Below are 72089 nucleotides of genomic sequence, written 5' to 3' on the forward strand. Positions count from 1 at the left end.
ACCTGGCCCCAGGGACAACACCAGTTTCAAAGGCACCATACTGTTGAGTGGCATTTATGACACTTTATTATGCTCTAATAAGCTTTGAATTGGTGTATTTATACTCAAGTTATTATATGTTTTCTAGTGTTTTTGTATTTCAGGCACTATTCAGGTAATCAGGTGAATTAGTATTATTTTGGTGCTAATTTGGTGTCCAGGTGGTGTTGGAATAAATGCTCGTGGAAAGCCGGCTCGAAGCAGCAAGTTTTAAGAAGAAATCAGAGTTTTTCCCAGAAGGACGGCGCGCCCGCGCTGTGATAGCGCGCGGCCGTGCCGGGGTTCCAGAGGCCGAATTTCAGAATCCTGTTTCTATTACAATTCTAAAAGGGAAGCTTCCAGATTATTGAGGGCTGCTATATATATTCATATTAGGTCGTTTTTAATAAAAAAACAAGTCAGAGATGGACCAGAGCGCAAGGAGAAGATGGCAAGAGACCTTTAGCATAATTCAATAAAGGCGAAGACGATCTAGTTTATTCTTGTGAATCTTTGTTTTGAGTTGTAATTTGGATGCTTGTTTCTTGTTTTGTTGAACCTATACTCTTATTTGTACTTGGTTTTATTTATTCGTATAAAGACTACGTTTGTTATATCATGTTTTCATCGGAACCCACGTTGATGATGAGTTTGATTATGGGCTAATCGTTATCGTGGGGTTCTAGCGGATTTATTTATGGATTTCTTTAGTTAAATTATTTGATGCCTTAGTATGTGGTGATTGTATGATATCCTAGTATTGGTTGTGCATATTCGTCTTATGAGCGTCGCGAACTTATAAGATAGTGTGTTAATTCTTAATGAAGTGAAAGTGAATTTAGGGATTTATAACTTGCAATGCTAGCATAGGTTCATGTATTTGTTATGCATGATTCGTAGGTAATTTTAACCATCTTACTTGCCCTATGTAATCAAGATAGATAAATTGTGCTTAAACCGTTATGTTGTCAAATTCTATAGACATATAGGGTCTCAATATAATCGGTGCCTATTCAGCTTCTATCTCTTTTGTGGATGTCTGGTAGAATGGTACTCGTGCAACGAAAGTTGGCGTTTATTAGTTTCGTGTTATCTGATTAGTGTCATCACCATTGCATACTAAGGTTAAGAATAATAAGGCTATGGAATGAAGTATTTAATGAAGTTAGAATCCCATGTTTGTCATATATATCAATTCAGTCAATCTTATTCTCGTAGTTATAATTGTTAGCGTAATTCTTAGTTATAAATAATCTCAATTTGTTATCGTCTTAGCACTGGATAATAACCATACATCTTTGCTTAGGTGCATAAATTAGATAGTTAACCAATACAGTCTCTGTGGGAACGAACTAGAAAAGATTCTATACTACTTGCGAACTCGTATACTTGTGTATATTATTAGCGCGTGTTTAGCGACTAAAAAGTTTTTGGCGTCGCTGCCGGGGACTGTAGTGTTAATTTATAGTTTATGTGCTTTCCAATAGTGGCCGTTAAAGTTCATTGACTCAGATATTGTTACTTATTTGTTCCTTGTCTGGTTTCAGGTACTCTAGTGAGGGTGTATGCATACGCGTTCGCGTACTCGTAAGAGAACACTGGATAAAGCCGAGGAAGAACTTGTGGTAGTTCGTAGGGAAGTTTTTGAGGAAGAAAAAAAGGTTGAAGAAGAAGAGAAAGTTGAAGAGCCAATTGTAGTAGCTATGGGTGATCAAGCAAAAAATCCGAAGGCTTTGATGGACTACTTTATGCCTAAGATTAATGACATTCAGTCTAGCATCATCAGACCAGCCATCAGGGCTAACACTTTTGAGATCAAGTCAAGCACGATCCAAATGATACAGAACTCAGTTCAGTTTGAGGGTTCTCCTACTGAAGACCCCAACATGCACATCAGGGATTTCATCGAGATCTGAGACACTTTCAAATTCAATGATGTGACTGAAGATGCTATCAAGCTACAACTCTTCCCATTCTCTCTGAGGGACAAAGCTAAGTGATGGTTACACTCTCTACCAGCAGGGTCTATCGCAACTTGGGAAGATCTTCTCAAAAGTTTCTCACTAAATTCTTCCCCATGGTGAAGACTACAGCAATCAGGAATGCTCTTACCCAGTTCGTGCAGCAAACTGGAGAATCTCTGTGTGAGGCTTGGGATTGATATAAAGAGATACTAAGGAAGTGCCCACACCATGGCATGCCTGATTAGATGATTATTAACTACTTCTATAATGGATTGGGTCATACTTCTAGGCCCATGCTTGATGCAGCATCAGGAGGAGCCTTGTGGGCTAAGAGCTACGATGAAGCCTATGAACTTATTAAACTGATGGCTGATAATGAATACCAGAATCCTTCCTAGAGACTGACTCATGGAAAAGTAGCAGGAATTCTGGAGTTGGACACAGCAACTGCTATCGCTGCCCAACTTAAGGCTTTAACAATGAAGGTGGACACTTTGGCTAATTATGGAGTTAATCAAATCACTAGTGTCTGTGAGCTTTGTGCTGGTGCCCATGAGACTGATCAGTGCACAATTTCTAGTGAATCAGCTCAGTTCGTGAGCAACTTCCAGCGATCGCAGCAACCTGTGCCAGCCACCTATCATCCTAACAACCGCAATCATCCTAATTTCAGTTGGAGCAATGCTCAAATTGCGGTTCAACAGCCTTATCAGCAGTATCCAGCTAAGCAGTACAACCCCCTGGTTTTCAGTAACCGCAGTATGCACCAAGACAACAACTTCAACTGTAACCAGCTAATGAAAAATCTGAATTAGAGGAGTTGAAGCTTATGTGCAAGAGTCAAGTTGTTTCTATTAAGACCTTGGAAAATCAAATTGGGCAAATTGCCAATACCTTGCTAAATCGTCAACCTGGTATATTTCCTAGTGACACTGAAGTGACAGGTAAGAAGGAAGCTAAGGAGCAGGTAAATATAATCACTTTGAGGTCTGGGAAGGTTGCGAATCCCGAACAAACTAAAGAGTTGACTGAAAAAGTTGGGGCTGAGAAAGAAGTAAAGCAGCAGGAAGTAGAAATGGAACCAAGGAAGACTACTGTTGAGCACACTCCTCCTGAGGGTAATACAGGGGAGAAACAGATCTATACTCCAGTGCCTTTTCCTAAGCGGCTGCAGAAGAAAAAGCTGGACAAGCAATTTGAGAAGTTTCTGGAGGTGTTCAAGAAACTTCATATCAACATACCTTTTGCTGAGGCTCTCGAGCAGATGCCTAGTTATGCAAAATTTATGAAAGGTATTCTATCTCGGAAGGTGAAGCTATATGATTTAGAGATTGTCGCTCTCACGAAGGAATGCAGTGTTGTGTTGCACCAAAAGTTGCCTCCAAAGCTTAAAGATCCTGGAAGCTTCACTATTCCATGTACTATTAGATAAGTGTCTTTTGATAGATGCTTATGTGACTTGGGAGCTAGCATCAATCTGATCCCTTTGTCAATCTTCAAGCAGTTGGACTTACCTGATCCCAAACCAACTTATATGACTTTGCAGTTGGCCGATCGTTCTATTACATATTCGCGAGGTATTCTGGAGGATGTCTTGGTCAAGGTTGATAAAATCATATTTCCTGCTGATTTTGTAATTCTTGATTTCGAGGAGGATAAGAAGATTCCATAATCTTGGGAAGACCTTTCTTGGCAACTGGCCGAACCTTGATCGATGTGCAGAAGGGTGAGCTTACAATGCGAGTGCTGGATCAGGATGTTACTTTTAATGTGTTCAATGCTATGAAATTTCCTACTAATAATGAGGAGTGCTTAAAAGTGGAGTTGGTCGATTCGGTGGTCACATCGGAACTTGATCAATTGCTAAGGTCTGATGCCTTAGAAAAAGCCTTATTGGGGAATTCAGACAGTGAAGATGATGAAGGTGAAGAGCAATTGCAGTATTTGAATGCTTCTCCCTGGAAAAGGAAAATTGATATGCCTTTTGAATCTCTTGGAATGGAGGAATTGAACAAAGCTCCTAAACGCCTCAAGCCTTCTATTGAGGAACCTCCATCTCTTGAGCTTAAGCCTTTATCTGAGCATTTGAGGTATGCATTTTTAGGTGATGCATCTACTCTACCTGTTATTATTGCATCTGACCTTTCAGGTAGTGATGAGGAAAAGCTTTTGAGGATTCTGAGAGAGTTCAAGTCGGCAATTGGATGGACTATAGCAGACACCAAGGGGATCAACCCTTCTTACTGTATGCATAAAATTCTGCTAGAGGAAGGTAGCAAGCCTATAGTCGAGCAGCAAAGAAGACTTAATCCTATCATGAAGGAGGTAGTGAAGAAGGAAATTCTGAAGTGGCTAGATGCAGGGATCATCTATCCTATCTCTGACAGTTCATGGGTAAGCCCGGTTCAATGTATGCCAAAGAAAGGTGGAATTACTGTTGTAGCAAATGAGAAGAATGAGCTTATTCCTACACGGACAGTGACGGGGTGGAGAGTCTGCATGGACTATCGGAAGCTGAACAAAGCCACTAGGAAGGACCATTTTCCATTGCCCTTCATTGATCAGATGCTTGACAGGTTGGCTAGTCATGAGTATTACTGTCTTCTGGATGGCTATTCGGGTTACAATTAGATTTGTATCGCTCTAGAAGATCAGGAGAAGACTACCTTCACTTGTCCATTTGGTACTTTCACCTTCAGACGAGTTTCTTTTGGTCTGTGTGGTGCACCAGCCACATTTCATAGATGTATGATGGCCATCTTTTCTTACATGATTGGCCAGAATGTGGAGGTGTTCATGGACGACTTATCGGTCTTTGGCGATTCTTTTGATGAATGCTTGCAGAATCTGGGACACGTTCTCAAGAGGTGTGTTGAGACCAATCTGGTTCTCAATTGGGAGAAATGTCATTTTATGGTGCGTGAAGGCATTATTATCGGGCACAAGGTTTCTAATAAGAGTCTAGAGGTGGACAAGGCCAAGGTGGGGGTCATTGAGAATCTTCCTCCACCTATTTATGTCAAGGGGATTCGCAGTTTTCTTGGTCATGTGGGTTTCTACAGACGTTTCATCAAGGACTTCTCGAAAATTTCAAAGCCTTTGTGCAGTCTGTAAGAGAAAGATATAGAGGAATAAAAACAGAACAAGTAGAAAAAAATCAGATTCAATCAATAATACCTTTTAAATTCGATGACGAGTGCCTTGTAGCTTTTAAGACATTGAAGAAGAGTTTAATCATGGCACCTGTCATAACTGCACCTGATTGAAATGAGCCTTTTGAGATGATGTGTGATGCAAGTGACTATGCAGTTGGAGCAGTTCTTGGGCAAAGAAAGAACAATATATTTCATGTAGTCTACTACGCTAGTAAGACTCTAAATGGTGCTCAACTGAATTACACTACTACTGAGAAAGAACTTTTGGCTATTGTCTACGGTTTTGAGAAATTTCGATCTTATCTACTTGGGACTAAGGTGACAGTTTTCACTGATCACGCCGCCATTCGATATCTTGTCTCAAAGAAGGACTCGAAGCCGAGATTGATTCGATGGGTTCTTTTGCTCCAAGAATTTGAACTAGAGATCAAGGACAGAAAAGGAACTAAAAATCAAGTTGCTGATCATCTCTCGCGTTTAAAGAATCCTAATGCTACTTCATTGGATAAGACTTTGATAAATGAGTCTTTTCCCGATGAGCAGCTGTTTGGAGTGCAGGAAGAAGAACCTTGGTTTGCAGACATTGTGAACTATCTTGTGAGTAATATCATGCCTCCCAACTTATCTCATGCTCAAATAAAAAAGTTTCTTCATGAGGTGAAGTGGTATATGTGGGATGAGCCATTTCTTTTTCGCCAAGGAGCTGACCAAATCATCAGGAGATGTATTCCTTATAGCGAAACGGGGGGCGGGGGGGATCTTGCGAGATTGCCACTCAACGGCTTATGGAGGACATTATGGTGGAGAAAAGACAGCAGCTCGTGTTCTTCAAGCAGGTTTCTTTTCACCGACATTGTTTAAAGATGCCTATCAGTTTGTTTTGAAATGTGATCGATGTCAACGAGTGGGTAATATGTCTAAAAAGGATGAGATGCCTCTTAATGTGCTTCTCAAGGTTGAGGTCTTCGATATCTAGGGAATTGACTTCATGGGGCCATTTGTCTCGTCTTGTAACAATTAGTATATCTTGTTGGCAGTTGATTATGTGTCGAAATGGGTTGAAGTTAAGGCGTTGCCAACAAACGATGCGAAAGTGGTGCTTAATTTTCTTCACAAGCAAATATTCACAAGGTTTGGAACTCCAAGAGTCATAATCAGTGATGAGGGGTCGCATTTTTGCAATCACAAGTTCACTGCTATGATGAAAAGGTATAATGTGAATCATCGCATTGCTACGGCTTATCATCCTCAGATAAATGGTCAAGTTGAGGTATCGAATAGAGTGATCAAGCGCATTTTGGAGAAAGTGGTATGTCCATCAAGGTAGGATTGGTCTTTAAAGCTTGATGAAGTTGTTTGGGCGTATAGAACAACATATAAGACTCCATTGGGAATGTCGTCGTTTCAGTTGGTGTATGGTAAGGGGTGTCATTTCCCTGTGGAGCTCGAGCATAAAGCATATTGGGCTTTGAAGAAATTGAATCTAGACTTGGATGCAGCTGGAAAGAAGAGAATGCTTCAGTTAAATGAACTTGACGAGTTTCGACTTCAAGCTTATGAAAACAACAAGATGTATAAGGAGAAAGTGAAGAGGTGGCACGATCGGGGTCTAGTGCTCAAGAAATTTGTGCCAGGGCAACAAGTTCTTTTATTCAACTCTCGTCTCCATCTTTTTCCTGGAAAGTTGAAGTCAAGATGGTTAGGGCCCTTCATAATCAAAACTGTGTTTCCACATGGAGCGGTGGAAATTTTTGAGAATGATCCGAGCCAAGCATTCAAGGTAAATGGTCAAAGGTTGAAGCATTATTATGGTGACACGGCAACCCGCGAGGTGGTTAATGCCGTTTTATTGTCCACTTGATCTCAAGATTCTACGTCGAGCTAGCGACGTAAAAGAAGCGCTTCTTGGGAGGCAACCCAAGCTTGTTGTACATTAGTAAGTAGAGGAAGCTAGAAGAAAAGAGAAAATCACAAAAAATTGGAAAAATATAAGTCTGACTACAGAAACCTGGCGCGCTTGCGCTGTCCTAGCGCGCGGCCGCACCGTTTACACAGAAACACCGCGCGCCCGCGTTGTTACAGCGCGCGCCCGCGCCGTTTTGGCAGAAGTAGCGCACGGCCGTGCCGTGTCCCGACTTTGGAAAAAAAATAAAAAACAGTTTAAGGGGGAAAATGGGAATTTTGCCCCAAAATCAATTCCTAACCGAATTTTACTCCCCCACATCCCATAATTCCCTTTCCAAATCAAACCCACTACTCCCATTATTCCCATAATCAAATCCCACTTGTATTTCATATCTAATTCTCTTTTCACCACCTATATATACTTACACCCCATACACAAACTTCTTCACCAATTCACAAACTTTCAAACACAAATTCTCTCTCAAACACAACTCTTATTCTCTCCAATCAATTTCCATGGCACCCAAGAGACAAAGAACTCAAGTCGATAGCAGCGCCACCGATTCTTCAACTTCGAGTAGTGTGAGGCCCAGGTTTTCTACTCCCGAGGCTGAGGAGGAGTACACGAGGCTTCTCACAAAGCCTATTGCTAAGGAGAGAGGGTTTTTACCATCTGGGAATGATGGTAAGCTTTTGGAGATGATCTTGGAGATGGGCTGGGTTCCTTTTTACGAGGCACCAGCCGTTGTGCCTATGAATGTGGTTCGCGAGTTCTATGTGAATGCCAAGGCCGAGAAGAATGGCTTCACTGTGGTGTGAGGGAGGATGGTGGAGTATAGTGCGGAGGCTATCAGGACCGTGATTGAGCAGCCCGCGAGGAAGGTGGGGTAGGATACCTGGAATGATAAGACTCCGGAGGACTTTGATCTGAATCTTATTGTTGCTACTCTGTGCCAGCCCGACACACATTGGAAGATCAAGAGGGGCACAGCCACCGAGTATTCTACGTTTCCGGTGTCTGGCATGAACAGGTTTGACCGTGCATGGAACGCTTTTATATGTGCTAATATCATGCCATCTTCGCATGAGCATGAGGTTATAGTGAAGCCTACATGTCTGCTGTGGGTCATTCTGCAAGGTGATTATATAGATTTGGGAATGGTGATATACTAGGGGATTCTGAGGTTTTTGAGGGGGAGCACTATGGGGTCTATTCTGTATGCCTCAGTGGTGACAAAGTTGTATGTGGAAGTTGGTGTGCATTGGCCTGCACATGAGCAGTTGCAGATTCCGAGTGCCCCGGTCGATAACACTACTTTGGCTACGATGCAGGAATGGGATGGAGGCAAGCCCGATCTGAAGGGGTTTGGGTATTATTTTGACCACCTACATGGTGGGAGGCCAGCTGCTGGTCAGGTGAGCAGGACTACATGGAGATCTCAATTAGGAGATGAAAAAGGACCATCGCAGCAGCAGCGGGAGGCAACAGGAGCAGACATGGAAGCTGGTTTGAGCTCGACGCATTATAGGTGTCATGCGAGGAGGATGGATGTGATGCACGACATCCATAGTCATTTTGCACAGGATCTCACCCAGGCACTTGGGACTACATTTAGAGCCACCGGAATTGACATTCAGTGGCCAGTATTTGGTGAGGACTCTGTGTATCCACCTCCTGACACACCTGACACTCCACCCCTTGAGGGTGAGGATTTTGATTCAGAGTAGGTATGCCTGATTCCTTGCTATTACCTTCAATGAGGACAGTGAATATTTTAAGTTTGGGGTAGTAGTTGAAGGAATATGTTTGTGTGAGTCTCATATAATTTACATATGTTTATGATAGTTTAGTTCATATAGTTTGCATATTTTGCCATGTAGTTTTTTTTTTGTTTTGGTAGCTTTTATGATATTTTGTTCATGTAATTCCATGTATTTGCATTATAACATGATCCCTTAGATAATTTTTCTGATTGACTTGCGATATTGATGATAGTGAAGTGACGTCGTATTTAGTGATGTTGAGTCTTATTGAATTGATTTGCATGCTAGAGATACTTGTATTTCACTAAGTCTTATAGGTTGCTAGAGTGCTAGATCATGATCATGGTTTATTTGATTTATCGAGGTTTAATCGCTTGTTTATATTTAGAATTTAGGGTATTTTCTTAATAATAAAAGATATATATTTAAAAATTGGAGAAATTGGATTTCATTGCTAGTTGTGTGGCTAGGTGTCAATTGGCTAGTAGTCGGCTCATATTTTTATGAGTAGTCTAGGGTTGAATGATATGGTGCGAAACACACTCATTCAGAAATTGTTGAAAAAAAGAATGAAAAAAATGAAAAAAAAAGAAAAAAAAGAAGAAGAATAAGTGTTATGTATAATTGATCACGAGTGAGCTCTTTAGTACTCGAGTTATTAAGTTCTTAGGGGACTTTGTGCCTAGTGACCTAAGGCTTTTATGGTCTGGGATCCGCTAACCTAACGCTCGCTACATGGGTACTATTGTATAAGTCTTTTGTGGACCTCACTCATTACACGATCAAATAAGCATACTTGTGTTGTTTTATACCCCCTGCGTCCCACCGGGATCTTTACATCTATGGTGGGCACGGAGACCAATATATATATATATAAGTAGGTAAAGTAATGAAAAGTGATGAAAAGTGGTTAAAGTAGTGGGACCTATCAATATTTAATAATAGATTTGAGAGAGTGGAGGAAGTTAGTGGGTGTAATAGTGTTTTATATTATTAAAAGTTTACTATTTTTGGAATGTAAAGAAATGGATGGGACAACCCAAAATAGTAACTGTAAAGAAATGGATGGGACAGAGGGAGTAGTGAATAAAAGCATGAATCCATATAAAACTCCAATATAAGAATTGAAGTGTTATAAGTTATTTTGAGTCTAGCTTTTTATTTTATTTATAACCTTGCGATTGCCTTGATGAGTAGTGAGTCATGATTATCGATCTAGTTGCGATAGTATATCTGTAAGCATCTTCACACACGCACGTCTCTAGTTTGTAAGTTGATTTGTATGATTTGACTGATATTCATATGAATAACTGCATTTATTGATATGTTGCTTGTTGGTTGGTTGAGTTATTCTATTGGGGATCGTTGCATTCATATAGTCGCATTCATGCATTTTTGTTTCTTGTTCTTTGAGTCTGTTTATGCTTGAGGACAAGCATCGATTCAAGTTTGGAGGTATGTTGAGTGGCATTTATGACACTTTATTATGCTCTAATAAGCTTTGAATTGGTGTATTTGTACTCAAGTTGTTATGTGTTTTAATGTATTTTCTAGTATTTTTGCATTTCAGGCACTATTCAGGTAATCAGGTGAATTAGCATTGTTTTGGTGCTAATTTGGTGTCCAGGTGGTGTTGGAATAAAAGTTTGTGGAAAGCCGGCTCAAAGCAGCAAGATTTAAGAAGAAATCTGAGTTTTTCCCAGAAGGATGGCGCGTTCCGGAAATGCAGCGCGCCCGCGCTGTGATAGCGCGCGGTCGCGCCGAGGCCGAATTTCAGAATCCTATTTCTATTACAATTCTAAAAGGGAAGCTTCCAGATTGTTGAGGGCTGCTATATATACTCATATTAGGTCGTTTTTAATAAAAAAAACAAGTTAGAGATGGACCAGAGCGCAAGAAGAAGATGGCAAGAGACCTTTAACACAATTCAACAAAGGCGAAGACGATCTAGTTTATTCTTGTGAATCTTTGTTTTGAGTTGTAATTTGGATGCTTTTTTCTTGTTTTGTTGAACTTATTCTCTTGTTTGTACTTGGTTTTATTTATTCGTATAAAGACTACGTTTGTTATATCATATTTTCATCGGAACCCACGTTGATGATGAGTCCAATTATGGGCTAATCGTTATCATGGGGTTCTAGCGGATTTATTTATGGATTTCTTTAGTTAAATTGTTTGATGCCTTAGTATGTGGTGATTGTATGATATCCTAATATTGGTTGTGCGTATTCGTCTTATGAGCGTCGCAAACTTATAAGATAGTGTGTTAATTCTTAATGAAGCGAAAGTGAATTTAAGGATTTATAACTTGCCATGCTAGCATAGGTTCATATATTTGTTATGCATGATTCGTAGGTAATTTTAACCATCTTACTTGCCCTATGTAATCAAGATAGATAACTTGTGCTTAAACCGTTATGTTTTCAAATTCTATAGACATATAGGGTCTCAATATAATTGGTGCTTATTCAGCTTCTATCTCTTTTGTGGATGTCTGGTAGAATGGTACTCGTGCAAGGAAAGTTGGCGTTTATTAGTTTCGTGTTATCTGATTAGTGTCATCATCATTGCATGCTAAGGTTAAGAATAATAAGGCTATTGAATGAAGTATTTAATTTAGATACCCATATTTGTCATATATATCAACTCAGTCAATCTTATTCTCGTAGTTATAATTGTTAGCGTAATTCTTAGTTATAAACAATCTCAATTCTCGTCTTAGCACTGGATAATAACCATACATTGTTGCTTAGGTGCATAAATTAGATAGTTAACCAATACAGTCTCTGTGGGAACGAACTAGAAAAGATTCTATACTACTTGTGAACTCGTATACTTGCGTGTATTATTAGCACGTATTTAGCGACTAACATATACCGGTTAGCCCCGTTAGAAATAAAGGAATTAGCTACCCAGTTACAAGAACTATTGGATAAGGGTATGATACGACCCAGTGTATCTCCTTGAGGAGCACACGTGTTGTTTGTTAAGAAGAAAGATGGGGGCATGAAACTGTGCATCGACTACCGAGAGTTGAACAAGCTAACCATAAAGAATAGGTACTCGTTACCCGGAATAGATGATTTGTTCGACCAACTAAAGGATGTTGTTTATTTTTCTAAGATTGACTTGAGAACTGGATATCATCAACTAAAGATTAAACCTGAAGATATTTCAAAGACTGTGTTTCGTACTAGGTATGGACACTATGAGTTCTTAGTGATATCCTTTGGATTAACCAATGCCCCGACGACTTTCATGGATTTAATGAATAGAGTGTTTAAGAAGTATTTGGACAAGTGTGCGATAGTTTCTATTGATGACGTTTTAATCTACTCCAGGACTGAGGAAGAGCATGCATAGCATTTGAGGATAGCTCTAGGAATACTCAGGGAGGAACAGTTGTATGCCAAATTCTTGAAGTGCGAATTTTGGGAAAATGAAGTACAACTTTTAGGACATGTGATCAATAAGGAAGGAGTATTGGTCGACCGCTCCAAGATAGAGGCGGTCTCAAATTGGGAAATGCCAACCACACCCATAGAGGTAAGAAGTTTCATAGTATTGGTTGGCTACGATCATAGGTTTGTTCAAGATTTTACGAAGATCGCAACCCCTTTAACCCGAATTACTCGTAAGATTGAGAAGTTCGAATGGATAGAGAAATACAAGAGCAACTTCCAAAAACTAAAGAAAAGATTGGTCACGACCCCTGTGTTGGCATTGCCGGACGGAAAAGGATATTTTATAATTTATAGTGATGCTTCGCATAAGGGATTAGGATGCGTGCTAATGCAGCACGACAAGGTAATCGTGTACACGTCAAGACAACCGAAGAAATATAAAATTTGATATCCTACCCATGATCTTGAGCTCGCGGAAATAGTTTTCGCCTTAAAGATTTGGAGGCACTACTTTTATGAAGAGAAGTGTGAGATCTTCATGGACCATAAGAGCCTCAAGTACATTTTCACGCCGAAGGAGCTCAATATGCGCCAAAGGAGATTGCTAGAGCTAATCAAGGATTATGATTGTGAGATTCTTTATCATTCGGGGAAGCCAATATGGTGGCTGATTCCTTTAGTAGGAAGGAGAGACCCAAGATGATAATGTCTTTGGAAGAGTTGATAAGAGATTTCAAGAAAATTGAGATAGAAGTGAAGGTAACCGGAGCCGGTACCGAAAAGCTGTTTGAGATCTCAATGCAACCCAAGTTATTGGAAAAGATCATATTGTACCAAGAAAAAGTGATGAATGAAGGCAGAGAGTCAATGATTGGAGAAGAGATTAGTACCGAGAAAGATGATAAGGGAATAATGAGGTATTTCTACAGGATTTGGGTTCCAAATGTTCAAGAGCTTAAGGATGAGATCTTGAATGAGAGTCATAGTTTGAGGTATTCCATTCACCCGGGGAGCACCGAGATGTATAGGGATTCGAAAGAATATTATCGGTGGCCCAACATAAAAGGGGACGTAGCAGAATGCGTAAGCAAATATTTGACTTTCCAAAGAGTGAAGGCAGAACACCAGAGACCCAGTGGACTTTTACGACCCCTAGAGATTCCCAAATAGAAATGGGAACAAATAGCCATGGATTTTGTAGTAGGCTTTCCAAGGAACAAATCCAATCATGACATTATATGGGTAATTATAGACCGACTAACGAAGTCAACTCACTTTATTCCAATCAATGAGAGATACACACTCGATAAGCTGGTAGACATTTACCTTAAGGAAATCGTGACGCGACATGGAGTTCCAGCGTCCATTGTCTCAGACCGAGACCCCAGATTCAATTGCAGATTTTGAAGGAGCTTCCAGGAATGTGTATAAACCAAACTAAACATGAGTACTGCTTACCATCCCCAGAAGGACGGGAAAAGTGAAAGGACCATCCAAATGCTAGAAGATATGTTGAGTGTCTGTGCAATAGACTTTAAAGGAAGTTGGGATGATCACTTTCCCTTGATCGAGTTTCCTCACAACACTAGCTTTCATGCCAGCATTGGAATAACGCCTTATGAGGCCCTGTACGGAAGAAGATTCCGATCTCCCTTATATTGGGATGAAGATAGAGAGCGCAAGATGCTCGGGCCCGAAGTGGTCCAAAGAACCAAGGATATAGTGGATGTGAGATGGTCTGGATGAATGAGTAGTAATTTGAATGATAAGCATGATTTGAACTTTAATTGATTAGTTTAGTTGATTTTGGAGATAGTATGATATTGGATTAGATTGAGATTATTGGGCTTATTTTGACTAAAATCAGTAGCTTAGGTTTGGATCTTGAGTTTTTGATGGTTGGTATTTGGTTTGGTGTGAATTGGTATGGTAAAATTTAGGACTCGCTAAAGTATAGCCATCGTAATGCCCGTTTTCCTATAAACTATTTTTGTGCTTAACTTTTGCACCAGAACACCCACTGTTATGAACTCACCATTGCCGTGCTTAGATATGCTATATTTTAAACTTCGTTTTGGTATGTGTTTCGCTTTAATACGATTTACGGTTTAGGAGAAATGACCGTTTTAAATAACAACATTTCATGAACGAACCCCTACCCCTCGAGTAACTTTGAGACCGTGTTTAACACCCTTAAAAGATTTATCGGAATAGGAAACAATTATGTAAAGTTGATTAGGCAGTAAGTAAAGCCCTCACAAAATATTCGCTTTAAATGTTTAACGGTTAATTTTATAAAAATGGTGGAGTCAAGGGTACGCGAGCGACTAACGTAAAGCCTTGAGTGTGAAAGCGAGCGTTAGGGTATGAATGCATAAAGTCTAATTTCTTAAGCAAACGAGGATTAATTCCGGATTGTATGTTCTTTCTAGGTTACCGGACTCATGCCAGACCACCCTAGATCACTCAGGCAAGTTTTCTACCCGTATTATTGTTGTTGTGATGAAATATAAATATGCGATATCTTGAGATAATTGCATGAGTATTATTAGAAAATCTTACGATATATTGTTGCATGTATGTTTTGGGAAGCATGTTGATACGATATATATATATATATATATGCATGCATATTTTGAAATGAGATATTTCGATTTATAGTTCAACCGCTTTTAAAAAAGTAGAGCTTATGAGCTGCATAATACCTCTGCTAGTGATAAGTAGTGTTAGGAATATGTGTATTAGTTTGATGATAAGTTAAACAAAAAACTTAAGTAGAAATCTAATGTTTGTAGCCTCAACGGATAAGACCATTCTGGCTATCCGTTGATGGAGTAGCTTTACTTAGAAATAAGTTTAGTATTGTAGCACATTTCAGTTTCTGTATTTAAGTTATAATTCTTAGATGTTGTGGGAATTTATAAGTCATGTTGACTACCAGTGAATATGCAAATAGGAGGGCTAATTGTAAATATTTCATGCCTTGTAATTTTGTATAAATGAAGTAGTATCAACTGATTAATTAAAGGCCTTCAACGGATGAGAAACAAAGCTTCAACGGATGTCTCTAAAGCTTCAACGGATAACATCCATCAACGGATGAATGCATCAACGGATAAAGCTTCAACTGCTAATACATCAACGGATAAAGCCATCAACGGATGAAAGCTTCAACGGATGCTCAGTTCAATAGCAGTTGACAGTGACAATTCATAAGCTGACAGAGGCACATGGGTTGATGGAGATAATTGGAATGTGGTAGCCTCTTGGAGGAATCAAGAAAATGCAGCATTTCCATTCTGGTGCAAACAAGGAAGTATTCAAAGATTCACAGATTATCCTAGATTGCATTGGATAGAGAAATGAAGAAGAAACATGTGAAGAACCTTTTTAATTGTATTTGTACTTTTGTCTTCACTTGTAAACTTGGTGATATATAAACCAAGTTGCAGCTGGTAATTAGAGTGTGAATTTTCCAGAGCTGTTTAGAAAAATCCGGAGAGAAAATCATCTAGTTTGTACTAGGACGCAGCTGTGATCAATTCTTTGAATCACAGATTTTCTGAAATACACATCTCTGGTGGAACAAAAAATCCACCAGAAAAGTTTTTGAAGCCTTTGTGTTCTTTACATTTGTGTCTTGAATATATATTTGTCTGCACCTGCTCAAAGCAATTCACACACAACTGTTCATCAAAACACTTAGCCTTTGAAACTGCTCAAAACTTGAAAAAGTTTTGAGATTTACATTCAACCCCCCTTCTGTAAATCTCATTGTTAATTCCTTGGGAATAACAATTGGTATCAGAGCAAGCTCTTAACTTACAAAGAGTTTAAAGATCTATTCTACTAACATCATGAGTAAGAAGGATATTGGTGTAAAGATTCCAATCCTGGAAAGAGATAATTACCATCACTGGAAAGTGAAGATGAATGTACATCTTCTCTCTCAAGATGAAAGCTACATCAACTGCATTGAAAATGGTCCTCACATCCCTCACAAGGTGGCCACAGCTGTAACTGCCACAGTTGCTGTTGGACAGTCTATTCCCAAGCTAAAAGCATTATGGACTGATGAAGATATTGAAGAGGTTCACAAGGACAAGAAAGCCATAAACATTCTGTTTAATGGCCTAGATCAAGATATGTTTGATAATGTCATTAACAGCCAAACTGCTAAGGAAATTTGGGATACTGTGCAACTTATCTGTGAAGGTACTGAACAAGTTAGAGAAAACAAAATGCAGCTTCTCATTCAACAGTATGAATACTTTCATTTTGAAGAAGGAGAATCACTGAATGATACCTTCAATAGATTTCAGAAACTGTTGAATGGATTGAAGTTGTATGGCAGAGTGTACCAAGTCAAGGATTCCAACTTAAAATTTCTGAGGTCTCTACCAAAGGAATGGAAGCCTATGACTGTTTCACTAAGGAATTCTCAAGATTATAAGGACTTCACACTTGAAAGATTATATGGAATTTTGAAGACCTATGAACTTGAGATGGAGCAAGATGAGCTGTTGGAAAAGGGAAAGAGAAAAGGTGGATCAGTTGCACTTGTAGCTGACAATGAGAAGACTGAAGCCAGGAATGAAGAAAAGACAATGCCAAGTCTCAAAATTGGCACAAGCAAATCAGAATCAAGCAAGGGAAAGGAGCAAGTAGCTGAGGTTGAAGATAATTCCAGTCAAGATGACTCTGATGATGTTGATGAACATCTGGCTTTTCTGTCCAGGAGGTTTGCAAAGATGAAATTCAAGAAAAATGCTAGATTCACTAAGTCAAACAAGAACATGGTGGACAAATCTAAGTTCAAATGTTATAACTGTGGCATAAGTGGACACTTTGCAAATGAGTGCAGAAAGCCAACCTCTGAGAAGAAGAAATTTGAGCAAGTGGATTACAAAAAGAAATATTCCGATTTGCTCAAACAAAAGGAAAGGGCTTTTCTGACTCATGATGACTGGGCAGCGGATGGAGCCAATGAAGATGATGATATGGAATATGTCAACCTAGCCCTGATGGCTAATTCTGATGAAAATGAAACTAGTTCATCAAGCAACCAGGTAATTACTACTGACCTCTCTCAGCTTTCTAAAATTGAATGCAATGAAGCTATAAATGATATGTCCAATGAATTATATCATTTGCGTGTTTTCCTTAAATCAGTAGCTAAAGAAAACACAAGAATTAAAGAGAATAATTTGTCTTTAAGTGATAGGATGCTGTGTTAGAGGGTAAGGCAATTGAGCTTGAAAAGATTAAAATCAAATGCTTATCTGTTGAGAGTGAACTAGAAGAATCTGTTAAGAAAGTAGAAATTCTTTCTAAACAATTAGAACGTGAGCAAGATGTAATCAAGGCCTGGAAAACATCTAGGGATGTCTTAGATTGTCAAGGTTCAGGGAATTGAATCACCCTGTGAGAATGCCTGGAAGAAAAATAAAAAGGAAGTAGAATTAATTGATGGATTGTCAACGGATGTGGAATCAACAGATGATGAAAGTTATCCGTTGAAGGAAGAAAAGGAGCATCCGTTGAAGGCTCATCAATTAAAAGAGGCAAGTGATTCTAAAAAGAACAATTTGAAAAATCTCAATAAGAAGTTTGGTTCAACTTCCAATAACTTTGTCAAAGAAGAAGCTAGCACATCCAAAGATGCCAGTAAGGTGAATATAGGACACATGACTTTAGATCAGTTGAAAAATAGGCTTAAGTTGGTTGAGGATAAAAAGAAAACTAAAAGGAAATCTAATAGAAATGGGAAGGTAGGGATTAATAAACACAATAATTACACACCTGATAAGTATGCTCCTAGAAAAAGTTGTGTGTATTGTAAAAGTGTTAATCATTTATCTGCTAACTGCAAGTCTATTAAGAATGCTCCCATGCCTTTAACTCCTTCCATGCCTAACATGTCTATGTCACCTCTGCATGCTATGCCTGTTATGTCTCAACAGAATCCTCATGCATATTTTGCAAACATGCCATATGTTAATAAACCTTATTTTGCTGCATTCAGTATGCCTCAAATGCCATACACCATGCCTATGTGGAATAACATGTTTACACAATCTATGCCTTATCAAATTCAACCAAATGTGCTAAATGATTCTGTGACTAACCCTACACTTCAACCAACTACATCTGAGACCAAGGTTGACCCAAAGTTACCTAAGTCAAAAGGTGCAGGAAGTATGAAGTCTAGGAAAAAGACTAACAAGGCTGGACCCAAGGAAACTTGGGTACCAAAATCAACTTGATTTGGTTTTGTTGTGTGCAGGGAAAAAGAAGGAATCTATGGTACTTGGACAGTGGCTGTTCAAGGCACATGACAGGAGATTTCACCCTGCTCACAGAGTTCAAGGAGAGAGCTGGCCCTAGCATAACCTTTAGAGATGACAGCAAATGGTTCACTATGGGATATGGCTTGATTTCAAAAGAAAATGTCATCATTAATAAAGTTGCATTAGTTGATGGCCTCAAACACAATCTATTGAGCATCAGTCAACTATGTGACAGAGGGAATATTGTTTCCTTCAATTCTGAAGCCTGTGTTGTCACAAGTAAGAAGGACAATAAAGTGGTTTTAACTGGAGTTAGAAAAGGGAATGTGTACTTGGCTGACTTCAACTCTACAGATGCAGAATCAATTACTTGTCTTTTTAGCAAAGCAACTCCAGATGAAAGTTGGTTATGGCATAAGAAGCTGTCCCATTTGAATTTCAAGACAATGAATGATCTAGTCAAAAAGGACTTAGTTAGAGGAATGCCTCTAGTGGAATTCTCAAGGGATGGACTGTGTGATGCTTGTCAGAAAGGAAAGCAAAAGAGAGCATCATTCAGTAAGAAGCTTGAATCAGCAATTGATGAACCATTACAACTGTTACACATGGATCTTTTTGGACTAGTCAATGTATTGTCAATTTCAAGGAAAAGATATTGCCTAGTGATTGTAGATGATTTCTCAAAATTTTCATGGACCTACTTTTTTGGATCAAAGGATGAAGCTAGTGAAATCATTATCAATCACATCAAGCAAGTCAACAATCATCCAGATTTCAAAGTAAGGAACATCAGGAGTGACAATGGAACTGAGTTCAGGAATTCTACCATGAGGTTGTTCTGTGAAGAAAATGGGATCATGCATGAGTTCTCAGCTCCAAGGACTCCAAACAGAATGGTGTGGTGGAAAGGAAGAACAGATCACTAATTGAAGCTGCAAGAACAATGCTTGAAGAGTCAAAACTCCCAACATATTTCTGGGCTGAGGCTGTTAACTGTGCATATTACACTCAGAATATTTCTCTAATCAATCAGGCAAAAGGCATGACTCCCTATCAATTGTTCAAGAGAAGAAAACCAACCTTAAACTTTCTTCATGTCTTTGGTTGCAAATGCTACTTTCTAAGGAACCAACCTGATCACAAAGGAAAGTTTGATGCAAAGGTTGATGAAGGGATATTTGTTGGTTATTCTGCTGGAAAATCATATAGGGTCTACAATCTAAGAACCAACATTGTTATGGAATCTGTGCATGTTGTGTTTGATGATAAAAATATTGATGGACTAACAGATGAGGGACATCATGAAGGACTCAAATTTGACAACATTGAGATATATTGTGATGATAGTAAAGATGAGAATGATGGAGAAGGCACCTCGAAAAGGATTCAAAATCTGCCTTTAGATAATGCACAAAATGTTGCATCAGTTGAAAGTCATAATGCAGCATCCGTTGAAAGACAAAGTGCATCATCCGTTGAAGTACATAATGAAGCATCCGTTGATCATAGTCTATCAACGGATAATCAATTTACTTCATCAGTTGATAGAACTCCCAGTTCCTTTCAAAGGATCAATAACTCAGGGGTAGTTTCAACCAATCAATACTCTATCTCACATCATGACAATACTGAGGCAACCTCATCTGGAGCTAATCTACCACCTCAAATGAAATGGACCAAGAATCATCCTTTTGAATTGATCATTGGTGATTCAACATCTAAGGTGCAGACTAGAAGGGCTACTCAAGATGAATGTCTATACAGTAGTTTTCTATCACAGGAGGAACCTAAGAGAGTGGAAGAAGCTCTATTGGATCCAAATTGGATTTTAGCAATGCAAGAGGAGCTAAACCAATTTGAGAGGAACAAGGTATGTAAGCTGGTACCCAAGCCAAAGAACAAGAGCTCTATTGATACAAAATGGGTATTCAGAAACAAGATGGATGAAAATGGCATTGTCATAAGGAATAAAGCTAGATTGGTTGCCAAGGGCTATTCTCAACAAGAGGGAATAGATTTTGATGAGACATTTGCTTCAGTTGCAAGACTTGAAGCCATCAGAATCTTTCTAGCCTATGCAGCCCATGCCAATTTCAAAGTCTATCAAATGGATGTCAAGAGTGCATTTCTGAATGGAGAATTGGAGGAAGAAGTTTATGTAAGCCAACCTCCAGAATTTGAAGATCCAAACTTTCCAGACTATGTGTATTATCTGTTGAAAGCACTCTATGGACTAAAGCAAGCACCTAGAGCCTGGTATGAGACTTTGTCAAAATTTCTCCTAGATAATTACTTCACAAGAGGTACTGTTGACAAAACTCTTTTCTTTAGAAATGTTAATGGCTCTACAATACTTGTTCAAATCTATGTAGATGATATTATATTTGGCTCTACAGATGATAAACTTTGTAAAAAGTTTGCTAAGTTAATGGAAAGTAAATATGAAATGAGCATGATGGGAGAACTAACTTATTTTCTTGGTTTACAAGTTAAACAAGTTAGTGGTGGAATTTTCATTAGTCAAACTAAATATATTTATGATATTTTAAAGAAGTTTGACTCAATGGATTGTTCATCTGCAAAAACTCCCATGGCCACTGCCACCAAGCTTGAATTAAACAAGGCTGAAAAGTTTGTGGACATTACAAGTTATAGAGGCATGGTTGGCTCAATTCTATATTTAACTGCTAGTAGACCTGATATAATGTTTTCTACATGTCTCTGTGCTAGATTTCAAGCTAACCCTAAAGAATCTCACTTAGTGGCTATTAAAAGAATTTTCAGATATCTCAAAGGGACTCCAAATCTAGGAATTTGGTACCCTAGAGAGTTTGCTTTTGATCTAATTGGCTACTCAGATGCAGATTATGCAGGTTGCAAAATAGACAGGAAAAGTACAAATGGCACCTGTCAATTTCTAGGGAATAAGCTTGTGTCCTGGTTCAGCAAGAAGCAAAATTCTGTTTCTACATCAACAGCTGAAGCTGAGTACATTGCTGCTGGTAGTTGTTGTGCATAGATACTGTGGATGAGGAATCAACTATTTGACTATGGGCTAAATGTTGACAAAATTCCAATATTCTGTGACAACACAAGTGCCATTGCCATTACTGAAAATCCAGTGCAGCACTCAAGAACCAAGCACATTGACATCAAGTACCACTTCATAAGGGAACATGTGATGAATGGTACAGTGAAACTTCATTTTGTTCCAAGTGAGAAGCAGATTGCAGACATATTTACCAAGCCACTTGATGAATCAACAGTCACAAGATTAGTAAGTGAGCTAGGTATGCTTAATTATTCATAAATTCATGTCCTTATTGTAATTTGCTTTGTAGCCTGAAATAAATTTGTTGCAAGAACAAAGTTGGCTTTAAGTAAAGTTTATTCTATCAATGGATATCCCCTATCCCTTGAAAGCCAAAATTGTTCTATCAACGGATGTTCATTATCCGTTGAAAGACAAATACATTTCTGGTAATTTTATCCTTCAACGGATAAAACTGTGTTAATCTTCAACGGATAACTGTTTACCTCATCCGTTGAAGTGTCACATCAGTTTTTTTAAGTGAGTCACAACCGTTGATTCTTTTACTTAACCGTTGATACATATATATACACAGTTGTATGTATTTGTATTAAAGGCAGTTTTTTAGAATTCATACGGTTTTCTTTATTCTCAAACGGCTGTAATTTACTTAAAAATATTGTTTAATCATTCTCCTTATGTTTTAATTTGAGAAAGTATAAAAGCCCTTTGAATTCTTATTTTCACTTTACGCTTTCTTACAATTTTTCAAAAGCTTTTACTCTCTTTCTCTCCCAAAACTCTCAACTTTTCTCTGCAACCTCTACCCACTACAATAGCACCAGTAGTAAAGATAATGTCCCAGTCTGGATTTGTCTATGAGAAAAACAATTTCGTAGCTTTGGTGGAAAAGAATGAAGCCCACTCAGATTATCACAAGATGATGGACTTCATCAGGAACTGTAAACTAAGCTATGCAATGCTGGAAGCTCCAACTATTTACTGTGAGGTAATTGAGGAGATTTGGACAACTGCAGAGTTCAACCCCACTAATATGACCATCACTTTCACTCTCAAAGGTAAAGATTACTGTATTAACTGTGATGATTTACAGTCCTGTTTCAAACTACCTGAGAACAATGCCATGACACCACACACTAATAATGATGTATCTAGCATGTTAGATTCCATAGGCTATTCTTTTAATTCTGCTAGTTTAGGGAGTATTAGAAGAAAAGACCTTAGGAAAGAATGGAGTTTTCTTGGTGATGCCTTTATCAAGGTTTTCTTTGGGAAAATTAGTAATTTTGATGCAATAACTTCATCTCTTGTTAATATGCTCTATATGCTAGTTTCTGATAGGTATTTTAATTTTAGCAACTATGTTATGCTAGAATTAGGTACCAGGTTAGGTAACAAAGCTAATAGACCTCATAACATCTACTATGCTAGATTCTTTATGTTATTGGCTAACCATATTGCTGAAGGTTTGGTCATAACCAATGAGAGTAATAAACTCAAGTGCTGGGCATAAGAGAAAAGGGTCCTTGTAGACCTTTTGAGAATTAACCTCAACAATCAGGTGCCATTGGTATACTTACCGATAATGAATGCACCTCAGGTAAGTGAGGTAAATACTTCTTCAACTCCTACTACTTTCAACCCCATTATTTCTTTTCCTTCAAGTGTGGCCATGGAATCTGTGTCTTTGTCCCAACAGATTCCTACCAAGGCCACCAAACCTAAAGTTTCAAAACCAAAGTCAAAGAAAGCCACCTCTGTTGTTTCTCAAAAGACAACAGTTGTAACAACTACCATAAACCCTGAGGGGAGTGAACAGGGTGTGAGTGGTGAGGGGAGGGGTGAACATCAAGAAACCCCCCAGGATAAGGTAGGAGAGGTGAGTGATACCCCAGCTAGCCAAGCCACAGTTTCTCAAAAGACTGTGGTGGTTGAAAAGGATTCAAACTCATCCCTAGTTGCATCCTCCTAAAAGGGTGCAGCTATTGAAAATAGTCCCCAACCAGGGACACAGAACAAAAGAGGGAGGGACACTGAAGCCACACACTCACCTGTAAATGCCTTTGCAAGAAGAAAGAGGGTCAAAACCTTAGTTTCCACATAGGGTGCACACACTGCACAAATACACCCACCTGTATCTATGCCTTCTCAAATTCAACTTGATGTGACTCCAACAAATGTGGAGTCACAGCCCCATTCTCTCAAAATTGACACACATCAATCACCAAATTCTCCATCACCATCTCTGGATGTGGACATGATATTCACATCAATTCCTGATTCTCCCTCTTTACAACTCAGGGAGGAGCCCCACTCAAATACTGATGATCATCATCTTTTAGATGATTTGTTGGATCATCAGCCAATTCTTTCAGACTTAGTTGAAGAATCTGTGTCAACTAAATTAAAATCAATCCACACAGATTCAACAATTATGTCACTTTCAATTTCTACTTCTTTTCCTTCCTCAACGGATATTCCTCATCCGTTGACTAGTGGTTGTTCTTCGACGGATAAGCTTAACAGCAGTTATCCGTTGATACCATCAGTTTCTACTTCAACGGATACTCCCTATCCGTTGATAGTCTCTACACAAACAACTGACTCAATTCCAAGTGTAGAAGACATAGTTACTGTACAATCACTTCTAGGATTGAGGGAAGGGAGTGAAAATTTGAGTGAGAGGCTGGGTTGCTCCCAGGCAAAAGGAGAGTTCGAGAGTCTAAATATGCATGCTATTTCTTTCAGCATGGCAAAAGAAAGTGAGAGGAGTGCCACCTTAGTAGGTGAAGATGAGGGTGTGAGGAGTGTGAGCCAGGGGGAGCCCCTGATGCAAGAAAAGAGTGAAATTGAGAGAAAAGCAGGTACAGAAGGTATAAGGGTGGATTCAGCCATTGCTAATGAGTCAATGATTGTGGATGATGCTGAAAAGGAAAGACAATTTCAGCAACATTACAAAGCTGTAATTGATAACATTTCCTTGGATTCTCACACTTTTACTCATCCTGTATCAGCCTATCAATTATTGGCTACTCAGTGCAATGAGGAGGCAGAAAAGACTTTAAATCTAGTACATACTTCAGAATCTCTACAAAGGGATAAAACTGCTGTCAACTTGATGCCTTCTACAGCCGGTGAGCCATCTGAAGAATTTGGAGTAAATTCTAATGATGATGACTCTATTTTATTTGATGGAAGCATGAACTTAGGGGGAGATGAAGGCCCAAGTTCTATTCCAGATTTACCTGAATGGGCATTGACAAAGGAGTCTACACCAGGACAATTCAATGTATCCTTAGTCAAACAAATCATGTCTATCCAAAAAGCCATTCAGAACACCTCCAATGCTGGTACCAAGGCTATTCTTCAAGCCCACCTAGATTCTCTACATCTCATGAAGCTACAGCAATTAAGACAGAATCTGAGTGTGGATGAACTCAAGAAGGATATAGCTGACTTGAAATCCTACAATTCTGAGAAGCTGGATTCAGTCATGCCCTATGGTACCATGCAAGACTTGTTATTGAGACTGAGAAGAGAATCAGATGCTGAAAAGAGGCTGGCCAAATTGGAGGACAGAGTTCAAGTTATTGAAAACTCTGTGGTAACCATTCTTCAAAATCAACAGTCTCAAACAAGTCTTCTAATGCAATTGGCTAAAGCACAAGGCCTGACTCATCTCCTTGATGATAACAAAAAAGGGGAGAATAAAGTGGAAGGGGGAGGAGAGCCATCTACAAACATTCAAATATCCAAAGTGCTAGTTCCTACCATCACTACTTCTCCAACACTTCAAATCAAAGGAAAGCTTGATGGAATTGATCTAATCCAGCTAGCAGCAGCTGAGATGAAGGTAAAGGAGCAAAGGAGAAAAATTGATGAAAGGATGCAACAGGTGTTTGGCTCTACAACTTCAAAATCATTATCTGTGAAATATAGCACAAAGGTTGAGCCAATCATTATTGAGCACACGCCAGTAAGGAAAAATAAGGTTGGAGAAACTTCTTTCAGGAATTTGAAACCCATGGTACTCAAGCCATCCACTAGATTCAACAGGGAATCTACAAAGAACCCTCTAAACTTTGGTCAACCAAAAGAAGTGGATTTTCCTCTTCCAAAACCTGATGAAGACAAAGTTTTGGATGGTAGCATCATAAAGCACAAAGAGACCAATGATGTAGTGGAAAGAATGAATATGGCTATCATTTATAGAGAGGGAAAGAGTATCTGTGTGATGCAAGGACATCCCAAGTTCTCAAAAGCCAAGAGGGAAGAAACCATGAGGTTAAAGGAAGAAGCTAAAAAGATGAAGGCTGACAAAAGAGCACAATCAAAGCTTGAAAAACAGCTAAAGTCAAGTCAGACTGAAGAAAAGAAGAAGATTGAAGACAAGAGTGAAGAAGACAAGATTAAAAGCAGAAATATGGATATGGGGAATGTGATTGGTGAGAGTGTGGAGGAAAGAAAGGAATGGCAGAAAGGGAACAAAAAGAAGGCTAATGCAAAAAGGAAGATTGGAGATGACACTGTGGAAACCCAATCAAAATCTAAACCACTACCTTCCATTCCTGAACCTTTTGTTGCTGATCCTAGTATAAATGTCCATGGTGAACCAATCATCCCTAAAGAGGAACCTATTGATTGGGACACCATCAACTTGCCTACCTTCCTAACTACCTCTCCACCACCAAAGAAACTGAAAAGAAAATCCAAATCAACACCTCCCCCAACCTCAAGTGAATTCACTCAGAAATATAAACCTAAGCCTAAGACATAAGCCTCAAAGGATGATTATGTTCACATTTGTGACATAAAAGAATTTACAGATATTGAACCCTATCTGGATGAGCTGGAGGAAGTAAGGGGAATAAGTGCACACAAACAGCTCCCAGAAAGGCTAGTGTTCAAGTATAAAGGAAGTGAGGAAAGGACTTGGCCTCTTCAAAGAATTCAGAATGAAGGCTATTCTACCTTGGTTAGAGTCTACTCAGCTATCAAAAGGGATTCTGGCTTTACCAGGACTGCCAAAACTGAGATTCTCAACAAGATTGCCAGCATAAGGAAAACTTGGTGGGAGTCTAATTCCTTGCCTAGAACATTACTCATACCTGAGCATGGAATTACAATTCATAAATCACCTCATTGGCTGATGGAGTTCAGAGACAATAAAGGAGTCAGAAGATTTTTCAGACTTGAAGACCAACTTAAAATTGCCAGTAATGAAACTCTCAAGGACATGCAATCTAAGTTGGATATCAGTGAAGAAGATGAAGCTGAATTCTACAGACAACTCTAACTCCAAGTAGAGGAAAATGACAGGAGGCTAGGGAAGAAAACAAGGGATCAAATGAAAAGAAAATAATTTGCTCAGCCTAAAGGAGCATCCTTGGAAACAATGTAATTCTTCAATTCTATCTCAGTACATACACTTTTACAGCACTTTTGAATTTCTACTTGATTTCAGTTCATATATTTGTTAAGTGTTTTGTTATCATCAAGATAAACCCAAATTTATGCCTACAATTCTAGTAGACATAAATAGGGGGAGATTGTTAGGAATATGTGTATTAGTTTGATGATAAGTTAAACAAAACACTTAAGTAGAAATCTAGTGTTTGTAGCCTCAACGGATAAGACCATTCTGACTATCCGTTGATGGAGTAGCTTTACTTAGAAATAAGTTTAGTATTGTAGCACATTTCAGTTTCTGTATTTAAGTAATAATTCTTAGATGTTGTGGGAAATTATAAGTCATGTTGACTACTAGTGGATATGCAAATAGGAGGGTTAATTGTAAATATTTTATGCCTTGTAATTTTGTATAAATGAAGTAGTATCAACTGATAAATTAAAGGCCTTCAACGGATGAGAAACAAAGCTTCAATGGATGTTTCTAAAGCTTCAACGGATAACATCCATCAACGGATGAGTGCATCAACGGATAAAGCTTCAACTGCTAATGCATCAACGGATAAAGCTTCAACTGATAAAGCATCAACGAATAAAGCCATCAACGGATGAAAGCTTCAACGAATGCTCAGTTCAATAGCAGTTGACAGTGACAATTCATAAGCTGACAGAGGCACATGGGTTGACAGAGACAATTGGAATGTGGTAGCCTCTTGGAGGAATCAAGAAAATGCAACATTTTCATTCTGGTGCAAACAAGGAAGTATTCAAAGATTCACAGATTATCCTAGATTGCATTGGATAGAGAAATGAAGAAGAAACATGTGAAGAACCTTTTTAATTGTATTTGTACTTTTGTCTTCACTTGTAAACTTGGTGATATATAAACCAAGTTGCAGCTAGTAATTAGAGTGTGAATTTTTCCAGAGCTGTTTAGAAAAATCCAGAGAGAAAATTATCTAGTTTGTATTAGGACGCAGCTGTGATCAATTCTTTGAATCACAAATTTTCTGAAATACACATCTCTGGTGGAACAACAAATTCACCAGAAAAGTTTTTGAAGCTTTTGTGTTCTTTACATTTGTGTCTTGAATATATATCTGTCCGCACCTGCTCAAAGCAATTCACACACATCTGTTCATCAAAATACTTAGCCTTTGAAACTGCTCAAAACTTGAAAAAGTTTTGAGATTTACATTCAATCCCCCTTCTGTAAATCTCATTGTTAGTTCCTTGGGAATAACAAGTAGCATTTTGCGTATACCCTTAGTATAGGGAACCCAAAATTGAACATTTTTCTAAACCGGGAAGCGATGTTCCCGAGTATATTATATATATAGTTTTCTATAACTATTAATCGAATAAGGTATATTCAGCAGTTTTGAATAATTATCAAACATTATTTTTTATTATTTAAATAAAATTTGTACTTTCGTATAAGTATATCTTTTGTTAAATATTATTTGTTCCAAGTATTATTTTCAAAACTTTTACTTCATTTATTTTAATAAAAGCTATTCTTTATTGGAATATTATTTTGAAGAATACTATTTATATATTATTCTAATATTTTAAAATTGATTTATTTTATTAAATCATCTTTACCTCAAACATTTTCAAAATATTTTCAAATCTTCAAAATGATTTTAAAAGTTAGAACGGACCCCAAAATCGTTTTCAAATTTAAATATTTCCTTTTCGTGGGGAGTTGAATACTCACTCAAAATATAGGGGATCAGGCTCAAGAAAAAGGGGATATCTTTATCTTCGCAACGAAGTTGCCAGGTGGATAAAGAGAGTCCCGATTACTTACCCAATATTCAGGAAATAATACATGGAACAAGTTTAATCCATTAACAAGCATCACTTGGGAAATATTGGCGAGTTTCTCCTTCCAACTAGATAAGACTTCTTTGTGAAGTCTGGTCAACTAGTTTCTACTTGGGGAAAGGGGAGACGAGCTTTACGTTTCAGAGTCATGGATTTCATATGAACTAGGAGTGACGTAAGTGGCCTAGTGGCGCGAGCCCAACCTTATTTTATTATTGGACCTAATGCGCCCGGAAGTTCCACTATGGTGGTTCATTTCTTAGGAGTCAAAGGCCGGTAGATGATAAATTCCGGTGGATTTCCTCTACATGTAGATATTTGTGGGTTGTTCGAAAATGACTGATCATCGTGAGTCGACTTCCTGGCGCGGCAAACTCCCATATTAGTTCATCATCCGGTTTGGATATTTTCTGCAACATTATCGAAAATATCCCGATCGAAAAGCTACGGTCTGGGTGACCGATGAATGTTGGCAGGGTCAAGCATTCAAAATGATGTTTTGAAAATGAAGTATCTCGTAACTTCATCTTTTAAATGATATTTCGAAAATTGACCTTATACAAGCTTTATCTTGTAACCTCATCAATATGATGAACTTTTGAATACCAGTTATACATTGAATAATGCTAGTTCAAGTAGTATTCAGAGCAGATATAAGTATATTGGAGTATTTTGTAACTTCATCTTTTTAAACGTCTATCTAGTAAATGATTATAGTACACTTGATAAAGATTTTCAGTAAGTTATCGATTCAGATACTTGCATTATTAATCATATTATACATGTTATTTTGGTGAACTGTTTTGCTCACTCTTGCTTAATTTCTTAATCACACAACAACCGTTAGGAAAGATGGCCAATTCAAGCAGACCCACCGCAAGAGCGTGGGAAGCGTCCCGCGTCTACCCGCTGATATCTTAGCCGTCATTGCTGTAGAGGTAGATCTATCTGTAATTTAGGCATTCAGCTTTTGGGAATCAAATTATGTATAATTATAACTTGTGATGTATAATGGAAAAAAACTGTAAACCTATTAAGTAATAATTTTGGGTTGTAATAACTTCTAAATTGTGGATTCAGTTATTGTTACTTATTTCAATTTCATCTTTGAGACTATAACGTGTTGTGGAGTGTGTATTATTGTGGGGTCACAACATGCAGTTATTTATTTCTAATTTAAGTTAAGTGATACTTAAGAAAAGAAAGACTGTGACAACCCGAATTCCCGACCCCGGATCTGGGGGTGTTACAATTTCATTATCCGTTCTACACTTACGCTTGAACATTAAAATGAACTCCTTTCAGTGGGTATAATTTCAAGACTGTAGTTGTCTTTTTTAACCCTAGTCTTTACCATGTCTTCAATTCTTCAGATTATGCTTCAAACACTGTCTATCTTCAACTAATGTTAATACGTTGAAATATTCCGGTGGCAACTTTACACTGAATCTTCAACATTTCTGATACCCTGAAAGACTTTAAACCTTAAATTTTACTGAAGGCATGAATATTTTAATGAACTTCTTTCAGTGACCTATAAATATACTTCAAAACTTCTTCTAATGTATTGATTCTTTGTATTTGTCTTGTCTTCATCTTCCTGATTTATATGTAGACGTGGTATTATTTAACTGTTCTATTCAAGTACTTAGTGATCACATCTACTGTTCATACAATTTCACAATTTCATCAATGCGTACGATCCTTTCAGAACTTGTTATGCATAAAAAATTCAGTTAATATATAACAACTATCCGATGTATTTTGAAAATATGACGATTAAACTTATAACTATCATAAGCTATACCTTATAAATATAATTGAAATGATTAAGAATGAGTTTTAAATTAAATTTAACTTTAAGAAACACAATTAATTTAACCTTTAAGAAAAATAGACAGTAGTATCTTATTTTACAGAAATGTAATAAATGCGTTTTATGATGCAAAATAATTAATTTAAATAGAATAAAGGTCACCAATAAATCTGCATAAACTTTTCTATAAACTTTTACGAAATAGTGATTGATTTTGTGTGTATTATGTTAAGTACCTAATTATCTACTTACCTACTTCCAAAACAAAAAAATAATACGTAAATAATTTAACAATAAATGTCTAAAATTATTCATTTACACGTTGATATGATATAAGGAAATATATTTCGGAGTTTAACAAGATTCTTATTCTCTAATTTATAATATTGTTGAGACCATTAATCTATTATAAAAGTTACTAAAATTTATATTTTATTGTTTTATCAAATTTTAAATAATTTTAATAAAAAAAGAAGGAAAGAGAGAAAAAATTTAAATACAAAAATGAGTTAGATGAGAAACAAATTACACAAAATGTCTAAGTTGAATAAAATTTTTTATCATACAAAAAATATACTTGTGACGGGATTTGGGGTCAAAATTTCTTTTTATCCAAATATTCATTTTTTGAACAGTACAAGGCAAGGTGGAAGAAGATATTATTTCAGAGTTGGCAAGATGAAAGAAGATATTATTTCAGAGAATGTATGAGTTAAATTTTATGGATTCTACTGGTTTATTGGAATTTTTGGAGTCCATGTATGTCCTATAAGTAAAATATAACTTAAAATAGTGCAAAATATATTATTTTCGAATGATGCTCAACAAACATCATTATTTTATTGATCTTGCAGATTACATATATTTTACAAGTAAAGCATTACAAAATATATTATTATACAAAACATGTTTAGTCTATGGAATATAAATATTCATGTCGTAGAACATACATGTTTAGTTGCAGAATTACTTGCGAATATATAAGATTTGTATGATTTTATTTAAATAATGATATTTGTAAAAAATATTTTATAAAGTAACATATTTTATAAAATATTTTATTTACAGAATATAAATGAACTTCGGTAAAATATATTACAATTTACATGCAACTTGACTAGAGAATGTATTAATATAAAACAGATTTATTTTATGACTTTAGTTTAGATTCGTGAATCGATATTATTTGTTTTCGTAGAAAACGAAATACACTTTTGTTTTCTTATATTTCAATCTCCGGTTAGCGTCACGTCAACCACCTCTTTACTCTCTCTCTCTAGAAATCTCACTCTTCGAACCGACATAGATCACTATCTCTCACTAACTTTACTCTCTCTCTCTCGTGCGATGAGTAGGAGGAGATCGCCGCGCTCCTCCGTACGCCGACGTGTATATATAATCTCTATATACGCCCTATACATACTGTACATATTCTCACTTCCTTTAATTGAGGCCGGCGGCGATTCCGATGTTGATCAGCTCGATGATGCTAAAATTAGCGAAGAATTGAAGAATGTGTCGCGCAAAGCCAGAGAAGATAGTTTTGCTGGTATGATTGATCGAGCTCTTGAGAAAGAGTTCACTGAAGGTGATCAAATTGAAGGTTTGTGCTAGATCTGAACTTAATTCAGTCTCTTTTGTGTTGTTAATTGAAGTTAGTTAGTGGATATATGTGCAGGTTTGAGTGTTTGATTTGTTCGTGTTTACGGAATTTGTTAATTAGTCGGAAGTTGTTAGGATTAGTGGGTGGAGTTTGAAGTGCTCAATTTGTGTTGATTTATTGAATGTTGTTACGGAATGTTAATTAGTCAGGAATTCGGTTAAATTTAGTGTTTGGAGTTTGAGAGGTGTTTGATTTGTTTGTGGAATTTGGATTTGTGGAGTGTGACTACGGAATGTTAGTTAATTCTAAAGTTGGTGTGTAATTTATGGTTAATTATTAGGAAAAAGTGATTTGGAGATCTTAAGATGTGATACATTTGTTAGCTTATTATTTTGCTGACAAATTTGGGCTAAAAGCAACTTAGAATTTGTTATCATGTTTGGATTCTTTTTATGAATGTCATTATTAAGTAGTTAGATCTGATTGTAAAATGTATACATCAAAAGTACTTCGTTAATTCAGCTTGATGTTTGCCATCTCTTGGCACTGAAAGATAAAGAAGATTATGTGTGGGCTAGAACTTAGGAGTAGTACTTCAGTATTACCGGCCTGAAGAAATCAATTGTGGGTGAAGTTAGAAGTTAGTGGGTGTAGGAAAGTAACTTTATGAGCTAAAATTATTGCCTTCATGCTGTAAATACAGTACTGGCCTGTAAAAATTAAGGGGCATCTAGTGACCACCGTTGCCTCAACTTATATTCGCCCCTGAGCCCCATTTGAAAACTGAGAATGCTGATTTGCAAGATCGAATATATTGATGCAAGTGCTGGACTGCAGCTTAAAAACAGTGGAGAGAAGATTAGCCTGAAGCTGGACCTCTGAGATTCGTGATACTGTTTCTAGTTTATAAAGTCAAGTAGACAAATGCAAACCCCAGAATTGATCTATTGTCAGTGAGCCCTATATATGGGTTATGGCCCATTGATATAATAAGATGCAGTGTAAAAGAATCCTAAATGTTAGATTAGTGTTGTTTCATGAGTACTTAATATCATTTATTTTAGTGATAATCTAAAGTGGAAGATGATTATTAGGGTTCATTTAAGTAAAGATTTGTATATTACCAATCTTGTGAGAAAAAAATTAGCCAGCACAGGCTTTCAGTTCCTTGATAGTACTTACTCTCTGTCCTTTATTGAATGCCCAGCTCTTGCTTATATCAGAAAGTTGACTTTCTTAGAAGTTTTAATTATAGATATATATACAATACTATTAGAAGAAGATCAAACATAAATGGTTTATTGTAGTTTATGTTATCACAAATAATTGGTTTGCCAACGATATTATTTTTGAGAAAGTTCCATATGTGCATTTACTCCAAGCATTACTAGAACTTTATTTAGAACAGAGTAAACTCAGGATTGTCAATTATGTCAAGTAATTGGCATGAAAATTAATACTAAGTTAAGGATGGACTAATAATGAGCTAATGACAGTGAACAGCTGCGTAACATAGGATGACACATTAGGGTAATGAGTGAAAACAGTTGGGATTCATTTGAATATCCTGTGGGGAACTAAATATGTAGTGGATTGAACAGTCATGAGCACTTAAGTGGTCAAAGAAACCATACAGTGAACACAACCCAAAAACCCAATACGTGTAGCAGTGGATCTTTATTAGTCCTTAAGGAGCGCCAAAAGCAGTGTCCATATAGAAATGACGTATTTGGTGTTTCCCGACTCTAAATCTAGACCTCTAGGTAAACTAAGCTCTTGTACCATGATCTACTCTAGAAAAGCATTAAGGTATTAGAAGAAGGCAAGAAGCCACCATATGGTCATAAATCTATTTTAAAACTAATGCATACACCGTACCTATTGAGGCTTCAACGTGTACTTGTCATAATTGTCCTATATCCATGCATGTACGTCAACTTAATTGAAGAGTGTCGGTATACTTCTCTTTGGTCTTCATCAGCTTGTATTTATTACTTTTATTTTGAAACTCCACAAAATCAGTTTGTAAAATTTGTATATGCCCGTAACTTCATCGAATATTCCATTATTATGGCAGAAAATGACGCTGGTGGATTTAACAACAGCGTGAATGAACAACAGGTTGGTGATATCTTCTTGCTTTAGTCATTTAAACTTTTACTATATTTTACGAGACATAAATGGACCAACTTTAGTAGTATGATAAAAAATTTATTGATGAGCCTAAATTCTTTTTTCGTAAAACATATATATTTTTTATTAGATGCCTTTCGAAATTTATGTTCATATTATGGAGTTCGAAATTTTTTACTTGGATCTTCTCTCTTGTTAAAGTGTTCTTGAAAGCTCTCATTACTTAACCATTATAGTGGGTTCTACTTTAACAGCATCTTCATCTGCCAGAATAGTTGAAATTTCAGCTACAATGATAGAATGAAGCTTATGCTAGATGCTCTATGTAATTCATTATTTCAATTACGTCTTATCAAAGGTGAACATAACTGATTTGCATGTTTTGTGTTCCTGTTTGTCAGGCAGTTTTGGAGACTGTAGCTAGAGTCAAGTCCAAGAAAAATGACACAAAAGAGGAGAAGTATAGGCTTCTTTCATATACATCATCATTATCTTCTTCATTGAATATGCACCTGATTAATTAAAATGAAATATATTTGAAAAAAAAGTTATCATCCTGTTGAAGAATTGTCTGTTCTGGTACCATGTGATAATTATTTAGGTCATATCGAGTTTTCAACTTGGATAATGACAATGGAGCAGAAGATACCCCTACACTGATAGATCGAAAGGTAAAAATTGTATTTTACATGTGCTATGGTTTAAGTGTCGATACAGTTATTCATGCTTATCAATTTTGCTATAATATTTCAGGACAACGTCTTTATAATCTCAAATTTTAAATCCAAATACCCAGTCTTACAGCTAGATTTGAGGTAAACGTTCATTTTAATAAGGTTGTATTTGGGACGTTACTTGGTTGCTTCTTACTAATTGATGTAATTTGTCATCTATCTTAGGTTGATTTCGGATCTGGTAGTTGTCATTGTGTCTGCAACTTGCGGTGGCATTGCCTTTGCATGTGCTGGACAACCGGTGTGTTAAAGTTCTACATCTTATGTTGTATCCCTTGTAACCTCAATTACTGTTCAAAAAAACTAATCATATACTTTACCTATTTGAAGGTTATGACCGGATACTTACTAGCAGGGTCTCTTGTTGGACCTGGAGGGTTGGATTTTATTAGTGAAATGGTGCAAGTATGTTTCCTCTAACTGTGGTACTTGAAATCTTTGTGTTATGTGTTATATATTGTGGCTTCTACTCTATTTATCCACCCTCGTTATTAACTCCTATCTAATAACTGACCTTATAATTGGACCCTATGCTACCCAAACTTGAGTATGAGTGGTCAAATTCTTAGTTTTGATTTTTTTTTTGTGATTCTCGCACAAGGATCTGAAATTGGAAACGGGTGTGGGGACTCCAATTGTATACCTAACATGCAAAATTTTATATTCTAAAATTTTGTGCTTGCTAACAATTATTGTCTAGAACAAAAATAATATAAATATTTATGATATCAATTGAAAGGTTAATTTTAAAAAAAGTTGTATAGAGGCCTTAAATTACATTTTTGCACCTGACTATAAGATGTGAAAAGGCTAAAGTGTCTTGTTGTAACATAAAAGATAATCAGATCCCATATCCACACCTATGTCATGTCATGTTTGACAATTTTTTTATCTTTGTTCTTTAAATAACTGACTAAGACTATAACACGAGGCAGGAACGACCCTCTCTTTGTCTCTTATCAACATTGCATATATACTAGATATTTGCATGAATGCTTGGGAGATCATAATTACATTAAAGGTTGTGATTTTGTGCCCCCTGTAAAGCTCTTTTCAGTTTCAGTCTTCAAGATCCTGGTTTTATGTAAAATATATATAATCTGTTTCCAAGGTAATCGGGTATCTCGAAATGTTACTGATGGGGTCCATGGGGAGCACAAGTGAAGATAATATATACAAATTTGATATTTGTCATGAAATACTTCAGGTTATTTACAGGAGAGAAGATTGTTGTATTTATTTAGTTTACCTGGAGTCTAGCTCTGTTGTATCCCCCCCCCCCCCCCCCCCCGCATTATCCCCATACACAGACATATTTGATAGCTTGTCTGTTGATAATATCTTTCTTATGGGCTGCGATTTATGTGTTCCATACCGTGCTCTGGAGATCCTTGTATTAGCAAATTCTATGTGGTCCATCCGCCCAAGTTCATCTTTTATTGTATTTTTCCATATATCTGTATATTTTAATCTTTTCCTGCATCAGTCACAGTACTTCGTTTTTATCCTTCTAGGTTGAGACAGTGGCACAATTTGGTGTAATTTTTCTTCTTTTTGCTCTAGGGCTGGAGTTCTCCACAGCAAAGGTTAGTTGATATTTGTTTGTTTTTTTGCCCTGTACATGCTGAGCTACATTGAATTAGTACCAACACTGGTGCCTAAATTTATCTCCTTCTATTGATAGCTAAAAGTTGTTCGAGCAGTCGCGGTTATGGGAGGCCTGCTTCAGATATTCCTCTTCATGTGCCTCTGTGGAATTATCGCTTCGGTATGCTAGGAAGTTACTAAAATATCTATGAAAGCTTTGCAAGTGGTTTCTGTACTTACTTTTGAGCATAAGTGTGAACAGGTGTAGCAACTGTTTTTTCATATCTTCAGTGATCTGATAGAAAACATATGTTCATTTAAGTACAGCATTAATAATATCTTGAGATGAAAATGCAAAATAAGATAAAGAAAAAGGGTCTGATAGTTAACATCTGTTGAGTTAAGTACAGTCTTAATAACATCTTGAAATGAAAATGCGAAAAAAAGAAGAAAAAAATGGAAAAAAATGATGGAAGAAAGAAAAATGAGAAAAAGAAGCAAAGTGAACCAACTTGAATTTGGGTCGCCGAGTCATGACAATTATATGAAGTACAATTAGATGCCATCCATCTGCAACTATTATTACTTTTTTTTTCAATAAACTTGTTATCAGGTTGTCGGTGTTTTTACTTTATTATAGTGTTGCTTTCTCTTTCAACCAATCCTCCATGTGAGTAGTGACATTATGTGCACATCAAGGGATTTGTAGAAAAGTGGTGGCATTCCTCGCCCAGTTTTGTTAGGGATGTCTTGCATAAAATTTATTGTCACCATTTAATCTGTATTGATGATGGCATTCTAACCCCAATTTTATTAGGATTAAGTTTATACTAGATAACCTTGGGCACATTTTTATTTAAAAATTGATCCGATCTTTGCTAATTTTGATACTGCAATCTAAACTATCCACATTATGATGCTTGCAGTTGTGTGGCGGTAAGCCTTCAGAGGGGGTTTTCGTTGGTGCTTTCCTTTCAATGTCTTCTACAGCAGTGGTAAAACTCATGAAGCTCTACTTGTTGCTACAGATGTTCCTCTTTACGATTACAATTAAAATCTTCACATGCAAGTCTTGCCCATTTTGTTCCTTAGGTCCTGAAATTTTTGATGGAGAAAAACAGTGTCAATGCGCTTCACGGTCAAGTTACTATGGGCACACTTATTTTGCAGGTAAATAACACATTGTCTTATATTATCTTTATTTTATGGGTATGACTGTAAATTTGTTTAAGGTTTTGTCATAGCTATAACTCATTAGTTTTTCCTTTTACTTTTCCACTTTACCTTGTGTAAAGGCAGAGCCTTATTAATTAATGCTGTTCCGCTCTATTTTTGACAAAATAAAAGCTGTTAATTTAGAAAATATCTACTGTGGGTTTTTGACTCGAAAAGGTCCCGTTTGGTCATCAAAACTTGTATTGTTTTCTGTTCTAGGACTGTGCGGTGGGTTTGCTGTTTGCTCTACTTCCGATATTAGGCGGAACTTCAGGTGTTCTACAAGGAGTTATATCCATGACAAAATCGTAAGTTGTTAGCTTAACACTTATCCTTCCGTTTCTTATGTTATAAGGTGTGTGAGTTATGAATATATTTCTTGGCATCTGTTCATGAAAATCACGATAGTAGGTCATGGACTCTTTTTTTTCTTTATGAAGAAAGGTTTAAATTCCATTCTCTTATGGTGACGAGCTCGAAATCTTGATAAAGCAGAAGTGTTTCCTGTATCAAGCTGCTGCGGTGCTGCCAGAATTTATGAAAAATGCATTTTGCCTTGTCAATAATTTTCTTGCATCAACATAATTTTCTTGCATCAACGGTATCTTCCCATGTTAACGTCTTTGAAGTTCAAAGACATTAACTTGGGAAGATACCATTTATGAACAAATATGGAATCGTGTTACAATCAGCTTTAAGAAGTCCCATATTTGGAAATTGCTACAAACTAAAAAATTAATTTTAAACTTGAGGCCTGATTCTGAGCACCTTGGATATAGGGTTTAAGAACAATTAATCATGACTGCAGTCCTTAGAGCATAACAAGGTAAGTATTAGGGTTAAGTGTTTTAAACTTACAAAATCCTTTTCATCGCGTGTCCTTACACTGAGTAAGTGTTTAGATCAGACAAGAAGGTACATTGTAGCGTATAAGAAAGATGAAAATGGAAAATGGTTGTAGGTCATTTTTAATGATCTGTAATTTAAAGTATTCCCTGATACAACTTAAAAAACGTGATTGTTATTATTGTTATTATTATTATTATTAATGAAGTGTGTGTGTGTGTCTATATATATATTTTACTATGACATTATAATGTGATTTTGGTATTGGCTAGGTTGGTAACATTGATTGGTTTTCTGGCTGCTTTAACAATTATGTCCCGTACTTGTGTTCCTTGGTTCCTTAAGCTGATGATAAGCCTATCATCACAGGTATGAATTAGTGTATAAGAGTTATATCATTGCAAAGTATGCTCACAGTTATTTGTGTCAACAACTAAGGGTTTTTAAAACAATATTTTGTTCTTCTGGATGCTTGCTGCAGTGTGCACTTTCTCTTGTTTTTAATAATGCAAAATTTCTTATGCAGACCAATGAATTATATCAGTTGGCAGCAGTTGCTTTTTGCTTGCTTGTAGCATGGGTTCGTTTTCTACCCAAATTCTCTCTCTTAGTTTTCTGCTGACCATGGTCTTCTTTACTCGGATGCTACTTGATGTTTTCCTGTTCGCAATTATTTTTAATGATAAAATTCTTACATGATCCGAGGAGCTTTTCCCACTTACAGAATTAGGTATCCATTTATGTTTATAGAAATTAAGTTTTCAGATCTTTGATGGATTTACAAGGAAAAGAGGATCTACTTCCAGAGTTGTAGGGAGAATTAAAAAATTAAAATTATGTTTTGTAGAAATTGGGGACTCAGAAAGCTTCCTCCAAAATTAAAAAATAAAATGTTGTCAGCGAATTTAGTTCAATGGAATTTATGTTTCTTAATTGAATGTTCAGACTTCAGATGTACATGATTCTTGATTTTAACTCATATATTTTAGATCCTTGAGCATTGCTGCATAGCATTACACTATTGCACGTAATATATGAACAAGACTTCATCTTGACCAAATGCATCTTTTTAAGATTCCATAATTGGAACTAGTATAATTTATCGGTTTCTTGTTCCATTTCAGTAGCTTATGTTCCATTTCAGTGTAGTGATAAGCTGGGTTTAAGTTTTGAGCTGGGCTCATTTGCTGCTGGGGTGATGATAGCAACAACCGATCTTGCTCAACACACACTTGAACAAGTAAGTTTACTTTATTCTTGTTAGTTGGCTATGGCAAAAAGTATCGTTCTTTCTCTCTTATAACTGCAGTCAGCATCTTATGTTCAGTATTTAAGGGGAAAGCATATTGGTTAAAATGACGTAGTCTGTTCTACTTGTACATTTGAAAAGTTTACTTTCAGTACAAGCACACACATAAAGCTACATAGCAGAGTTGATTTTGATGTTAGATATCATCAAAAGGTTGAATGGAGCTCAGATGTTGGTACATGTTTCTCATCTTTTTGTTGTGGACAAATATGATTAGAGTTTATACAACTAATAAACCTGTAAATGAAAAACTTTCATCTTAAATATTAATGGTTATATAATTTCAGAGCCCTGATCTTGTCTTGATGAAATTTACTTGCTAAATTTCAAGTTTTCATCCGCTTTTCGAATTTATCTCTTGAATACCTATAAGTGAGGGTGAGGGTTTATGGTGAAGATACAATACCTTATTATTTTTTGGATGTGTGTAAAATCTTAATGGCGGAACTTATCTAAATTTCAATAATTGCGTAATCGACCTTGTTCAATTTTTCCTCTGAAAAGATATAGCAAATTATCAGAAGAGTAGCAAGTTCCCCTTTTTATTATTTTGTGATGGTCATTGTTAGAATATGATCAATATTTACGTGGTTAATAGTGTAAGTGAATTCCCTTGGTTTACACACTGCTTAAATCTTTATTGCTTATGCAGGTTGAACCCATTCGAAACTTCTTTGCAGCCCTCTTTCTCGCCAGCATTGGAATGCTGATTCATGTCCATTTTCTTTGGAATCATGTTGATATTTTGTTAGCTTCAGTTTTATTAGTGGTGGTTGTTAAAACAGTTATAATTTCCGTAGTTGTCAAGGGTTTTGGCTATAACAACAAGACCTCAATTCTGGTAAGATGTCATGTTGCAGCGTTGTGTGAATATACTTATTACGGTTCCATAGATGTTTTTGTACTAAAAGGTTCCTCGAGTCTTCAACGATGCAGGTTGGGATGTCTTTAGCTCAGATAGGGGAATTCGCTTTTGTCCTTCTCAGCCGTGCTTCAAACCTTCATCTAGTTGAGGTTATTTCTTAATTAGTTTTTTTGCTGGCTTTCACTTACAATCCTACTTAAAGAGGGTAATGTAACTCTTAGAGATCATTAACCCAGAAAGACGTACGGCGTCCAGGAAGTTTAGGGCATGTTTAACACCATTTTTCTAGAAAAATTTTCTTTGAGAATTGGAATAATAGGAAATATGTAGCAATTGAGTATTTTTGAAAAAGAGAAATAAAAAACAGCAAAACAGGGTTTTCCAGATTATAACTACAAACTGGAAAATTTTGGAAAATAACCTTGTAGTGTTTTCTAAACCTAGAAAAATGAAAAACACACTAAGTTTTTTCTCTGCCCTTCAAACCTTCTCAAACACATCAATTCTAGTTATATTTATAAAATACCCATATATTATGTATACATTATACTTGTATAATAAAAAAGAATAAATTATACTTATGAGCTTATAATATTTCTTCTTTTCCGTCTAATTATTTGAACAGAAGCAACAAGTAGGACATAGCAGACAACAAATATTATAATATATGTATATATAACTTTATTTATGTAATTTAATAGAGAAAATTTAAAAACTTATAATATTATAATATGTATTATTCTAAATTCATAAGTTACATATAGGCTATTATATAAAGATGGTAAAATAATATTTTAAATTTATTTGGTTTTAGTTATAATGTATAAGTATTTAGATTGACCATAGTTATCATTAAAGTCAAGAATCTGCTTGCTTTAGTGTTATTTCAATGAGCACAGAATTGCAAATATAAAGAAAAATTATGTCACTCCACCTGAAAATGCATTAATGTTAATAAAATAAAATTCAAACTGATACTCTTGGATATCTTCATTAGTTTTAGATATGTAAAAGAAAATAAAAGTGGAGCAAATATCCAATAACAAGATTATCAAAACTGTTACCATAATTAGAGATCCATTAATAAATGTTTAAATCTATAAAGTTTTGTAAACAAAAAACGTGGTCAGGGTAAAGTTTTTCTGTGGAACGCATTTTGTGGGTTTTCCATAGTTTTCGAAGAAATAGGAAAATCAGAAAATTTGGAAAAAGAAAACTAGAAAATTCTTCTGCAAGTAAACCGGCCCCCCTTAATTTCTCTCTTTTTGTTGTTTCTTTCTAGGGAAAGCTCTATTTGTTGCTTCTTGGGACAACAGCTCTTAGTCTGGTATGCAGTCAATTTTAGTAATGCAATTATTGTTCCACCAGTATATCCAGATTACAAATATGTGCTTTGTGTTTGTTGGCTCTTGTCTCATAGCATTATATTCTGTCTCGAAATTTTAACAGCAGAAATGTACTCCTTTTCACGACACCCGGGGGCTGGGGGGGGGGGCGGGTATTTGGTAGGGTTAGTTGCTAATCAAAACTTTATGTTACATATAGTTTCTTTGATGACCTATTGTAAAAGCTAAAAGATTATTTAATTCAACTTTTAACTGTACACATAGACATGTCAGTCAATCCGTGAAAAGGTAAAAATATGCAACTTATGTTGATTTTACACTAGCTGTTCTGATTACTTGTGTTGTCGTATGTTTGTTAGAACTTAAAGTCATTAGAGTGCCTTGCTCATGAGTTTCCTATTATAGAGCAAGAGATGAGCTGATGAGCACTTGGGCACTGAAAGAGTTTTTTGACCTTAGGGAAGTAACGTTTAATGCAAGAGATAAGTCTTTAGCTGTCAAAAGTTGATAGGAGGAGAGTGTTCAGCTGCCAGCATATTTGTGATTTGGAACACCTAACATTTCATTGATGAATTGATCTTTATCTTGGCTACAGGTGACTACTCCTCTGCTTTTTAAACTAATTCCTGCTGTTGTGCATCTTGGGATTCTGTTAAGGTGGTTCTCCCCTGATTCTCAGACTGAGGTAATCTGAACGAGAGCTATAAACTGACATGCATTTGATTTCATCGAAGCTGGGTGATTAAATTTGGTTTTATGTACTAGTGCTATAAATGTTAATTATCTGGAATTTTGCTTACTCATAGATTGTATTCAAAGGGGAGAACCTCCGGTCTGACAGTGCTAAACAGCGAATTGCATTAGTAGCAAAGGATCTCATGATACATGAAGTTTAAAAAATATGTTTGCAAAATGTGGATAATCAATTTTTACTCGGAAAGTGTTGGCAAGTATATTAATGCGAGAAGGGATGATTTGGACTACAGACGTCAGGGACAAAGAGAACTCCGATGTTCCTTCTTCTGTACTGCATTTTCTGACCGGACTAGTGGACAATGAAGAAATTTATGCCTGAAAAGTCAGGTACCATATGGCGAGGGATCCAACTGACAAACAGCTAACACGTAGACGCAATACATGTTCCATAGAGGTAGAGGTATGTTACATTTTTTTTGATTTCTTTTTCCAGAAATGTAAATTTGTTTAAGCTCCCAGTGTAATGTTAGAGTGACTGATGATATGTTTGATTCATCAGTAATCTGTAAAAGAGAATGAAAATGTCAATCTAAGGGCCAATTTGGGATTTCTTAAAAAATGTAACTTATCACTTAAAATTGAAATGTGACTTATAAGTGATATGAACATCGTAACTTATAAGCTATTTAGGTGTTTGGATAATTTTACGTATAAATTAATTGTAAGTCATAATGTGTTTGGTAAATCATGACTTATAAGTCATAATTTTTTTGAAAGAAAATAATGTAAATTACAAATAACATAAGTTAATAATTTTAATACATAAATATAAAAAAAGAGAAAATTAAAAAATAAGGATAATGATTATGAAATAAAAAAATTATGAAACTATACTTTATAATAGTTTTAAAATATGTCAAATATAAAATAGCCTTAAAATATATGCAAAATATAAAAAAAACTGCAAAGAAATGAATAACTTTGAGAGTATATTTTACCATTTCAACAAAACTCGAACACTCTAAATTAGTAAAAAGAAAAAAAAAACAGTAGCCCCTCCCTAATAAACAAATGCAGTAGAAACAAATATGATAAAATAAATTAAATTAACGTAATTTACTTATCTAAACATGAATTGGAGTTCACATGGAAACAAAAAACCAGATAAGATCTACCTAATTTTAAGTTGAACGTGAATGTACCTCCCTCCCCACTTTCCCATTATGGTCACTAAATGATGAAATGAAGGTGAAGTCAGTGTAGCTCATATAAGCCGGATTTATGGCTTCCCAAACATGCACTAAACCTCTTTCATTTTCTAAAAAGTGAATGAACTGATAATGTGTCATTTGTTACTCGCAAATACACCGAAATTATGGCAATTGCCTCTTAAATCTTTTTGAGTTGCTTCCGTGAAACATACTTCTCCGTTTCCTCCCATTTGTTACATTTTTTCAGATGTCTCTTATAACTGTTTACATTTCAAATTTTTTCAAAAATAACAAAATTTTTATAATATAAAAAATAATTACATCCACTACTTTTCTTCGCTATACCCATTTTATACATATAATATAAATCAGTTTTATTATTTCACTCACATTTTTTATTTTGCTTCACTATTTTTATCATTTTTCTTAATCTCTCAAATGTAAACAAATGTGAGGGACGGTCTGAATATTGATTTCTATGTAGTCTGTTATTTGGAAATCATATGAGAATTAATAACTTCCTGTAACTACATAATAAAAACAATGCTACTACAAACTTGATCGTCAGCTTAAAATCAGCTCCCACAGCACACCTCCATCGTTTGAAAGATGAATTGTCAACTATTCGCGACTGTTACCAAGTTTGATTAAACAATACCTAAATAAAATTGAGTGAATTTGTTGTGCAATTCTTCAACTTTTTTCTTGCTGATGCAGGACAACAACAAAAGAATTTGGGTGGATTATCACTGAAATACTTAATAGTCTAGAAAGTTTACAAGACTACACTTTCAATTAAAATATTTTGTTAACAACATAGGAGAACACAAACTTTAAAAAAAATATAATTGCATGATCAAAACTTTTAAATAAATCAAAGCGCTCTCAATATCGCCAAGTGCCGTATGGGGGATAACCTGGTCTTTGAACTAATTAGAACTGATAGTAGTACTTGGATTGCATGATCAGCAATTAGTTAAATCAGTTCCATACACAGCACAAAATCAAATATCGTAGTAGTATATAGTTACTTTAAGACCTTTAAGGAACCAAATATGGATTGCATGAGCATAGAAAGTTACTTTAAGGAACCAAATATCAGAGTCTTAAGACCTTTAAATACAAAACATAAAGCATCGTAATATCGTAGTAGTATATAGTTGTTGTCATTGTTAAGGTAAGAAGAGGTTGAGTCTTCTGACCTCGGTAGGGGCTTTCATGCATCATGCTCGACTGTCAAAGTCAGTGTTTACCAATATATCGTCTTAAGAAAAAAAAATCACAGTAATCCATAGAAAATTAGTGTAATTTGTTTTTGTTGTGGACGCGACATATAAATTGAAGTAGCATGCTCCTTGCCGGGAAATGGGAACACAAATGAAGTATTACTATCAAAACAAGTCCAAGGTGTAACTTATAACCCCTAATACAATTATGCAGAATAAAAAACACATATTCACAAATCTTATTTCAACAATGCTGAAGTAAAAGAGACAGATTCTAGGCTTACCATTTTACACAGGCAGAAGACAATTGTACATCTGAAGTTGCTAGTACAAGCCGCTGCTATTCGTGCATATACTAAGACTCTTAAAACTGAGTGACGGCTATCGCTTCTGCTACTTCAACACACTAATCTCCACCATACCGGCATCCTCTATTTTTACCAAACAAACCAAATGGTGCATATAATTCTGATTTGTTTTTTTGTATTGTATAATTAATTGAAGCAGAATGGGAACTCAACAACTTACTGTTCTGGGGACTACCAATCCTGAAAATAACTTCCATATTCCATAAAACGATCCAGCTAGAATAGTAGTTATAAGTCAGAGCCACAATCAGCATGCCAAAGAAGGTGTAGTATAATAAAGTGGCAATCATGAAAAACAAGTACCAAAAGAATTTTGTCGCACTCCATTCAAATTCAATCGTTCACTATACTATAACACCATATGATAGCCCATAATAAGTCAGGCCCAATTGAAGAGACCCAGGGCCCAAACATAAGACCCCAGGACACGTGGCGGCATCACCACCGTCCAGGTTCCCGGAATCCAGAACGTTCCTACGCTCTGGATTTGATAGTACTCTGACGGATTTAGCGTTGACCTTGGGGAGCCCAGGACACGTGGCAACATCACCACCTTCCAGGCACCCGGAATCCAGGACGTTCTTACAGTCCAGATCTGATAGTACTCTGACGCATCCCAGACGTCCAGATGCCCTACAGTCCAAAAGGCCAACCTACGGTCCAGATGAAAAGGGACAAACCCCTAAACCCTAGTAGGAGGCCTATAAAAGGTAGAACAGAAGGAAGGTTACAGGTTACAAGCATATATACTCTCTCTCTCTCTCACATATACTTACATGCACACACGTACTCCTCACAAACATATCTGCATAATCCCAACTTTGCCCTTCTTCTCCTCAAAACCCTTTCTCATCCTCACGCCGGAGGTGCCGCGGGGACGCCACCCCCCTCCGATTCTGTTTTGTAGGTTCCCATCCTACAGCTACACCGCACACGGCCATCGTCACAGCCTAAAAGGAGTTTGAGTTCGGGCCCTACAAGGAGAAGGTCCCGGGGTGATCTGGGATTATCATTGGCGCTAGAAGGAGGGGAACCCACCTCCCAGAATCGTGAAACACCATCTCCCAGTAAGAACGCTAATACCCATCTCTCAGACCCGTTTCTACAAGGTTTATTATTGTAAATTCATAGCATTTCCAAGTAACCATGACTACGAGAAAAAGCAAAGCAGCAGTTTCCGCCTCTTTCCTACCGCCTCCTCCCCAACCCAGGGATGGAGACATGGAAGACCTGGACGAAGGGCTCCCCATAACCCGGACTCCCTCTCAAAATCTCCAACCAGGAGATCAGAGAATAGTCATTGAAAAAGCTACCCACAAACACACAGGGATCACCACAAACCCATGGGGAAGCATGACCCCGGAACAGATACAGGCGGCTATGGACTTGTGGAAGGAAAAGCAGAACGCCGAGCCGGAGACCCGCCCAGGGGATCAGCGAGAGCGGTCTAAAGAACAGTCCGGAGAATCTCGGGGATCCGTCTTCGACCGGATTGCGAAGAATTTAAAAAAACCACCAGAGGACGCCAGAGATGAAATAAGAAAAGCTGCCCTACGGGAGAGAATCCGGAAAGAAGAAGAGGCTAAAGCCCAAGAATCTATAGAAAGGAGGATCCGGGAGGAGGAGGCCAAGCTAAAGAGAAAGGCCCACCGGATTCATGTTTCCTCAGACTCAGAGCCGGAGAAGAAGTCCAAGCAAGAACAAATGGCCCGGGCCCTTCGAGACCTTAAAAGGAAAGTGGAGGGCGACATGGAAGTAGGGGCAGCAGCGACCCCGTTCACAAAGAGTCTGGAAGCCACCCCTAGAGAGTCAGGGCTGAAGCACTTCAATTTTGACTCTTTTGACGGGCTGGCTGACCCTGAAGAGCATCTGAACTATTTTGAGCAAATATCCAATATTTATGATTACAGCGACCTGACTAGATGCCGATTCTTCGCATCAACACTGAAGGGGGGCGCTCAGAAATGGTTCAGCCGCATACCATCCCGGAGTGTGGACTCCTGGAAAGACTTCCGCGAGATATTTTTGAAAAGATTCAGGGCCAACCGAATGAACGAGCTGCAGATGTGTCATCTAGAAACGATCCAACAAAGAAGCAAGGAACCCCTTCCGGAATTCATCAAAAGATTCCAGGAAGCAATCAACCAACTCTCCAACTTAGAAGAAAAGGAGGCAGTAAACATCTTTCGAAGAAACTTGCACCCGATATCTTGTGAAGGTTATATCAAAGACCTGATTCACAGGGATCCCCAAAGCCTGGCGTCAGCATATGCGTTGGCATCAAAGTTCATAAAGGAAAATGATTTTCTCAAATCAATGAAGATGAACAGAAGAATACATGACGATGACGAGTCTCCGGAGCGACGCTCGTCGTCCCGGAGAGACAAGAGATACAAGCTTGACATGCAAGCCAACTACATTCAGCAGTCCCGGGGAACCCCACCCCGGGAAACGTACCCCGAATCAAGAAAAAACGAAAGGAAACAAAAGGCCAAGAAGGAACCCAAGCCGGAACCAGAGTGGACACCCCTCAACAGGCCCCGGGCCGACGTTTTGCGCGAAATCAAGGGCAAACCATTTTATTATCCGCCAAAACCCTTGCTAGCGCCGCCCGAAAACAGGGCCCGGGACAAGCATTGTGGCTATCACGAAGATCATGGCCATACTACTGAAAACTGTTTCTCCCTCAAGATGTTCATAGAAGACCAAATCAAGAAAGGAAACATGAACCAGTATCTTCAAAGGGGCTCGAATGACAAAGACAGATCCCCGGGAAGAGGGAAAAATGTGGTGAATGTTGTTTTCGGTGGCACAGCCTCTCCACCGCGGAGCCCGGATCGGGAGAATGATGTGATGATGATCCAGACTCAGGAGGACGAACCAATTTGCTTCTCTTACTCTGATTATGAGGGCCTCGATCCGGATCACAACTTGGCATTAGTGGTGACCCTCGACGTCGCAAACAACGAGGTAAAAAGAATTCTAGTCGATAATGGTTCATCTGCTAATATCGTATTCGAGCACACGCTTAACAGGATGGAGCTCGGACACCTCAGAATGGATCCCTGTCTTGAAGACCCTTTGTACGGATTCAGGAACACCATGATTCCAATCCGGGGTATCATCTATCTTCCCATCATATTGGAACCGCACCCCGACAGGTCTCCCATATGATGAAATTCTATGTGATAAGCGCAACCTCCTCATACAATATGATCCTTGGTAGGCCCACTATCACCAAGCTCAGGGCGATCCCCTCAACTATTCACTTAAAACTCAAGTTCCCCACCCCAGGAGGCACTGGAGAACTGAAAGGAGATAGGGAAATGGCTGGTAAATGCTATGGTCAAGCACTCGTCATGGCAGAAACGGATCCGGAAAACCGGAAGAGAATAATGTCCCTGCCCAAGGGACAAAGCAGAAAGAAGCATCGAGAACACCTTAGTAAAAGGGCCCGTTTGGATGTGAACATGATCGAAGACTCCGGATACAGCGTAACCAACGCTGATGCCCGGATTCAAAAGTTTGTAGAGAGCAAGGAGAAGACGAAGGTAGAACCGGCCCAACAGACAATCGAGGTAGATTTGGAACCCGGGAACCCCACCCGAAAAATCAAAATCGGAAAAGGCTTGGAAACCACATTCCAAAAGGAGCTTATCGACCTACTAAAAGAACACGCTGACGTATTCTCCTGGTCCCTGGGAGACATGCCAGGGATCGATGAATCTGTGGCCATGCACAGTCTGGATGTAGATCCAAAGCAAATACCAATCAAACAAAAACGAAGGAACTTCGCCCCGGAAAGGCAACAGGCAATCGACCAAGAAGTCGAGAAGTTGTTAGAGGCAGACATAATCTGTGAAATTAAGTATCCGGACTGGTTAGCAAACGTTGTGCTGGTCAAAAAACCCAACGGCAAGTGGCGAATGTGCGTGGATTATACAAACCTCAATTCAGCATGTCCTAAAGACTCTTACCCCCTGCCCAATATCGACCAGCTGATAGACGCGACATCGGGCCATGTCATGTTAAGTTTTATGGATGCCTTCTCGGGTTACAACCAGGTCAAGATGGATCCGGCAGACATTGCAAAAATGGCATTCATCACACACCGGGCCGTCTACGCTTTTGTTATGATGCCGTTTGGGTTAATCAACGCCGGAGCAACATACCAAAAAATGATGAATACCATCTTTAAAGAGCAACTGGGCAGGAACATGGAGTCTTACGTTGATGACATGATCGCCAAGTCGGTCACAATCTCAGAACACATCCAGGACCTTCGGGAGTGTTTCGAAAACTTGAGAAAGTACAACATGAAGCTGAACCCGGAGAAATGCAGGTTCGGGGTCCCTTCCGGGAAGTTTTTGGGTTTTCTGGTCAGCGAAAGAGGAATAGAGGCCAACCCGGAGAAGATCAAAGCTATAATGGAAATGACAGTTCCCCGAACTCAAAAAGACATCCAAAAGCTCTCAGGATGCCTAGCGGCACTTCGAAGATTTATCCCAAAGTTGGCAGAAAAATGCCTACCATTCTTCGAACTGTTAAAAGGGGCCCAAAACAAAAAGCTAATCGAGTGGACCCCGGACTGTCAAACAACGTTCGAAGAAGTAAAGCGACATTTGATGAACCCGCCTATTTTATCAAAAGCAAAGCCCGGGGAGCCCCTTTACCTATACATCGCAGCCGGGGAAAGAGCAGTATCCTCCGCACTCATCCGAGAGGAAAATGGGACACAGACCCCGGTATATTATGCGAGCCAAGTCCTGAAAGATGCCGAAACTCGGTACCCAAACTTGGAAAAATTCGCACTGGCCCTCGTACACTCGAGCAGAAAGCTAAGACAATACTTCCAAGGCAGGGAAATCAGAGTAATCACTAATCAACCACTTCGCAAAATCATCCACAAACCGGACGCCTCCGGGAGATTAGTCAATTGGGCAATTGAATTGAGCCAATTCAACATCAAATTCATCCCGAGGACAACCATAAAAGCCCAGGCGTTGGCCGAGTTTGTCATGGAATGTACTTTTCCAGAAACCCCCGAAACCAGTTCCAAAGGAAAAAAGAGTCTAACAACCGGGATCTTTGGACACTACATGTTGATGGCTCGGCCACAGCCGAAAGGTGCGGAGCCGGTCTGATCCTCTCCAGCCCGGATGGATTCGTAATTCAGCAGGCCATCACCTTCACCTTTAAAGCAACAAACAACCAGGCTGAATATGAAGCCCTACTCTCCGGGCTTAGGCTAGCCAAATCCCTTGAAGTAAGGAGTTTAACAATCTACAGCGATTCTCAGATCGTGGTAAGACAAACCAATGGTGAATATGTCGCAAAAGATCCTAAATTGGCCCGATATCAGGAAATGGTTAGAGCAATCCTGGAAACCATCCCGGACTCGACCATCTTGCAGATAAACAGAGAGGAAAATGCGAAAGCAGACGAGCTGTCCAAGCTCGTCCAAAATACTTCAGATTTAAGCAGTTCGGTTTACTTCGAGGAACTCGGAGCCCCCAGCACCGATCGATAAGAAGTATTTTGTGTTAGCAACCCGGAGAATTGGATGACGCCCTACATAGCCTACCTCAAGGACGGTACCCTGCCGGAAGATCAGAACAAATCCCGGTACCTCAGGTATAAGGCTGCACGCTTCTTTCTAGAAAACAATCAGTTATACCGGAGAACTTTCTCTGCACCAACTCTAAAGTGCGTTGATCCGGAGGAAGCGGATTACTGCCTCCGGGAGGTTCATGAAGGGATCTGCGGGGATCACCTAGCGGCTAAAGCTCTAGCCTACAAAGTCATCAGATAAGGCTATTACTGGCCAACAATCCACGCTGATTCAGTCGCCTATGTCAAAAAATGCAGTAAGTGCCAGAAGTTCAGCAACGTACCAAAACATGGGTCAAGCCTCCCGGGATCCGTTCTCTCACCGATCCCATTCGCTGTCTGGGGAATTGACATCATGGGTCCTTTCCCTCGAGCGAAAGGGGATCTCCGTTATGTCCTGGTAGCAATAGATTATATGACTAAGTGGGCGAAGGCCAAGGCTATGAGAACCATTAACCAACAAGACTGCATCAAGTTTGTGGACACGATTGTAATGAGGTTCGGGATCCCGATGGTCTTAATCTCGGAAAATGGTCCGCAGTTCGTGGGTTCAGATTTTGAAACCTATCTAAAAGAACTCGGGATCAGACACAAAAAAGCATCTGTTGCCCATCCACAAGGGAATGGACAAGTTGAGGTTACAAACAGAATTATACTCCGAGGCCTGGAAAAGAGACTGGAAGACTCTAAAAAGAACTGGCCGGATGAACTCCCGAAGGTTTTATGGTCATACAGAACTACCCCCCGGACGGGAACCGGGGAGACTCCATTCAAGCTCGCCTACGGTACTGAAGCCCGGTTACCGATAGAGACCGGATCCCCTTCTCATAGAGTGACCAACTTTGACGAGGTCTCCAACATAGAAGGCCTCAGGACCAACCTCGAATTCCTGGACGAGGTAAGAGATCGGGCCATAGTAAAAATGGAAAGCTACAAGGAAAAAACAAAGCTTTACTTTACGAAGAAAGCCAGAATACGGGAATATGTGGCAGGAGATCTAGTACTCCGGGACACTGAAGCCTCGGACCCAACTAACCAGGGAAAACTGCAGCCAAACTGGGAAGGCCCTTATATAGTCAAAGAAGTGATCCGTCCAGGAACTTACAAGCTAAGCTACCTCAGCGGAACCGAGGTCCCCAACACCTGACATGGAACCCGCCTAAGGAAATTCTACCAATAAGGAAAAGGTGCACACCCTGGAAACACATCTACATCTATATTATGATATTTTGATGTAAGCACTGTCCTCATTCACCCCAGAATGTAATTTTTGCTCTTAATATGAATGAAAAACTCTACTTTAAGCGTTCCATAGTTTGAATCACTTTCATTGTGTCGCTTATTTATTTACCATCAAAAAAAAAACACAGCCTATGTGTACTTGGAAAATTTCTATCAAATGGAGGTTTACCCTGCCCGGGGTCCTATAAAAACTCAACCCATGAGTACTTATACAATTTCTCAAAGTTAAATATTTTTACCCCAACCCGGGGTCTGCAAAAACACAGCCCATGTGTACTTTGAATTTTTTCATCAAATGGAGATTTACCCCTGCCCGGGGTCCTATAAAAACTCAACCCATGAGTACTTATACAATTTCTCAAAGTTAAATATTTTTACCCCAACCCGGGGTCTGCAAAAACACAGCCCATGTGTACTTTGAATTTTTTCATCAAATGGAGATTTACCCCTGCCCGGGGTCCTATAAAAACTCAACCCATGAGTACTTATAAAATTTCTCAAAGTCAAATATTTTTACCCCAACCCAGGGTCCGCAGAAACACAGCCCATGTGTACTCCAAAGAATTTCCTAACAAATCAATAAGGAAAGAAAGAAAAGCACAATCATGTTAAACTACCCCGGGGAACCACACCCCGGGGGGCAAACCGAAATCATTCAGATTACAGACAAGTTAACAAAGCCAAAAGGCTCAGTTCGAAATTGCTCAAACTAAAAATAAGGAAATAAAATTACATGCCAAGACATGGCAGAATCTTTAAGCTTCAGCGGCAGAGTCGGCGGGAGGCGAAAGAGGCTGCTCCGGATTGCCCTCTGGTAGGGGAGGCTGCTCAGCAAGTGGCGACCCGGAGAAGAAGGGAACATTGCTGGACGTCCCAACACCAGACTCCATTGCCCGGACAGCTTCCTTTTTCTACTCCAATCGGGTCTCCTCTTCTATATACTTCTCCAGGAAGACGTCTATTGTACCTTGAGGCTCCTCGCCGAGATACTTCGAAGCAACATTCCAGCAGATCTGGATCTTCTCCAGCGCTTTGTCATTCAGCTCTTCGAAATACGCGGGAGTCCCCCGGAACCCTGCCAGAACCTCCTCGGGGGTGGGCCGGGCGGCAAGATCATCTTTCAACTTCTGATTTTCAGCCCTCATCTCCCGGACAGAAGCCTCAGCCCGGTCCTGCCTCTCCCGGATCTCATCTATAATCTTCTTATGAGCAGCAGCCTCCCTTGCACTGGCCTCCTTCAACTCCTTAATCTCCCGGGTTAGCCGCTCGGATTCAACTTGGTAAACTTCTGCAGCATCTGCCTTCGCCTGAAGGCTCCGGGTTATACAAACTAGTCTAGCAACCCGTGAGTTAGCCTGAAAACATTATAGATCGTGATTAGGCAACACAAATACAAGAGCAAAGAAGAAGGTAAATAAGAAAAAGGCTTACAGCAGTGATATCCTCCTGAAGCCCGACCAGGAAGTCATCGAGGGGCTCCTTCCTGTATTTCTTCCTCTCCGCCGTGCTGGCATAATTCTCAAACAACTCCCTCCGGCGAGCCTCCGGGGTAAAACTAGCAAGCAGGGCCTTCAGAGTCTCCGGAGTGTCCGGAGCCAGATCAATAGCAGCCTTCTTTGAAACCGTTCCCTCAGAAACATCGCCACTTTTATCCCCAGAACTCGCAGGGGCACCCTTCCTCTTTCGAGGTACTGGAACTCTTATCACATCCCCCTGCTGCACGTCTTCGGACCGGGGCTCGTCGATCACGATTGTTGTCCTCCCCGGGCGAGACGGCGCCGCCTTCCGGGCCGCATCATCACCCTCTCCAACCTTCTTCTTCCCAACATCCACGCTAGTCATTCCCCCAATCCTTCGCAGCTTGGCCGACAGATCTTTAAGTTGGGCAGACATATTTGGGGGGTAGGGAATCAACTTCGGAATACCTGAAAAGGAAAACAACAAGAAATCAGTCCCGGATACAAACAATCAATAAAAGATACAGTATCAAAATAAAGCAAAGGCAATAGACTTACATCCGACAGCATGCATGTTCTCATTGCTAGTAAAATAGTCCCGAGTCCACTGCGTCCCAAGTGCCCCACAGAAGGCATAAACCATCGCGAGAGCTGCTTGCCCGAGCCGCTGGACCGGAAACCTATCTGTTTTAATCTCAAGTTTATGGAGTGGCATGAACTCCAGATCCCCACCCCGGACAAAAATGAACTCCCGGTGCCATCCCTTAAGCGACGTCAACATACTAACCGGGAGCACCATCTTATCAGAAGGATACCCACAATCCTCTATCCTAAACATGAACTCGTAAATCGGCCGAGCGGTGGATCTCTTAATTTTAAAAATATGATGAAAAAGTTTGAAGGTGGGGAGGTAATTTTTGGCATGACAGCAAGCTAAAAACCAGCTGATCCATTTCACCGAGTTCGGGGCTAGCTGAGTAAAAGGGATACCATAAACATCCCGGCATAGGGATTTGGTGAACTGATGTAATCCGAGGCGCATGCCCCGGAGATGCTCAAGTGGAATTTCAACCCATCCCCCCTCCGGTCGGTGGTATACCCTTTCATGCTCCTCAGGCCATCTCCACTGATATGTGTCATCAAGGTTAAAGGCAAGCCTAAGGGCACCATCTACCTCGGCGTCTGTGTATTTCTCCTGAACCTCTCTATGAACTGCCCCACACTCATACCTAGTACCCGGGGCGGTGAAGAACTTCCTATCCATCTCATCCTCATTATAAGGCTCCCGGCCTCCCAAACCATCCGGGCCCCCATATGCCTCGGATAAATATCTGTAATAAAAGCTCATGGGCTTGGGGTTCACTCGGCACTGGACAAAATATTCATCTACATCCTCCCACGACCCATCCGGATTCGATAAGGTACCCCCGGGACCTAATACTAGGGTCTGAGCTAAAACTTGTTGAGGCGGGTCAACCCGGGGAGGCATTTCTACTGAACTGCAGCTGGAAGAGGAAGAGGGGTAGAAGGAGTTAAGTTCACCTAACCCGACGACGCTCGGGATACCGATTCCTAAGAGTAGCAATACGCTTAAAACAACTACCTGGCATATACTACACGTGTCTATGTAAACGCACCCCGGAGTCAATGCCAAACCCGAACCCAACAACAAAACAAGACAAAAAAACAGAACAAGTTTAGAAACAAATCATGTACGTATCTTACCCCAAAAACAAGATCTGCAGCATATACATACATATACAACAGAAAGCATATACCAAGAACACGCTCCGGGCTCTACAACTATTTACACTACAAAAACCCACTTATTCGCATACAATACTACCAAAATCCGTGTTAAATACGCAAATCAAGCACAAAACCATTGCAAAGGCCATGCAAAATCTACAAACTACAGAGATTAAAGGTCGAATGAACAAGACAGTCATGAAATTAGAACAAGGAATACGAAAGAGCGAAGCAAAACTCTCACAAAATGGTTACATGCATGGCGATAACGAATGGAAAAGAAGTAAAGGAGAGAGATGAGAAATCAAGATGCTTACAAAGTAGCAGGAGAAGGAAATGCGGCTTCAACAGCGAATGCTCCAAAAATCTCTGTAAAATGCTCTTATCTCTCTATGCAGAAGTGTTTGCGTAAATGAAAAAAGAAAAGGAGAGGGTGGTATTTATAGAAGGAAGAAAGAAGATGTGAGCGGTTTTTGGGTTAAAGAAACCGTCGGGGCCACGTGGCACCAATTGATTGGCGACAAATTAATAACCGCGGCAGTTATTACCACTACTGCAATCATGTCACGGCGCGTCTTTTTAGGCAAAAAAGGGGGAAACAAAAAACTGTACACTCAAAAGATACGCATAACAGGTGTATATCTCTGATCCCGGCTGGAATCCCAACAGCCGCCTGGCATCCCGGGTTTGCAGCGACAGCTTTTCAGAGTCCAGTTAAATCAAATGTCAGGAGTGTACTTGCCCACCAAACCGTGCCCAAAATTCAAACTTAAAATCAAATAACCAAGTCAACCCCGGAGTCTCATCCCCATGTGACCCCGGGCTTAGGGGGCAATAAATCAAACCCCCAAAATTTTCCAAAGTATTTCAAGGACTCTCACCTTGAACTCAAGTCAAATGACTAACCAAGTCAACCCCGGAGTCTCATCCCCATGTGACCCCGGGCTTAGGGGGCAATAAATCAAACCCCCAAAATTTTCCAAAGTATTTCAAGGAACCCCACCTTGAACTAAAGTCAAATGACTAACCAAGTCAACCCCGGAGTCTCATCCCCATGTGACCCCGGGCTTAGGGGGCAATAAATCAAACCCTCAAAATTTTCCAAAGTATTTCAAGGAACCCCACCTTGAACTAAAATCAAATGACTAACCAAGCTAACCCCGGAGTCTCATCCCCATTTGACCCCGGGGTTTGGGGGCAGCAAATCAAACAACCCCAAAAATTTTACAAAGGCGCCGCGGCACAAGGGCAATTACTCTACTCCCCCATCCGGGTAAACTCACATAAGGGAGTGGGGGGCAAATGATAGCCCATAATAAGTCAGGCCCAATTGAAGAGGCCCAGGGCCCAAACATAAGACCCCAGGACACGTGGCGGCATCACCACCGTCCAGGTTCCCGGGATCCAGAACGTTCCTACGCTCTGGATCTGATAGTACTCTGACGGATTCAGCGTTGACCTTGGGGAGCGCAGGACACGTGGCAACATCACCACCTTCCAGGCACCCGGAATCCAGGACGTTCTTACGGTCCAGATCTGATAGTACTCTGACGCATCCCAGGCGTCCAGATGCCCTACAGTCCAAAAGGCCAACCTACGGTCCAGATGAAAAGGGACAAACCCCTAAACCCTAGTAGGAGGCCTATAAAAGGTAGAACAGAAGGAAGGTTACAGGTTACAAGCATATATACTCTCTCTCTCTCACATATACTTACATGCACACACGTACTCCTCACAAACATATCTGCATAATCCCAACTTTGCCCTTCTTCTCCTCAAAACCCTTTCTCATCCTCACGCCGGAGGTGCCGCGGGGACGCCACCCCCCTCCGGTTCTGTTTTGTATGTTCCCACCCTACAGCTACACCGCACACGGCCATCGTCACAGCCTAAAAGGAGTTTGAGTTCGGGCCCTACAAGGAGAAGGTCCCGGGGTAATCTGGGATTATCACCATATACCTCCGTTTGCACAAAAATGTATGCTACTTCTGCAAGAACCTTTTAAATCTAGAATGAAATCCGCTCATTTTTATGAAATTTACTTCAATTTTCAATTTATATTCGCTTTATAAACCTTAATCAGCACTTTCATCTCGATATTGATGATGCTCAATATTTCAAGTAAAAAGGGACCGAAACATACAATACTGTGAATAGTTCTTGAAAATGACATTAAACATAGAACTGGTATTAGAAATTCGAAGAGCTGAGATATAAAATCAGTTATAGGGCCTGTTTGGCACCCAACTTATAAGCCACTTATGGCCTATAAGCCCGTAACAACTTATTGACGAGTGTTTGTCGATCCAACTTATAAGTTGAATTTACAACTTATAAGCTGATAAGTTGAATGTTAGTAACGACGTATTTTTTCTCAACTTATTTTGATTTTTCGCTGATTTGTTAACCTCAGTTTTAAAATATATATTTTTAAATGTTAATCTAACTTAAAATTTAAGAATTTAGATAATTATATTTAATAATTATTTATTTTAGTTTATTTAAGAAAAAAAAATTTATAACTTATAAGTAAAATTATCCAAACACTTTAATTTAACTTATAAGTATTTTTTTAATTATCACTTATAATTCACTTATTAATTTTAAGTTGTAAGTTATTTATTTTCAGATTTCCCAAATGGGCACACAGTAGCATAATTCAGAAATTCATGTACCAATACTCATATAGCTAAAATAGATTCAACTAACCTGAGTTTTTATGAACTTCAGCGAAATCAAACCCAAGAATCATTTCTTGCTTAGAACTAGTAACTTCAAGCATCTAGCTGGCTGGATTATATCCCTTCCTGATTTTAGTATTTTACTTAATTATCTTAATACCTGTAATGATCTTTCATTACTTCAGGAAAGATCATGTTTCAGAACTTAAATCATCGTCATAGATAAATCCATAGCATGAAGTCTTCGTCTTACCTTAAAATACTTGATTGGCTTGCAAAAATTCTGTCCCCCTGGTCCAACATACAGCCCCTGTCCTCCTTGTTAAAAACAACTGCAAGTGTACTATCGAGTTAGATTCTATTTTGATTTGTCTGCATTAATTCCTGCCTTGAATTCTTAAGAATAATTATATAAAAGGGAATGCAACTTGATGATCCTATTTGATAATCCTAAATCACCCCGGGGCCTTCTCCTGGCCGGACCCGGACTCAAACTCCTTTTGGACGGCGACGGCGGCGGCGTGCGGTGTCGCTGTAGGGCGGGAACCTACAAAACAGAACCGGAGGGGGGTGGCGTCCCCGCGACACCTCCGGCGTGAGAATGAGAAAGAGTTTTTAAGGAGAAGAAGGGCAAAGTGGGGATTATGCGAATATATTTATGGGGTATACGTGTGTGCATATAAGTATAGGTGAGAGAGGGTATATCAGATTGTAACCTGTAACCTTCCTTCTGTTCTACCTTTTATAGGCCTCCTACTAGGGTTTAGGGGTTTGTCCCTTTTCATCTGTACCGTAGGTTGGCCTTTTGGACTGTAGGGCATCTGGACGCATGGGATGCGTCAGAGTACTATCAGATCCGGACCGTAGGAACGTCCTAGATCCCAGGTACCTGGACGGTGGTGATGTTGCCACGTGTCCTGGGCTCCTCAAGGTCAACGCTGAATGTGTCAGAGTACTATCAGATCCAGACCGTAGGAACGTTCTGGATCCCGAGAACCTGGACGGTGGTGATGCCGCCACGTGTCCTGGGATCTTGTATTTGGGCCCTGGGCCTCTTCAATTGGGCCTGAATTATTATGGGCTATCATTTGCCCCCCACTCCCTTATGCGGGTTTGCCCGGATGGGGGAGTAGAGTAATTGCCTTTGTGTTGCGACACCCTTGCAAAATTTTGGGGGGTTGTTTGATTTGCTGCCCCCTAACCCCGGGGTCAGATGGGGATGAAACTCCGGGGTTGACTTGGTTAGACATTTGACTTGAGTTTTAAGGTGGGATTCCTTGAAGCAGTTAGAAAAAGTTTTGGGGGTTTTTTGATTTGTTGCCCTCTAACCCCGGGGTCAAATGGGGATGAGACTCCGGGGTTGACTTGGTTAGTCATTTGATTCTGAATTTGAATTCTGGGCGCGGTTTGGTGGGCAAGTACACTCCTGCCATTTGATTTGACCGGACTCTGAAAAGTCGACGCTGCAAATCCGGGGTGTCAGACGACTGTTGGGATTCCAGCCGGGGTCAAAGATAGATACGTTTTATCCGTATCTTTTGAGTTTGCCGGTTATTTATTTTCCCCCTTTTTAGCCTAAAAAGACGCGCCCACATAATGATTACGTGACGGTTCATGTAATAACTGCTGTGCAGTTACTTTTTGGGACCAATTGGTTTCTGCCACGTGGTTGAGGGGTTAATTTTTACTGCAAAAACCTTTCACCTGCCTCTTACCTTTCTTCCTTCTATAAATACCATCCTCTCCTTTTTTTTCATTTACGCAAACACTTCTGCAGAGAGAGACAAGAGAGCATTTTACAGAGATTTTTTGGAGCATTCGCTGTTGAATCCGCATTTCCTTCTCCTGCTACTTTGTAAACATCTTGATCTCTCGCCTCTCTCTTTTACTTCTTTTTCATTCGTTTTCGCAGTGCATGTAACCATTTTGTGCGAGTTTTGCTTCGCTCTTTCGTATTCCTTGTTCGAATTTCATGACTGTCTTGTTTATTCGACCTTGAATCTCTGTAGTTTGTAGATTTTGCATAGCTTTTGCAATGGTTTTGTGCTTGATTTGTGTATTTAACATGGATTTTGGTAGTTTTGTATGCGAATAAGTGGGTTTTTTGTAGTGTAAAAAGTTGTGGGGGGGCCCGGGGTGTGTTCTTGGTGTATATTTTTGGTTGTATGTGTGTGTATATGCTGTAGATCTTGTTTTTGGGGTAAGACCCATACACGATTTGTTTCTACACTTTTTCTGTTTTTTGTCTTGTTTTTGTTGTTGTTGGGTTCGGGTTTCGCGTTAACTCCAGGATGCGTTTTTATAGATACATGTAGTTTATGCCGGGTACCCATTTTAAACGTACTGCTACCCTTATGAGTTGATATCCCGAAAAGCCTAGAGGTTTAGGCGAGCTCAACTCCGTCTACCCTTCATCTTCTTCTTCTAGTAGCTCTACAGAGATGCCTCCCCGGGCTGACCCCCCCCAACAAGTCTTAGCTCAGACCCTAGTGTTAAGTCCCGGGGGTACCTTATCGAATCCGGATGGATCATGGGAGGACGTGGATGAATACTTCGTCCAGTGCAGAGTGAACCCTAAGCCCCTGAGCTTTTATTACAGAGATTTATCCGAGGCATATGGAGGCCCGGATGGTTTGGGAGGCAGGGAGCCCTATAATGAAGATGACATGAATAGGAAGTTCTTCACCGCCCCGGGGACTAGGTATGAGTGTGGGGCGGTTCATAAAGAGGTCCAGGGGAAATATACGGACGCTGAGGTAGATGGCGCCCTTAGACTCGCCTTTAACCTTGATGATACATACCAGTGTAGATGGCCCGAGGAGCATGAAAGGGTATACCACAGACCGGAGGGGGGATGGGTTGGTATTCCATTAGAGCATCTCCGGGGCATGCGCCTCGGATTACATCAGTTCACCAAATCCCTATGCCGGGATGTTTATGGGATTCCTTTCACACAGCTAGCCCCGAATTCGGTGAAATGGATAAGCCGGTTTTTAGCTTGCTGTCATGCCAAAAACTACCTCCCCACCTTCAAACTCTTCCATCATATTTTCAAAATTAAGAGGTCCACCGCTCGGCCGATTTATGAGTTTATGTTTAGGATAGAGGACTGTGGGTATCCTTCTGATAAGATGGTTCACCCGGTTAGTATGTTGACGCCGCTTAAGGGATGGCACCGGAAGTTCATTTTTGTCCGGGGTGGGGATTTGGAGTTCATGCCGCTCCATAAACTTGAAATTAAAACAGATAGGTTTTCGGTCCAGCGGCTCGGGCAAGCAGCTCTCGCGATGGTTTATGCCTTCTGTGGGGCACTTGGGACGCAGTGGACCCGGGACTATTTTACTAGCAATGAAAACATGCATGTTGCCGGATGTAAGTCATTTGCCTTAGTGTTATTTTTGTTGCTTTAGCTTTGATTGCTTGTATCCGGGACTGATAATTTGTTGTATCCTTCTCAGGTATTCCGAAGTTAATTCCTTATCCCCCGAATATGTCTGCCCAACTTAAGGATCTCTCAGCCAAGCTGCGAAGGATTGGGGGAATGACGAGCTTGGACGCCGGGAAGAAGAAGCTTGGTGAGGGTGATGATGCGGCCTGAAAGGCGGCACCGTCTCGTTCGGGGAGGACAACGATCGTGATCAACGAGCCCCGGGTCGAGGACGTGCATCAAGGGGATGTGATAAGGGTTCCGTCACCCCGAAAGAGGAAGAGTGCTCCCGCGGGGTCCGGGGACAAAGGTGATGATGTATCTGAGGGCCCAGTTTCGAAGAAGGCTGCTGTTGACCTGGCTCGGATACTCCGGAAACTTTGAAGGCCCTACTTACTAGTTTCACCCCGGAGACTCACCGGAGGGAGCTGTTTGAGAACTATGCTAGTACGGTGGAGAGAAAGAAGTACAGGAAGGAGCCTCTCGACGACTTCCTGGTCGGGCTTCAGGAGGATATCACTGCTGTAAGCCTTTTTCTTGCCTTCTTCTTGTGTTCCTATATTTGCGTTGCCTAATCATGACTTATAATGTTTTCAGGCTAACTCCCGGGTTGCTGGACTGGTTTGCATAACCCGGAGCCTTCAGGCGAAGGATGATGCTGCCGAGGTCTACAAGACTGAATCTGAGCGGCTCTCCCGGGAGATCCAGGAGTTGAAGGAGGCGAGTGCAAGGGAGGCTGCTGCTCATAAGAAGATTTTGGACGAGATCCGGGAGAGGCAGGATCGGGCTGAGGCTTCTGTCGGGGAGATGAGGACTGAAAATCAGAAGTTGATGGATGATCTTGCCGCCCGACCCACTCCCGAGGAGGTTCTGGAAGGGTTCCGGGGCACTCCTGCATACTTCGAAGAACTGAACGACAAGGCCCTGGAGAAGATCCAGATCTGCTGGAATGTTGCTTCTAAGTATCTTGTTGAAGAGCCCCAGGGTACCATTGATGTCTTCCTGGAGAAGTACATTGAGGAGGAGACTCGGCTGGAGCAGGAGAAAGAAGCCATCCAGGCGAAGGAGTCCGGTGCCGGGACCTCTAGGAATGTTCCTTCCTTCCCCGGATCTCCACTTGCTGAACAACCTCCCGTACCAGAGGGTGACCCGGAGCAGCCTCCTTCTCCTCCCGCCGATTCTGCCGTCGAAGCTTGAAGACTTTGCCATGTTTTGGCATGTAATTTCTATTTTCTTGTTTTTAAATTAAGCCATTCTGAACTGAGCATTTTGACTTTATTTTTAACTTGTTTGTAATCTAAATGCTTTTGATATGCCCCCGGGGTATGTTTCCCCGGGGTAGTTTTAATGTGATTGTGTTTTGTTCCTTCGTTTTAATTTGCATATTAAAACTTCTAATGTAGGAATTCAGGAATGGTTAGGAATTTTCCTAAGCACACATGGGCTGCGTTTTTGTAGACCCCGGGATGGGGTAAAATTTTTAATTTAAAATTTTTTTATGAATACTCATAGGCTGAGTTTTTATAGGACCCCGGGTAGGGGTTACTTTCCATTTCATAGAAATTTTTAAAGTACACATGGGTTGTATTTTTGCGGACCCCGGGATGGGGTAAAATTTTTAACTTATAAAAATTTTATGAATACTCATAGGCTGAGTTTTTATAGGACCCCGGGTAGGGGTTACTTTCCATTTGATAGAAATTTTTAAAGTACACATGGGCTGTGTTTTTGCGGACCCCGGGATGGGGTAAAATTTTTAACTTATAAAAATTTTATGAATACTCATAGGCTGAGTATTTTAAATTTGAGTACACATGGGCTGTGTTTATTTAAATTTGATGGCGAATAAAGGAGCAACGTAATGAAATTGATTTAAGCTATGGAACGCTTAAAGTAGAGTTTTTCATTCATATTGAAAGCAAGAATTACATTCTGGGGTGAATGGGGATAATGCTTACATCAAAATATCATAGTATGAATGTAGAGGTGTTCCCAGAGTGTGCACCTTTTTCTTACTAGTAGAATTTCCTTAGACGGGTTCCATGCCAGGTATTGGGGACTTCTGTTCCGCTGAGGTAATTCAGCTTATAAGTTCCCGGACGGATCACTTCCTTGACTATATAAGGGCCTTCCCAGTTCGGTTGCAGTTTTCCCTGATTAGTTGGGTCCGAGGCTTCAGTGTGCCGGAGCACCAGGTCTCCCGCCACATATTCCTTTATCCTGGCCTTCTTCGCAAAGTGAAGCTTTGTTTTTTCCTTGTAGCTTTCCATTTTTTCTACGGCCCGATCTCTTACTTCATCCAGGAGTTCGAGGTTGGTTCTGAGGCCTTCTATATTGGAGACCTCGTCAAAGTTGGTCACTCTATGTGAAGGGGATCCGGTCTCTACTGGTAATCGGGCTTCGGTACCGTAGGCAAGCTTGAATGGAGTCTCCCCGGTTCCTATCCAGGAGGTAGTTTTGTATGACCATAAAACCTTCGGGTGTTCATCCGGCCAGTTCTTTTTAGAGTCTTCCAGTCTCTTTTCCAGACCTCGGAGTATGGTTCTGTTTGTGACCTCAACCTATCCATTCCCTTGTGGATGGGCAACAGATGCTTTTTTGTGTCTTATCCCGAGGTCTTTGAGATAGGCTTCAAAATCCGAACCCACGAACTGTGGCCCGTTGTCCGAGATTAAAACCATCGGGATCCTGAACCTCATTACAATCATGTCCACAAACTTGATGCAGTCTTGCTGGTTAATGGTTCTCATAGCCTTAGCCTCCGCCCACTTAGTCATATAATCTATTGCTACCAGAACGTAACGAATGTCCCCTTTTGCCTGAGGGAAGGGGCCCATGATGTCAATTCCCCAAACAACAAATGGGATCGGGGAGAGAACGGATCCAGGGAGGCTTGAACCTTGTTTTGGTACGTTGCTGAACTCATGGCACTTGCTACATTTCTTGACATAGGCGACTGAGTCAGCGTGGATTGTTGGACAATAATAGCCTTGTCTGATGACCTTGTAGGCTAGAGCTTTAGCGGCAAGGTGATCCCCGCAGATCCCCTCGTGAACCTCCCGGAAGCAATAATCCGCTTCATCCGGATCAACGCACTTTAACGTTGGTGCAGAGAAAGTTCTCCGGTACAACTGATTGTCTTCTAAAAAGAAGCGTGCAGCCTTATACTTGAGCTACCGGGCTTTGTTCTGATCTTCTGGAAGGGTGCCGTCCTTGAGATAGGCTATGTAAGGAGTCATCCAGTTCTCTGGGATACTAACACATAATACTTCGGGCCGATCGGTGCTGGGGGCTCCGAGCTCCTCGAAGTAAACCGAGCTGCTTAAATCTGAAGTATTCTGGACGAGCTTGGACAACTCGTCTGCTTTCGCATTTTCCTCTCTGTTTATCTGCAAGATGGTTGAGTCCGGGATGATTTCCAGGATTATTCTAACCATTTCCTGATACCGGGCCAATTTGGGATCTTTTGCAACATATTCACCGTTGGTTTGCCTTACCACAATCTGAGAATCACTATAAATTGTTAAATTCCTTACTCCAAGGGATTTGGCTAACCTGAGTCCGGAGAGTAGAGCTTCATATTCAGCCTGGTTGTTTGTTGCTTTGAAGGCGAAGGTAATGGCCTGCTGGATTGCGAATCCATCCGGGCTGGAGAGGATAAGGCCGGCTCCGGACCTTTCGGCTGTAGCCGAGCCATCAACATGTAATGTCCAAGAATCCCGGTTGTTAGACTCTCTTTCCCCCTTGGGTCGGGTTTTAGGCGTCTCGGGGGCTTTCGGAAAGGTGCATTCCATGACAAATTCGGCCAACGTCTGGGCTTTTATGGTTGTCCTCGGGATAAATTTGATATTGAACTGGCTCAACTCGATTGCCCAATTGACTAACCTTTCGGAGGCGTCTGGTTTGTGGATGATTTTGCGAAGTGGTTGATTAGTGATTACCCTGATTTCCCGGCCTTGGAAGTATTGTCTCAGCTTTCTGCTCGAGTGCACAAGAGCCAGTGCGAATTTTTCCAAGTTTGGGTACCGGGTTTCAGCATCTTTCAGGACTTGGCTTGCATAGTATACCGGGGTCTGCGTCCCATTTTCTTCCCGAACGAGTGCGGAAGATACCGCTCTTTCTCCAGCTGTAATGTATAGATAAAGGGGTTCCCCGGGCTTAGCTTTTGACAAAATAGGCGGGTTCATCAAATGTCGCTTGACTTCCTCAAACGTTGATTGGCAGTCTGGGGTCCAGTCGATCAGCTTTTTGTTCTGGGCTCCTTTTAACAGCTCGAAGAAAGGCAGGCATTTCTCTGCCAACTTTGGGATAAATCTCCGAAGTGCTGCTAGGCATCCTGCAAGCTTTTGGATGTCCTTTTGAGTCCAGGGGACTGTCATTTCCATTATAGCTTTGATCTTCTTCGGGTTGGCTTCTATTCCTCTTTCACTGACCAAAAAACCTAAAAACTTCCCGGAAGGAACCCCGAACGCGCATTTCTCGGGGTTCAGCTTCATGTTGTACTTCCTCAAGTTGTCGAAAAACTCCCTGAGGTCCTGGATGTGTTCTGGGATTGTGACCGACTTAGAGATCATATCATCCACATAAGATTCCATGTTCCTGTCCAGCTGATCTTTGAAGATGGTATTCATCATTTTCTGGTATGTTGCCCCGGCATTGATTAACCCAAATGGCATCATAACAAAAGCGTAGACAGCCCGGTGCGTGATGAATACCGTCTTCGTGATGTATGTCGGGTTCATCTTGACCTGGTTATATCCCGAGAAGGCATCCATGAAACTTAGCATTACATGGCCCGAGGTCGCGTCTATCAGCTGGTCAATATTGGGCAGGGGGTAAGATTCTTTAGGATACGCCGAATTGAGGTTTGTATAATCCACGCACATTCGCTATTTTCTATTGGGTTTCTTGACCAGTACAACATTTGCCAGCCAATCCGGATACTTAATTTCACAAATTATGTCTGCTTTTAACAACTTCTCGACTTCTTGGTCGATTGCCTGTTATCTTTCCGGGGAAAAGTTCCTTCGTTTTTGCTTGATTGGTTTTTGCTTTGGATCTACGTCCAGGCTATGCATTGCCACGGATTCATTAATCCCTGGCATGTCTTCCGGGGACCAAGCGAACACGTCCGCGTATTCCTTTAGTAGGTCGATGAGCTCCTTCTGGAATGTGGTTTCCAAGCCTTTGCCGATTTTAATTTTTCGGGTGGGGTTCCCGGGTTCCAAATCTACCTCGATTGTCTGTTGGGCAGGTTCTACCTTTGTCTTCTCCATGTTCTCTACAAATCTCTGAATCCGGGCATCAGCGTTGGTTACACTGTAACCGGAGTCTTCAATCATATTCACATCCAGGCGGGCCCTTTTGCTAAGGTGCTCTCGATGCTTCTTTCTGCTTTGTCCCTTGGGTAGGGACATTATTTTCTTCCGGTTTTCCGGTTCCGTTTCTGCCATGACAAGTGCTTGACCATAGCATCTCCCTGCCATCTCCCTATCTCCTTTCAATTCTCCAACGCCTCCCGGGGTGGGGAATTTGAGTTTTAAATGAATAGTTGAAGGGATTGCTCTGAGCTTGGTGATAGTGGGCCTTCCAAGGATCATGTTGTATGAGGAGGTTGCACTTATCACATAGAATTTCATCATATGAGAGATCTGCCGGGGTGCGGTCCCAAAGATTATGGGGAGATAAATGATGCCCCAGATTGGAATCATCGTGTTCCCGAATCCGTACAATGGATCTTCGAGACAGGGGTCCATTCGGAGGTGGCCGAGCTCCATCCTGTTAAGTGTGTGCTCGAATACAATATTAGCAGAGGAACCATTGTCAACTAAAATTCTTTTTACCTCGTTGTTTGCGACATCCAGGGTTACCACCAATGCCAAGTTGTGGTCCGGATTAAGCTGTTAGGGCGAAATCACGCACTAATATTCATGCAAGTATACGCGTTCGCAAGTAATATAGAATACTTTCTAGTTCGTTCCCTCATAGACTCAGACTAATTTATTGTCTAATTTAACTCACTCACCAATGTATGACTACTTCTCAATGTTAAGATAATAACACTTAAAATTGTTGATTAAATATTAACTATAATTAACTACTTAATTAACCACTTAACTAACACTTCAATTTATCAATAATAAAACACTCATGAGATCACAACTTCATTATTACTTCCTTCTATAGCCATAGTTATTACCTTTAGCATGTGACAGTGATGATATTAATCGAATAACACAAAACTGATAAAAGCCAACTTTCATTGTACTAATACCATTCTACCAAACATCCACAATTAAGATAGAAGTTGAATAGTCATCAATTATGTTGAGTTCCTATATATCTACAGAAATTGACAACACAACGATTTAAGCACAAGTTATCCCTTTTTGATTACATAGGGCAAATAAAACTGTTAGAGTTACCCACTAATCATGCACAACATACATGAACCTATGCTAGCATGGAAAGTTCTAAATCTCAAGATCCACCGTCGCTTCACAAGAGATTAACACCCTATCTTATATGTTCGCGACGCACATAAGATGAATACGCACAACCAATACTAGATATCATGCAATCATCACACACTAAAGTATTAAACAATTAACTAAAGAATTCCATAATAAATCCGTTGCAACCCCATGATCACGATTAGCCCATAATAGAACTTATCGCCATCATGGGTTCATATAAAATCATGATAAACAAACACAAGAGAATAATAACTAAACTGATTATATTAAAACAGAGTACGTCACAAGAGTAAATAAGTCAAAGCAAGAAAACTAGCATCCAACGTTACAACGAAACAAGAATCATAAGAATATATGCTTCCTCTTCATTGCTGTGTGCTAAATCGGTCTTCTTCCTTATCTCCTTCGCTTCTTGCAAAACACAATCTAAAACATAATCTCCTCTTAATACTCTATGAAAACGTCTCAAATATACCTATATAATAGTCCCATAAAACTCAGATTACATAGAAGTGGAAGCCAAACAGAAGTAGAAGTCTAAAATAATATATCTTTTTCCCCGACCTTGCACGGCCGCTCAGCATTTCTGCGCGGGCACGCAAGGCTGCTGCGCGGCCGCTTAGCATTGCTGCGCGGGCGCGCAGGACCCTTCTGGAAAAATTCAATGTTTGCTCCGTTTCTTCGCCGTAATCTGCCCGTTCTTTTCCTCTCGCAATGGTGAACACATGCCAAGGCTTATTCTTGATGATTCCTCCTCCGAAATGCAACTAATACCCTGAAATGCATAAACACTAGAAAAATGCATCAAATACACAAAATACTTGATTTCAAGACACCAATTTAAGCCATTTTAAGACGTTCTAAGTGGTATAAAATGCCACTTATCACACCCCCAAACTTAAATCGATGCTTGTCCTCAAGCGTCACAGACTCAAAAAACAAATAAAAATATGCATGAATGCAATCTATATGAAAATGCAACGATCCCCCTTACTACAATTAACCAACCAAATTGTCACGTCTCAACGAATGCAGTTAGACACTAAAGATCAATAAACTCATGCAAACGGACATACCGCCAGAAACGTGGTGTGTGCAAATGCTTAACAGATATGCTTTGGAACTAGACCAATTACTATGACTAGACTATCCTCAAGGCAATCCTACGATTATACAAAGAATAAAAATTCTAGGCACAAAGTGATATACAACACTACAAGAACTCTGGAGCTTACTACGGAATCGTGCTTTTTATTTACAACTCAAATGCTTATTTGACCGTGCAATGAGTGAGATCCACAAAAGACTTATACAATGGTATCCATATAACGAGCGTTAGGTTAGCGGATCCCAGACTCTAAAAGCCTTAGGTCACTAGGCACAAAGTCCCCTAAGAACTTAATAACTCGAATACCAAAGAGCCCACTCTTGATCAATTATGCAAAATTTTTTTTTTTCTCTGAGCAAGTGCGTTTCGCTCCATCTTGCTCAACCCTAGACTACTCGCATAACATGCGAGCCGGCTACTAGCCATTTGACGCCTAGCCACAACTAGCAACAAATTCCATTTTTACTCCATTGTTTTTTTTCTTTTTCATGCCTTTACCACTAAGAACCTATTATCAAATTCTAAGCATAATAAATAGATTATCCTCGAAAATAATCAGATCATAACAACAATCTAGTCCTTAAGCATTCTCTAAGACTTAGTGACAATACAAGTGCTTCTAGCATGCATATCAACCTACACAACTTAATATCACTTTAATGCTATCACTACACTCGCATCAATATCACAATTCAGTCGATAAATCATTGCAAAAGGGATCATGGTATATGCATGAGCTATATGATATGACAAACAAATAAAGCTATATAAAAAAAAACTATATGGCAAAAATTATGCAACTATATGAACTAACTATCATGAATATGCAGCTATATGACACACACAAAATATTCCTTAACTACCACCCCCAAACTTAAAATCTTCACTGTCCCTAGTGAAGGTAGTAGAAAGGAACACAGGGTAAACCTACTCGGAGTCATCATCATCATCACCCTCAGTGGGTGGAGTATCAGGCGGCGGGTATGCAGAGTCCTCACCAAAAACTGGCCACTGGATATCAGCTCCAAGGCCTCGAAAAGCAGTCCCTAACGTAAGGGTGAGCTCCTGAGCAAACCTGCTCTGCGTCTCATACATGGCATCCATCCGCCGTGAAAGCCTCCTATACTGGGCATCACCCATCCCAGCACCCTCCTGAGTTCTCGAAGAACTAGCCTCACCACGCCCTGGCCTGGCCATAGTAGCACCTCGTGCTGGACGCCCTCCTGGAAGACGATAACCCAGCCCATGCTCCTCAGGCTCACCACCGGTCCACTCTTGCATCCCATTCAGAGTGCCAGAATCTATCGGAGCTGCTGGCAACTGCAACTGCTTATGAGCCGGCCAGTTCACTCCTACTGCTCGGCATAGCTTTGTAATCGTGGATGCATAAGGGATGTTCATATGCTTTGCTCCCCTCAAAAACTTCAGAATTCCTTGGTAGATAAACTCACCAAGGTCCACATAGTATTCCTCATTCAGAATTCCCCACAACAACTGTGCTCTCTCAACTGTGACCTCGTGTGCATGTGAAGAAGGCAAAATATTAGCACATATAAATGCATTCCATGCACGGGCATACCTGTTCATGGTGATCGCCGGAAAGTGACGATACTCATTATTGGCTGGACTGCGGTTCCAAACTGTGCCCGGTCGACAGAGAGTCGCACAAATCAAATCCAAGTCAAAGTCCTCAGCAGTCTTTTCATTCCAGTTCTCCTCCTCGGGCTTCCTCTCTCGCTGTCCAATCACACGGCGAATCGCCGCAGGATGATAATCAACCGTCAGCCCACGAACTACAGAAAACCCATTCTTCTCAGCCTTCGCGTTCGCGTAGAACTCATGAACAACACTCATCGGTACTGCTTCGGGTGACTCACAAAAAGCTATCCACCCCTTCTCTGTAATCATGGGCAACAACTCACCATCCCTCCCTGATGGTAAAAACCCCCTCTCCTTCAGAATCGGCTTCCCCAACAACCTAGTGTACTCCTCCTCCGCGACTCTGTCAGTTAACCGAGGCCTTGCAGCAGTACCCCTTGATGAATCAGCAGTAGTAACTGTGCTGCTGCTGTCAATAGTGCGTGCTCTCTTGGGTGCCATTGATTTGTGAATAAAAGTGTGTAAAAACTGATTTTTGATGTTTATGAGAGGGTTTAAGTGTAGGAAGTTGTGGGAGATATGTAGGATAGGTGTATGTATATATAGGGTGTGGAGTAGGTTAAATTAGATTAGGAGTGGGGTTGAGGGATAAAATCATGGGGTAATGGGAAAAGAATTCGTGGGTTTATGGGCTGTGATGGGTTTTTGTGTGTTTTTTTTTTCTGAACTGTAAAAATTTTCTGGAACTCGACCCCTGCGCGGCCGCTCAGCTTTTCTGCATGGGCGCGCAGCAAGCTGCGCGGCCGCTCAGCATAGCTGCGCGGGCGCGCAGAGGGTCTCTGGAAAAAAAAATTTTCAGCCCCTTTTTTCTGATTTTTTTGTGTTTTTGGATAGGTTATTAACTTCTAAGGGTTCCTGTAACAACAATTCATGGGTTGCCTCCCACGCAGCGCTTCTTTTTCGTCATTAGCTTGACGTTCCGTATCTTTCTCAA

The 72089-nt window shown here is 39.7% G+C and overlaps 4 protein-coding genes and 1 non-coding gene across 5 annotated transcripts; 3 read left to right on the forward strand and 2 right to left on the reverse strand.

Annotated features, from left to right (window-relative positions):
- Positions 1-2110: 2110 nt before the first annotated feature.
- Positions 2111-2217, reverse strand: LOC141676273 (small nucleolar RNA R71). The gene has a single exon (XR_012556871.1). It is a non-coding gene; the product is annotated as a small nucleolar RNA R71 (small nucleolar RNA).
- Positions 2218-31821: 29604 nt separating this feature from the next.
- Positions 31822-43597, forward strand: LOC141671189 (K(+) efflux antiporter 4-like). The gene is made up of 20 exons (XM_074477351.1): positions 31822-32210; positions 34288-34331; positions 34745-34803; positions 34945-35014; positions 35097-35158; positions 35243-35318; positions 35408-35482; positions 36592-36663; positions 36762-36845; positions 37591-37659; positions 37757-37834; positions 38099-38187; positions 38998-39094; positions 39252-39305; positions 39870-39965; positions 40687-40875; positions 40971-41048; positions 42182-42226; positions 42841-42930; positions 43052-43597. Exons 1-20 carry the CDS (start codon positions 31955-31957, stop codon positions 43139-43141), a joined length of 1773 nt encoding a protein of 590 aa, XP_074333452.1. The 5' UTR covers positions 31822-31954; the 3' UTR covers positions 43142-43597.
- Positions 43598-51711: 8114 nt separating this feature from the next.
- On the forward strand, positions 51712-52503 carry LOC141674504 (uncharacterized). The gene has a single exon (XM_074481211.1). It carries the CDS (start codon positions 51712-51714, stop codon positions 52501-52503), a length of 792 nt encoding a protein of 263 aa, XP_074337312.1.
- A 9786-nt stretch (positions 52504-62289) lies between these two features.
- Positions 62290-63109, forward strand: LOC141674505 (uncharacterized). Its single transcript, XM_074481212.1, has 2 exons — positions 62290-62436; positions 62510-63109. Exon 2 carries the CDS (start codon positions 62720-62722, stop codon positions 63107-63109), a length of 390 nt encoding a protein of 129 aa, XP_074337313.1. The 5' UTR covers positions 62290-62436; positions 62510-62719.
- An 818-nt stretch (positions 63110-63927) lies between these two features.
- On the reverse strand, positions 63928-64749 carry LOC141674506 (uncharacterized). Its single transcript, XM_074481213.1, has 2 exons — positions 64615-64749; positions 63928-64473 (listed from the first exon to the last, which is right to left on the reverse strand). Exons 1-2 carry the CDS (start codon positions 64747-64749, stop codon positions 63928-63930), a joined length of 681 nt encoding a protein of 226 aa, XP_074337314.1.
- Between the last annotated feature and the right edge of the window lie 7340 nt (positions 64750-72089).

The sequence above is a fragment of the Apium graveolens genome, chromosome 7 (genome assembly GCF_009905375.1).
Source record: "Apium graveolens cultivar Ventura chromosome 7, ASM990537v1, whole genome shotgun sequence".
Taxonomy (NCBI): domain Eukaryota; kingdom Viridiplantae; phylum Streptophyta; class Magnoliopsida; order Apiales; family Apiaceae; genus Apium; species Apium graveolens.

Excerpts from the sequence above, each read along its gene's own strand:
- LOC141674506 (XM_074481213.1), bottom strand. The coding sequence starts at position 64,749 with ATGGGCCCCTTCCCTCAGGCAAAAGGGGACATTCGTTACGTTCTGGTA. Across the intron at positions 64,474-64,614 it reads TCAAGTTTGTGGACATGATT|GTTGAGGTCACAAACAGAAC; the intron begins GTAATGAGGTTC and ends GGGAATGGATAG.
- LOC141671189 (XM_074477351.1), top strand. The coding sequence starts at position 31,955 with ATGAGTAGGAGGAGATCGCCGCGCTCCTCCGTACGCCGACGTGTATAT. Across the intron at positions 38,188-38,997 it reads GTTATATCCATGACAAAATC|GTTGGTAACATTGATTGGTT; the intron begins GTAAGTTGTTAG and ends GGTATTGGCTAG. Across the intron at positions 41,049-42,181 it reads CAAACCTTCATCTAGTTGAG|GGAAAGCTCTATTTGTTGCT; the intron begins GTTATTTCTTAA and ends GTTTCTTTCTAG.
- LOC141674504 (XM_074481211.1), top strand. The coding sequence starts at position 51,712 with ATGGGTCCTTTCCCTCGAGCGAAAGGGGATCTCCGTTATGTCCTGGTA.
- LOC141674505 (XM_074481212.1), top strand. The coding sequence starts at position 62,720 with ATGAGGACTGAAAATCAGAAGTTGATGGATGATCTTGCCGCCCGACCC.